The sequence below is a fragment of the Nycticebus coucang genome, chromosome 21 (genome assembly GCF_027406575.1).
Source record: "Nycticebus coucang isolate mNycCou1 chromosome 21, mNycCou1.pri, whole genome shotgun sequence".
NCBI lineage: Eukaryota > Metazoa > Chordata > Mammalia > Primates > Lorisidae > Nycticebus > Nycticebus coucang.
In genome coordinates, this window is record NC_069800.1 from 10,317,610 (window position 1) to 10,389,698 (window position 72,089).

Here is a 72,089-nt window from a genome sequence, read left to right on the forward strand (position 1 = left end):
AGGGCTATACGTTTAAGTATAGCAGGTGCAATTACAAGCAATTCCTGGCTCTGCACCCTGGACTGTCCCACGCATAGGAGGAGGTACAAAATACATTAAACTCTTTCACTTAGGCCACCAAGCCCAAGACAAAGGAGCGTAACCCTGCTTGTGAGTATCCAGCGGCATCAAGGGTATTATTTATTTCTTACTTTTTTTATTTTTTCTTTTCTTTTATAAAAAAGTCAGATGTTAGGGAGAGCAAAATACAATAAAATTTAAAAGGACAAAAAACTAAACACGGAAGGAAACCAACCAGGGACACGTGCACAGTGAGAAAGAGGAATGCATGCTTGATTCAAAGTATGAGAGGGGTCAACTCACTCACATGGTGGTTCTAGGCCCACAGCCTAAGGGCTCAGCATCATTCTAAACCACAGGGTTGTGTATATTTTTTTCTTCCCGTAAACACTCTTAATCCTATCCCCGAAACCAATATAGTAGGGATAAGGTTGGAGTGATCATCACTCACTAACTATAATATTTGCTATTTTAAAAATATATTTATATATAGTTCTGGAAATTATGAAGCAAACAAAATATAACACAAAGATGCTTTTGTCACAATTAACTCAAGTTGCAGCAACAGCAGAAGTGTGGGAAGGGACAAAAAGAGGGTTGCTGCAAATGCAGCCAGTACATCCTTAAATACGTCACATAGTGCAACCTCATAGATTACCTCAGTCACTCTGCACCACTGCACACATGACAGATGTCACATTGTCAGTCTCGGTTAAAAAAAGCGTTTCTTCTCAGAAGTTGCCCTACAAATTGCTTCTCAATATGTCTAAAATTTGCTTTATTCTCCTCGGTTTGGAATGATCAACATTCAAAATTTACATTAAGGATATCTGTGTAGTTTCACCTTAACTCTGAGGACAGGGTAAGGTGTAAAAAATGAACCTGGCCTTTCTCCTTTCAAATGACTGACTGCATCTCATTCTAACAGGCAGAGATTCTTCATAAACCTATGATCTCAATGTCCTTTATCTAAGAAGATGAATTCATGGCAAAAAGTTGATACTATCAAAAGTAAATGTACTGCAGTGTCAAAACTAAAAAGCTAAAATCAAAAGGGCTAAAGAAGAATATTTGCTACAAATTTATTTTTTACCATTAGTATTGAACTTGCACCTTTATTCCAACACTTTTAAAGTAAGTTGTTTTGTCTTTGTAGCCTCTGCCAACTTTACATTGAATTCCCACTAATGCTTTTTTTAAAAAAAAAAAAAAATCTATTAACTCCATTGAACCATGTTGTGTTTGGTGCTGCATATGATCTTTTTACTGATGTTTCTTTTTAGGAATTAACTATGCCAACTTTTGTTTTTGTTTTGTTTTTTTTCCTCAACATGACCAAGATGACAAAATCCATAATTAGCTGACTCTTCCATATACACTGTGACCTGGATAATCCTGAAACACTTCTTGGGGGAGAAAGGTCAGTGGCTTCCCCCACCTTTTTTCTTGAAAACAATAAAACTGCTTATTCTACTTTATATTTAAATGAAAGGAAAAACATACAAGCCCATATTTATATTGTGTCTAGGAAAAGCAACAGTTCGTATGTTCCTGTTTGCTACCATCACAGTTCAATACATGAACACAGATTCAGCTCCACACCATGAACACTGCTGGAAGTGATGGCCAGGGTCATCAACTCACAGCTGCCATGTCCGTAATAAGCAAAAACATCCTGGAAGCAAATCCCCAGACACATACGTTTCAGTACATAACAAGGCAGCTCCATCAGGGAAGTACATATTGTACACAGTTTGAACAGCAGTTTACCTATTAACCTAAGACTCTTTTTTTAAATACAAAGCAGAGAGCCAATAAGATATACACAGCCCTAGATTTTGTTTTGTTTTTTCTTAAACAATTTGGTCACGATGCACCTTTGATATAAAAGCATTTTAAAACTTTATTATTAATACTCAGGACATTAGGAATTTCCAGATTTTTTTCAGTAGCATTTCAGAACCACTTTTGGTAACAAATACAGTAGTTAGGAATACGCATCCACTTTAGAATGCATAATAATGTTATCCTGAATCCTTTCTGGCTAAAAACAGGGCTGGCGCTGTGATGAGATACTGAACGAGAATCTACAAAAAACACTGAACAGGTTTGTTTTTTCCCAGAGGCTACATCCTCTTTTGCTGGAATACTTTATAAATACATATTAAAAAGTAAGGCAACAACTCCAAACAGTCCAAGCTGTTTGCTCTTCTTTTCCCAATTAGATTCACAATCCTGGTGATCAATTTCATGGTTGTATTATTAAGTGTTTGTTTTTCCTATTTCAAATGATCCAAAAGGATGTTTTTCTGACATTTCTAAAACATCTCTGGTGTGTGTCCAATGATGTATGCAACTGATACTGGTCAGGGACTGAAGCCTGTGATGTCCCAGTGTCTGCTTTCAAAGGATTCAAGACTTTGATTTGGATTCACCATAAACTGAACGTATGAATCCAAATTTCCCTTCCCTACTATGTTTATCATCCCTTCCGTTTTTACTCCTAATTTTAAAACTAAAGGAGGACCAGGACTACCTGGTTATTGGAAAGATGTTCACCCCAGTAAACAAAACTTTTATCAGGGACCTTTATAATAATTCATGGCCCCGTTTCACAAGAACATTCAACTCAGGAAGATGTGCAAAAGGAAAAGATGTCCAATTACAGTCACGTTATCCAGAGGAGGATGTTATACAAACTTATAAGGAAATGACAGTCTTTTTTTCTCCCTTTACTATAAATACATTTAACAGCTTAGCAGAAAGACAAGCTAAATTTAAGATTGTTCACATTTGAAAATTGTAACAGACTCTCTGCTAGGTATAAATAAGGAACTCCCCGTAATGGAATTTTAACACAGCATTTTCATCAACAGATCTCTGAAGATCGCTTTTTTTAAAAGAGGGTTAGAACAATGATTATGTTTGCAAAGTTCTGAGAAGTCCATCTACTGTCCAAACTTTGGATTGAAGTCCTTATTTTTTTTTCCTTTACTTAGAGACAGGTATATACAGTGCTGTTGTAATAATGAAACAAATGTGAAATCTACTGTAAAGTTGCACAATACAGAAAACTGTTGCTCCCTCTTCTACTACATAATGTGTGACTCCACAGGTTAGTAATGTTGTTCTCATTATTTCTGTTAAGTTGGAATTATGCCATCACGTCTAAGACCTCTCTTTAACTCCAGATCCTCCAATTTTTTCCACAATTCTTCACACTCCTTTTCTTTCTTTTTCTCACTGAGGAAGAAATAGAATACAATGTAAACAACTCAGAAGGTTTAAAGATATTATCCAGCAAGTAATGCCCTTTAACCTAGTTTTGCCTAGGTATGTTTTAAAAGGTTCTTGAAAAAAATGTTGACATTAAGCTTGTGGGTTCTTTTTGCTTTTCCTCTCCCATGATTTCATTTTTTTTGACTCATAAAAACACAAAAGTAGTATTAATGAAGAGTAAGACATGACCAAAATATTTTAAGATTTCACATTAATACCAATTTACATGTAGCTTGCTATAGAAAAACAACTTTAAAATTACAGAGAAACAAAAGTCAGAGATGATTTATATGTACCAGATATCCTAACACCAAAGGCACATTAGAAATTTTTATTTGGGGCCTAGTTAGAATCTAATTTTTCTTTCTCTCTCAATAGTTTCTCAAAAAGAAAGCTGGAGATGACATTGATACAGAGAATGTAGCAAGTCCAGAAAATACAATCTATTTTTCCTACCTCATGTAAATTTAAACACTTTAGCGGTTAAAAATAAAGTAAAAACTTGAGATTTTAGGCCTGGTGCAGTGGCTCACTCCTGAAATCCTAGCATTCTGCGAGGCTGAAGCAGGAGGATCACTTGAGCCCAGAGTTTGAGGTTGCAGTGGGCTAAGACTATACCACTGTACTCCAGCCTGGGACAGAGCAAGAGCTTGTCTCAAAACCACCACCCCCATCAAACAAAACAACAACAAAAAAACCCATACAACTTGTGATTTCAGTTTTAATTAATGATCTGGACAGAACTTTATTGATATTATTATCATTATGTTTTAATTTTTTTTTTTTTGAGACAGAGTCTCAAGCTGTGGCCGGAGCCCTAACCACTGTGCTATGAGCGCTGAGCCATATGTTTTAATTTTTTAATATGCCAAGCCTTCAAATTTCATTCAGTACCATTTTCTTCAGACTTCTGTATTTTACTGTTTGTAAAAACTTTCCTCTAAATCTGATTATCTAAAATAGGGTCAACAAAATTTATTTTGCTAAGGACATTTTTAAATTTAGCTTATTTAAAAAAAGAAAAAAGAAAGGATGTTTTAACATCAAACAAGTAGGATGCAAGAAAGGAATACTTTCTTAGAAGTTAAATGAGTTCACATTTATAAAAATGTTTCAGTGCACTACCCCTGATTTTTTCACGTTGGAGTTAAATCAGTAAAAAGCAGATGTAGGTTAATATTTCTGAATCTAGGAATTCAGATAATTCCCGAAAATGGAGACTCTGCTATCTTATGTTCCTCACACTGCCTCACTTAGTAAGGATTTAACTTGAGCCACATAACAATTTTTACTCAGGAAAATCCACATGACTTAAATCAATCATATAATTCCAGTATCTTTTTTTAATGTTATCATCAATGTTTTTTAAAGGTATATTAATATCTAGAGCAGTAGAAATCAATCTTCATCCTCACCCCAAATCTCTAAAAAACTTAAAATAAATTTATATTCTCATTCCATTAGAGTGTTTTTTTGTTTGTTTGTTTTTAGAGACAGTCTCACTTTGTCGTCCTCGGTAGAGGGCTGTGGCGTCACAGCTCACAGCAACCTCCAATTCCTGGGCTTAGGCGATTCTCTTGACTTAGCTTCCCAAGTAGCTGGGACTACAGGAACCTACCAGAACGCCCGGATATTTTTTTGTTGCAGTTTGGCCAGAGGCCGGGTTCAAACCCACCACTCTCGGTATAAGGGGCTGGCGCCCTACTCACTGAGCCACAGGTGCCGCCCACATTCCAGAATTTTAATGGAATGATGAACTGTATAATATGTCAATTAATACTGTGGTAATGCAGTGCTTGTTTGTGATAATTAGTTTCAGTTATCTCAAATATAATCTGTACAATATGAATTTCAGTAAGCTTAACAGTTTTTATGCAAGTACCCTTTTTTTTTTATTGTTGGGGATTCATTGAGGGTACAATAAGCCAGGTTACACTGATTGCAATTGTTAGGTAAAGTCTCTCTTGCAATCACGTGAATTTCAAATTCTTAACAATTCTTTTTTTTTTTGGCCAGGACTGGGTTTGAACCCGCCACCTCCGGCGTATGGGACCGGCACTCCACCCCTTTGAGCCACAGGCGCCGCCCCTGAATTTCAAATTCTTAACATAAGGAAGTTGTTTGTTAAATTACCACTTTTTGGTACAGTCTAAACAAATGTTAGCATAGAACATTCATCTGAGTATATAAAAATCAATTCTATAGATCCTGCTGAGTGCCAGTGCATATAAACTTTTTATTTGGAAGGAGAAGGGCTTGAGACCTTTACTCAACCAAATAGCAGCTCAGCAAGTTCAAGTTCACAATGCCCTAATTTCCAGTCTAAGTGCTGACGTCACTACAACACTCCTCATCATGTTACGGAAGTGTTTCATTCATTCTTGTCAAGAGTTTTATGCCAATCAATGCAATTTGTCCTGTGGGGCTTTTTTTTCCCAGATGAGCTTTATGCTAAGTTATCACGTAGCTTTCATAATGACAATTTTATCATCAAGAATTGTAAATATTGCTGTTATAGTTACTGTCATCTCCGTTCTTTCCCACTTCTCTCTCTCCATGTAGGTGGCAATTTTAAAACTTAATCACAATGTCACACTGGGGATATTGTCAAATTCTCTAATTGCAATTTTATATAGCACCAATGCTGGCATACGTATCTTACAGTGTTAAATACTTATTCCACCCACCATTTTCAGATTTGCAATGCTTAAAAATTTGATCTGAATTGAAATGATTAACTTCTTGTCATCCAAAATTGTAATCCTCTGTTCAGTTCTTCTGACAGTACAAAACAAATCTCTTCATTCTCTTTTCCTATTCCCACATCTATGAAGAAACCAGTTTTCATCTGTCAGTATAACCTTCTATTGCTCCTTTGACGAAGTATTACCCTTGCTTTAAAAAAAATTCTTGTTTCGAGGCTGGGCGTGGTGGCTCACTCCTGTAATCCTAGCACTCTGGGAGGCCCAGGCAGGTGGATTGCCTGAGCTCAGGAGTTTGAGAACAGCCTGAGCAAGAGCAAGACCCCGTCTCTAAAAAATAGCTGGGTGCTGTGGTGGGTGTTTGTAGTCACAGCTACTGTAGAGGCTGAGACAAGAGGATTGCTTGAGCCTAAGAGCTTGAAGTTGCTGTCAGCTATGATGCCACAGAACTCTACCAAGGGTGACAAAGTAAGATTCTTCTCAAAAAAAAAGAAAAAAGAAAATCCTTCTCTCATTAGCAAAGTCCACTCATTATAAATCATTTTAATGTGCCAGAATATGAGCATCACCTTCACAGTTTTGTTTCTTCCTGGTATTTTAGGTTATAAATAATCAAAGAAGTTTTATTAGTGCCGTTTCCTAAATATAAAACAAGTGATTTGAGTATTTTATAAATAAGGCCTTCTATATTCTTTTTTTTTTTTTTTTTTTTTCTTGAGACAGAGCCTCAAGCTATTGCCCTGGGTAGAATGCCGTAACATCACAGCTCACAGCAACCTCCAACTCATGGGCTCAAGTGATTCTCCTGCCTCTGCCTTCCAAGTAGCTGGGACTACAGGCACCTGCTCAACACCTGGCTAATTTTTGGTTGCAGCCGTCGTTGTTTGGCGGGCCCCAAGCTGGATTCGAACCCGCCAGCTCAGGTGTATGTGGCTGGTGCCTTAGCTGCTTGAGCCACAGGTGCGGAGCCGGTCTTCAATGTTCTTGATGGGCAGTTATGGGCACAATGCAGGAGGTATTTGGCACACCTCCTGGGGACAGGACACAACTACAACAGGGATGCTATCTAACAAATGCAAAAATTGTAACCTAATTCTTTGTACCCTCAAATTAACCTGAAATTAAAAAACAAAAATTCTTGATAGGCCCTCAATGATTCCCCCTGCCAAAAAAAATTCTTGATGGGATTGTACAGATTTAATCCTTGTTCAACTAGGATAACAATGAGTTTCCAGTTGCTCTAAACGAGAGGATCTTGGGGCGGCACCTGTGGCTTGGTGGGTAGGGTACCAGCCCCTCATACTGAGGGTGGAGGGTTTGAACCCGGCCCCGGCCAAACTGCAACAAAAAATAGCCGGGCATTGTGGTGGGCACCTATGGTCCCAAGCTACTTGGGAGGCTGAGACAAGAGAATCACCTAAGTCCAGGAGTTGGAGGTTGCTATGAGCTGTGATGCTATGGCACTCTACCGAGGATGGTAAAGTGAGACTCTGTCTCAAAAAAATAAATAAATAAATAAATAAAAATAATAATAATAGAAAAAATAAAAGAGAGGATCTTATGCACCATGCTCGCTTAACATATACCTGGTGCATCACAGTATTAAAATGTGCTCTTGGCACTTTTTAAATAATATTTTTTAAAGATTTTAATTTAAGCTTGGGGTAAGAAGGGTTATTATAAATTTAATGATTTGCAACAACTGCTAATATAGTTAATTAAAAGTTGTTCAAATTTTGAGTGTAGCATGTCATGCTCCATAATTGATATTTATCTCAATATTCTGGTACAAAAATCTCAGCCTATCTACGAATAAACACCTGCCATATTCCACAATTACACGCTTTTCATAAAGCACGTCTTTGGTAACTTAAATAAATAAATCACTGCAAAGGTCCTTTTCCCTCTGCCACCAACACTTTCTCTTCATTGCTTTTTATTAGTAAAATGAAAGTGACACATTAAAAATTAGGTAAAGCAAAGAAGCAAGGGAACCGCTGCTGGCTCTGCTCCGGAGGTCCACCCCGGTCCTGGGTATGAGCGCTTGTGCACACCTCTGGAATCCTCGAAAGCCCACGGTTTTATGATGTTCAAAGCCGACATTTGCTTTTGGGTGATCAAAGCAAAACCAGAGGCTCAACTCCTAAGAGCCTGCTCAGCTTTCCTTAATCTCTCCATGTCCTTCCTTTAGAGAGTGGACACACTGGACAGGACGTAACAAAACTGAAACATCATGTAAATGAAATCGAGACAGGCTTTCCCAGGCCCACACGGCATTTACTATAAACAGGCCCAAGGTTTTTGTTCCCTTATGTTCTTACACACTTCGAGATTTGTATAATACCAGACCATTAACATTTATGTTCTGTTCACTGTTCTTTAAGTTGCGATGAATTTGCTGGGTGTTAGTAAGCTCTGGGCCAAAGACCTAGACAAATGGTACCTTAGGCCTCTTCCTGCTAGGGTGAAATACAAGATCAACCCAATTCTAGCTCAAGGAAGTTCCAAGTGGGAGTCAATCCAGAAAGCAAACTACCTGCTGGTTGGTTCCCTTACATGGGCCTGGTACAGTTATATGCCAGGCTCTTACCCCTGAGGCAGAACTGAACTAGTATTAAAGGGAGGGAGGAAAGTAGTCTTTGTCAAAATGACCCTATCACAAAGCTTTGTTACCCAATGGCCACTAATAAAAACACCACTAATGAGTGTGCAAAAATGAACCTATTAATACAGTCATCGGGTGCATGATGATGATTTCCGTCAACAACCGACCACATATACATTGGCGGTCCCACAAGACTGTGACAGAGCTAAAAACTCCCTATCACCTGATAGATTTGTTACTGCTCCCTGCAGTGCTGGGTGCAGTGACATGCTACACAGGTTTGTAGCCTGGGAGCAACAGACCACCCACACGGCCCAGGTGTGCAGCGGGCTGTGCGTGGAGGTTTGTGTAAGTGCCCCCTGTGAGGTTCTGCAATGACAAAATTGCTAAAACATGTCTTTCAGAATGCGTCCGCATCATTAAGCCATGCATGACTGTAAACAAAATTGGGCTACTTATGATTCGAGGTACAACAAGCCAACTTCAGCAAAGAGCAAGGAAAGACTTCAATAATTTTATGCACAGCTGACAAAAAAGCTTTAAAAAGTTACCGCTGACGATCTGACTTGTATGTGGCTGTCAGCTCGTCAAACATGGTGCTGTTCATTTCCATGAATGCCTTCAGCACGTTGTACACTAGCGCCACGATAGCCCTGTGAGGCACAGGAGAAAGGGACATGTTAGTCTTACCCAACAGGATGCTGAACGAAGAAGCAAAAGCCCAATTCTGTCTGAATGAGTTCCTTGTAACTATCCCTTTTTAGTTGGAACAGCTGGAAATGACCTACAGTTCATTTTCACAGCAAAAGATTTACTCTTTACTGCTCAAGGCCAGATGTCTTTCTGAGGGGTGGTAGAACGAGAAAAAAAAAATCTAATTTTTCCCTCTACTAATTATTGGTACCTAGAATAGACCTGACTGTAGGCACTTGATAACTTCATTTAATAAACAGGCAAGTATAAAAATAAAACTACTTTACCCTAAAATAAGCACCCATGGTAAAAGCAACCTTAGAATTTGCATGGAATTGCAAAGTAATAATATACGTAAATGTTATATGCTTATACCAATATTATGTGAAGGCTTGGTGCCTGTAGCTCAGTGGCTAGGGCACCAGCCACATATACTAGAGCTGGTGGGTTCGAACCCACCCCTGGCCTGCTAACCAACAATGATAACTACAACCAAAAATAGCTAGGCATTGTGGCGGGCGCCTGTCATCCCAGCTACTTGGAAGGCTAAGGCAAGAGAATCACTTAAGCCCAAGAGTTTGAGGTTGCTGTGAGCTGTGACGCCACAGCACTCTACCAAGGGTGACAAAGTGAGACTCTGCCTCAAAAAAAAAAAAACAAAACAAAACATATATATATATATATATATATTATGAAAACCATTCATATCCAAAGAGACGAAACCAAGCCCCTATAAGATGGGCAGTTCAATATGAGCTATCTATTGGGCCATGACTTGCTTTAGTCCACTCATCCCTCTTGGCTCCTTGCTGACCTAGGACGTGCCCTGGTGAGTAAGTGGCTAATAGCTCTGCAGCACCACACAGCTGAACAGCCAAAACAGTGGCCTTCACTTCTCAAGGGGAAGAAGCAGCTCTGGGCAATGTGAGGTTATGATGATCTCGACAGCTTCAGACTAGAGTCTGAAGCTCTTCAAAATTACCCACTGCTTCTGTTTTGTAACAAACATGCTTCCAATACCACTGAAAAGTGTATTGGCAAAAATTAAGCCACTGATTAAATAAACCATGAAACATTTAGAAGAAAAGCATACTTGCTATGTAGCCCCCTTCCCGCGTCTAGTAAAAGGAAAACTGAAGTTCTCTGCTATTAAGTTTCCAGAATGGCCTTCCGCACAAGGGCAGTTACGGAGAAGTACCACAGACAATATGCATGGCAGTTACAGCCACCTGCTAGAACCACTTTCTAGGTCCTCAAAAGACTATCTGTATGGGACTTCATCATTTGAGCCCCTTATCTTTGTAAATTCTATTCATAAAATCTGGCAAATTTGAAACATTGAGAAAATGTGATATTTTACAATTATATAATTTTAAGACAAACATATTATGAATATACTCAATTACACCTACTAATTTTTTGATGCCACATTAAATTTTGCTTCCATCCTACAGAGAAATACATAAAGTCATTCAAATATAGAATACTTCAACTTTCATAGGGCTGAATATTATTAAACTTTTCCTTTAAGATTTTAAATTTGCCTATGTTAACCAGTTTGATGAAAATATTTCAAATTGGGCGGTGCCTGTGGCTCAAGGAGTAGGGCGCCCGTCCCATATGCCGGAGGTGGCGGGTTCAAACCTAGCCCCGGCCAAAAACCAAAAAAAAAAAAAAAAGAAAATGTTTCAAACTGTATATAAAAAGAGTGCATGGTGCCCCACGATTGCATTAATGTACACAGCTATGATTTAATAAAAAAAAAAAAACCTTAAAATTAAAAAAAAAAAAGATTTTAAATTTTACTTTTCCTGGAGAATAGGTACTATGTATAATGACTGAGTTGGCAGTTAAGAAATGGATCTTGCTAAAATGCAAAGGTAGCTGGGCCACTTCCCTCCTCACAAGCCTTTGGCATTTCCTTATCTTTCACCTGGTGAAGGCTCAGGTAAACCATCTGCTTCCTTCCCTGGCCTATCTGCTAGCACCTTCTCCCAAAGACTTTGTACCTTAACCTCCCAAATGCACGGGTCTCAGAACTTGACAGGTGCTTATTACATCTCTGCCCTTTTTGTGTCATGGAGGGACCCACTGTCTGAATGAGCGTTTCCCCATCTTGTCCATTTGCCAAATTCCTTTAAGATCCAGCTTGAGCATGCCACCTCCCCCCCCACAAACCCCCAATCTACAATGCTCTGTTCTCAGCACCAGAGCATCTCTCCAAGCCCCACCCCAAACTGCTACCTTCACAGACAGGTCAAGAAGCCTTTTTTTTTTTTTTTTTTGTGGTTTTTGGCCGAGGCTGGGTTTGAACCCTCCGCCTCCGGCATATGGGACCGGCGCCCTACTCCTTGAGCTACAGGCGCCACCGAGGTCAAGAAGCCTTTTAAGCAAACAGGTATTTTTAACAAAACGGCACAGTTTCATTAAAATGTTTATTTGTGGTTTTCTCCAACCAGTCAGTGAAATTCTAAAAGGGATTTTATCTTTTCACAAATCTGTCCCTGGCAGCAAGCAGGGCATCTGGCACACAGTGAGTACTCAGGACATTTTTTTCAAGAAAAAGAAGAATGGGGGAGAGGAGGAAATAGAGAGAGAAAAGGAGGGAGGGGAAAGAAACTGAAAACCTACGGATTCCAATGCTCTTTCGAAATCCTATAAAGACTGGAAAACATGATGGGAAGGATGACATTAGAGTTTTCTTCTATCAAACTCATGATGTATTCATTATTCCAATAACAGAGTGCCCTTTCTGCCACCTTTGGGAAAGGAAAAAAAATGTTAAGAGAGAGAAAAAGACGAAGAGAAAATAAAATCATCTTTCCAAACAGAAGTATTTTGAAAGACTGTTGTTAAATCATTCACTCAAATGTAAAATTAAATATTAATTATATTTTACATTTTTTTATAGATTTAAAATCTCTCAGAAAGTTCCGACGTGTTTCGTCAACTTGGGGAAGGAAAAGAAATTGGCCTGTTAATTTATATTCTCCTGTAATTCTGTCTATGTCACCCGATTCCAGATTTTCCCAATATAGCTCCCAAGATACAAACACGTTTACCATCTGTCCACGTACCATTCTATTTTCCTGATCATGTTAGCCATCTTCTACGTCCCCTTTCTTTTCTTTTTCTTTTTTTTTTTTTTTGAGACAGAGTCTCACTTTGTCACCCTTGGTATAGCGCCATGGAGTCACAGCTCACAGCAACCCCAAACTCTTGGGCTCAGGCGGTCCTTTTGCCTCAGCCTCCTGAGTAGCTGGGACTACAGGTGCCTGCCACAATGCCCAGCTACTTTTAGGGATGAGGTCTCATTCTTGCTCAGGCTGGTCTCGAACTCCTGAGCTCAAGCAATCCACCTGCCTCAGCCTCTCAGAGTGCTAGGATTACAGGTTTTTTTTTTTTTCCTTTTAGATAGAGTCTCACTCTGTTGCCCTGGGTGGAGTGCCATGGCATCACAGCTCACAGCTACCTCAAACCCTTGGGCTCAAGTGAGGAGGAACCTAGGATTTTCCTATATCCAATTACAAGTCTAATATTTATCTGCTACATGTGTTATATTATCTGAACACTTCATGTAATAGTTTCTATATTCCTGGTTTCGGGGTTTCTGTTTTGTTCTGTGGTACAGCTGCCAGATTGTTATGAGATCACTGCTTTAACATACTAACATGTCTTTAGGTCCAATTAAAACAACAACAGCCAGTATTTCTAACTATGAAAGATAATGACAGCTTAAGGAAAAAGTCCACCATGAGAGGTGTGGTTCTGTGTTAAGAACTATAATCTGAACGGCCTCTTCAAATTGGCAGGCAATATTGAAAGACTCAATTCTCAGGTTTATGATATGACCTTCAGTGAGAGGCCAACGGATAAAAACCTAAAGTGTGTTCAATCCCGTAACCTTCTTTCCTCCCGGCAGAGGCCACAGCGCTACAGCTACGACTTCAAGAAAAGAGCCAGTTGCCCAGGTTCACCTCCCCTGTGTTCCTGAGTGGCCACGGGGAGGCAGGGCAGTGCCACTGGAAGAAGAAACTAACCTAAGATCCGCATTAGACTCCACTCCCTGTGAACCCGGGAGCCTGAGCAAAACATTTGCTGAGCATCACTGTTTTTGCCCATCAGAAGACACAGAAAAGTTTATAATCAATGTATGTAAAGCACCTAGCACAGTGTGGAATCTGAGGTTCTCTTTCCTCGTGAGCATCATTCAGCATTCTCTCTTACACACTCCCTCCCAGCCCACTTCTTCTGCAGTTTACTTGGAACACTTTTTTAACACTTTTGAGCTTTGGTGTTCACATCTGTCAATCTGTAAAACACACAAGACCTCCCAGCAGAATACTGTGAGAATTAAAATTACTGGGAAAAAACACCACGACAGTCACTGCTGCGTAGCAGGTGCTCAAGACAAAGGTAACTGCAGCTAAAATTATTACCTTCATGGGAGAAAAAAGCAAACAAACATTTCTTTCAACACAAATGAAATTTAACCTAAAAAATCCATGCTGTATAGGCCACTCTGGCTCATGTTCTTTTTACTACTAACCTGAGAATGGGGGCTAGATACACACTTGGCAATTTGTTTAAACAAAAGTTCTTGAATTTTAACAAATTGTGAAGGTTCAATCACATCCAATATTTCTTCCAGCTCCCCAAGGAACATGACCTATAAATACAAGTAAAAAACAAAATGTGAGGCTTTCTATTAAAAATCCATATGAATCACAAAGATTAATGACATTTAGTTAATTTTAAGTTTGTAATATTTTAAGAGAAATTTACAAATAAAACCAAATATAAATGAACCAGGCATTATTCCATGTTAGATGTTTGTTTCACAAATAATTCACCATAGAGTATTTCTTAAAAGCAAGTTCCCCACAGCACTGAAAATATAATTCTACTTACTTGGAAAAACTACTCTACTCACTATGTTTGTATATTACACCCTGCACTGGGGCTCCCGGGAATCACTCCTGCCCCCGTGGGGCTCTTCTCTCTGTTGCTTCCAACTTAGCTATCTCCCCTCAAGGCTTCTGTAAAAATAATAGGAGGCAGGCCCTCCTGCATGGATGGGCAGACGTCCAAATGCAGTCATTTGCCAGATAGTTACAGGTCCCACAGTGAGCTATGTGCCCCTCTCAAATGCACAGAACACATTAAGTCTTTGGTGGGCTTTTTTGTTTTGTTTTGTTTTTTTGAGACAGTCTCTCACTCTGTTGCTCTGGGTTGAGTGTCCTGGTGTCATAGTTCACAGCAACCTCCAACTTTGGGCTCAAGTGATCCTCTTGCCTCAACCTCCCCAGTAGCTGGGACTACAGATGCCTTCTACAACACTTGGCTAGTTTTTCTAGATTTTGGTAGAGACAGAATCTCACTCTTGCTCAGGCTGGTCTCAAATTCCTGACTTGTCCAGGCCTCCTTTCCTGGCTCACCACTTTGATCCCACACACTCAGATCAACCACTGGGCCCAGCACGTGGCTGGTGTTCAGCCACAGCTACTGAGGAAAGCCTAGAATTGCCCATCCCTGTAAGGGCAATATATACTCAGCACTGCCTGCAGGCAGGCACTGTGCCAATGCTGTAGATGGGATCTGCCGTCCTCACCACCGTCCAAGAAATAGCATCACTGTGTTTTTTTACAGATGGGGTCTCACTCTGGCCCAGGCTAGTCTTGAACTCCTGAGCTCAAGTGATCCTCCTGCCTCAGCCTCCCAAAGTATTAAGGTTACAGGCGTGAGCTACTGTGCCTGGGCCAGACAAAGTCTTAAAAAACACAAAATAGCAGACTCAGCCACACGTAGGCTCGATTTTAAAGCCACTACCACATGCTGACCCGTTCTCCATGCTCACACACAAACACAATTACTCTCTACAGGGCACAGTGAATCTTGTGTGCCTTGAGAAACAGAGCTTTTAGACCACAATAGGGAACATCAAATCAATGGTGCAAGTCAACTGTTTTAAATATAATGGAAAAATGATGGAGAAATGAAAACCAATGTACTTATTCAGCCATGAAAAAATAATTATCTTGGATGGCTAAAACTAAAGGCTTGTTGTAAATTTTAAGACAGTTGAGATTCTGTCTATACTCTGCTTTAAAGTGCGCATTTGGGCAGGTTGCCTTATCATCTGTCTATAGTGAAAGCAAAATCTCCATACTATGAAAGAAGTCACTAGGAAAGTGACATCAACAGAGTTAGACAACTGGACACATGACTGGGGCCCTGACCTGGACTGACCTGAGGCTGAGAGACATCATGAATTAAAAACCCAGGGTGCAGCCGGGTGTGGTGGCTTGCCTGTAATACTAGCACTCTAGGAGGCTGGACTGCCTGAGCTCACAGGTTCAAGACCAGCCTGAGCAACAGCCTCATCTCTAAATAACTGGGTGTTGTGGTGAGCTTGAGCCAGAGAGTTTGAGGTTGCTGTGAGCTGTGACACCATGGCACTCTTCTGAAGGTGACAAAGTGAGACTCTGTCTAAAAAAAAAAAAACCTACCTCAGTGTGCAGAGTCAGGGAGGCGGGGTCTGGCCTAATCACTTGTTCTTATTTATTGTTCTTGGGCAGAATACTTAGGCTCTCTGAAGTTTCATAATTAGTAAAACAAAAATATTCATAGCCCTTATAGAGCTACAGTGAGGTTTGGATGAGATGGTGTATCTTACATCACATGCTTAGCCCAATGTCTGGCCTCCACAAAGTATTCAGTACCACTCTCTGACATTCAGGACTTACCTCTTTTTTTTTTTTGTAGAGACAGAGTCTCACTGTACCGCCCTCGGTAGAGTGCCGTGGCCTCACACAGCTCACAGCAACCTCCAACTCCTGGGCTTAAGCGATTCTCTTGCCTCAGCCTCCGAGTAGCTGGACTACAGGCGCCCGCCACAACGCCCAGCTATTTTTTGGCTGCAGTTCAGCCGGGGGCCAGGTTTGAACCTGCTACCCTCAGTATATGGGGGCCGGTGCCTTACCGACTGAACCACAGGCGCCGCCCAGGACTTACCTCTTTTTGACTACATGTTTTAGGCCAAAATTTCATTAAACCCCTAATAACCTAAAAAGAAAAGGGAAAAACAAATGACATTTAATTTTTCACATACACTTTTAGAAAAGGTGGTTTTTCTGAAGCTTTTTGAAATTAAGAATAAATACTTACTGGTTCTGTGAGTAAAGGATCTTTCTCCAGAAACTGTACTATACAATACGGCAGCTAAAGAAATGAAAAAAATGAAAGACAAAAATTTTAATTCTGTATAGTAAGAGCTCAATAGGACATTTTATTAACACGTCCTAAAAAGTTCCAGACTGGCTTTAATAACTTTACATTCAATTCATTTTAACTATTATTTAAATATATATATATATATATATATATGAAGTGAAATAAGAAACTTTTTCAAGCCACAAATTGACATTTACAAGACTCCAGGGGAGTTTTTTAAGAGGTCCCCAGCTTGCGTGGAGCAGGGGTGCGCTGTCACGGCCCATGAGCGGGGGAAGCGTCTCATCTACGGAGGTTAAGCCACAGCGCGGGGGCTTCCTTTTTCTTTCTGCTGCCATTGACAGTACTGGGCTTCACTGTTCCAGCAGAGGCCTCCATGGGAAACAGGCATTTACTCGAAGACTTGCTGACTCCCTGAAATGGCGCATGTGCCAACTACAGCAGTTTATAAAGAGATAAAAGGTTGGGGCTGCTGGCTAGAACCTGGGGAGATGTAAAAAGAGCGCTACATCTGATTTAACACATCAGAGTGAGAATTCTTTTAAATAATCACAGAATATGATACCTTTTTGAAAACTAAAGGCAAGATTTGTAAAGGGCTTGTAAAGGTTCTTGAACAAGAACACTACCTTCACAAAACAACATTTGGTAGTGTTCTAAATTAGAAACATATGGACTAATTTTTCCTCAAAATACAGAATTTCACATCTAAAGAGGAATACTGCTTAGAAAAATGTATTACATTTCTTTTTTTTTTTTTTTGTAGAGACGGAATCTCACTGTACCGCCCTCGGTAGAGTGCCGTGGCCTCACACAGCTCACAGCAACCTCCAACTCCTGGGCTTACGCGATTCTCTTGCCTCAGCCTCCCGAGCAGCTGGGACTACAGGCGCCCGCCACAACGCCCAGCAATTTTTTGGTTGCAGTTTGGCCGGGGCCGGGTTTGAACCTGCCACCCTCGGTATATGGGGCCGGCACCCTGCTCACTGAGCCACAGGCACCGCCCATGTATTACATTTTTGAGCAAACTCAAAATATTCCTGTCAGAGAGTGGAGAGTCAGAGGTTTGAAATCTCAAAACTGAGAATACCACTCGACGGCTTATCTACCTTCTAGTGACATCCTTACCATGCAAGGCAGCGTTAGGACGAGAATTAGCGTGGGGACGAGACAGTATGCTTTTTAAAGTAATGAAGGCTTAAAAAAAGGTGTGAAAATATCAGCCAGTTTCGTTACTTGTGAGAGTATCCATGTGTAGGACGTGAGAAAATGGTGAATGAACTAGAAGGGAGTAAAAGGCCAGCTCATTTACTAATACAGGACAAAATCTCAGGAACATTAACAAACGTTTACATGTGCTGAAGACTTACATTTGACAAACTCACATACATCACATGCAACATATTCACTATGTAATTGGGTCATCTAAGTTCTTTGTAAAATGAGATGGCCAAACAAAGGCTTGTCCTATTTTTAAAATATTCCTATGATTCTACTATGAATAGAAGAAAATATACACATTTATATGTATTTTCCTCAGGGAGCATTTTATTTTATTTTATTTTTATTTTTTTGAGACAGCCTCAAACTGTCACCTGGGTAGAGTGCCGTGGCGTCAGAGCTTACAGCAACCTTCAACTCCTGGGCTCAAGCGATTCTCTTGCCTCAGCCTCCCAAGTAGCTGGGACTACAGGCACCTGCCACAACGCCCAGCTATTTTTTGGTTGTAGTTGCCATTGCTGTTTGGCAGGCCCAGGCTGGATTTGAGCCCGCCAGCTCTGGTGCATGTAGCTAGCGCCTTAGCCGCTTGAGCTACAGGTGCCAAACCAAGCATTTTAAACTTTAACAAGTTTCTTTCTTTTTTTTTTTTTTTTTTTTTTTTAGAAATTAAGGAAACATCAAAGATACACGAAATATGACAACCTTTTGCTTCCAAACATAGTTGCACAGAATTCTACCTGGGCATGGAAGAGTGATAAGCTCCTGACGGTGTGTAAAGGGATCAACACTTTCACCAGGAACTGTTTGTGTTCCGCCTTAAGAGGCAAAGCAAAGCCATTGATAATACTAGGAAAAAGAAAGAGACATAAATTAGCTATGTTACCACAACAAGCTAAATCAGACCAGGGGCTTATATTGCAGTGAAGATACTGTTCTTGTGAGATAGTTAAAAGTAATCAATTTATGTTTGTAAAGAACAACCTAATACCCATTCCAGTGACACCCAAGATTTCTTAGTCACTTCAAAAAATACATTTAAGGATGAAGGAATTAAGGGAAGAAGAACATTTGCTTATGATCACCCAACAGAGAGTCCTGTATCTTAAAATTAGTTGGATGCTCCCAAAAGCTCCTTGTCAACACTCTTTATTTTCTCTTCCATTCCCTTCTTGAAATAATCACCTGCCTTGTTCACCTTCTCTTTAAATGACTCTTTTCCCTTTCTAGACATCATGCCTTCTCAAGTCTGAAGTCTCCACCCAGGCCAGGGAAGTCACTGAGACAAGGCTAAGGGACTCCACCTTCTCCTTCTCCTCACAGGAGGAGGAGACTAAGTCACGGCACTGTCCAGCTGTCTTAGCCTCCATTGTGTGTAGAAACCTCACAACACCTGCGTCTTTCCAAGCCCTCCCACTACTCTAGGCAGCAGCCTAAGAGCTACACCTGGGTACACAGTGCCTTTGAAAAGGGCAATCTTTCCAACTTATTACAAACTTGCTTTCAACAGATTTGGCAAAGGACAGACAGCCTAGAAACTAATGAAAATAAGATATTTTGGAGTAACTGTCCTGACTGCAAATAGATGTCATCTCTGTAGTAACGAATGAACTGTTAGCTCTGTCAGTAATTCCAGTGGAAATAGTTACACGTAATTGTGGAACAAAGGGAACAGGAAATCGTGTCTCATGGAGTTGTTGGGGAACATGCTAGTAAGCACAGGCGAGCGGCTCCACGTACAGACAGCAGTGCTTCCCCTGCTGCCTGAGCCTCATTTTCAGACGATAATCACCTGAGGTTAGTTGGGAGGTAAAAAGTGCTTACCTTCCTAATATTTTCAGCAGTTCAGCTACACCATTGAAGTGTTCTGTTTCATAAACAAACCTTAAAAGAGAAGAAAACAGAACAGAAAAGAGAAAAGGAAGAAAAAGAAAAAAGAAAAGAACGGGAAAGAAAAAAAGACAAAAGAAGACAATATAGGGGAAGAAGGGAGAGAAAGAAATCAGTACAAGATGTTCACATATTTGAGGTTTATTTAATACTTCTACAAAAATACCAACTTTGCTGCTTCTTATTCTATCCCCCACCCTCCACTTACCTTAGAAAAATATTGTTAATCTGTTTTCGGATAAATGCTCTAAGACCAAGAAACTTGCCATAAATTCTGTGTAAGACTGTTTTTAAGTAGTCCCGTTCCCGAGGGTCTTCACTGTCAAATAGCTCCAAAAGCTGTGGTAAATGAAACACGGTGTTGTCAAAGGCAGCTTCAGCAAAGGATATGGTGATTCTATCCTCATTATGGAATATCCCTTCCTTCCTTCCTTCCTAAAAAAGTTATTGAGTATCCGTATGTGCCAGCATAGTGTTATTCTTTAAGAATATAGTAATAAGTCAGACCAGGGGCTCATATTCTAGTGAAGAAATATATGACAGTAATAACAATAACAACAATAATAAAAATAATAATAGCAGCTAACACACAGGCAGCACTTACTATGATCATCGGGCAATTTTCTAAGCAATCTACATATATTAATCCTCCCCCTAGTTTTACTCCCATTTTTCAGATGAAGAACACAGGGCACAAAAAGGGTAAGTAACTTGCCAATGGTCTCACAGTTAGTAAGTGCTAGAATTAGATCCCAAGTTGTCAAGGCCCAAAGTCCATGAATTCAATCACTGTACTATGCTACTGAACTTACATTCCAAACACACAATTAAGATAAGCCTTCAGCAATACAAGAACATGCAAATAAGTGAAACAATCAAGCAAACACCAAAAAATTTCCAGTAATACTAGCTATGTTTCCCTTTTAGGTCTGGATTCTTCTTACATAGGTATACTTCATTCTGTAAATATTCACTGAGGTGGAGTGGTGCCTGTGGCTCAGTAGGGAGGGCGCCAGCCCCACATACCGAGGGTGGCAGGTTCAAACCCGGCCCCGGCCAAACTGCAACAAAAAAAATAGCTGGGCATCATGGCAGGTGCCTGTAGTTCCAGCTACTCGGGAGGCTGAGGCAAGAGAATCGCTTAAGCCCAGGAGTTGGAGATTGCTGTGAGCTGTGTGATGCCACGGCACTTTACCAAGGGTGATATAGTGAGACTCTGTCTCTACAAAAAAAAAAAAATTCACTGAGGTGAACATTTACTATTTCTGGGTACATGTTATATACATGGATAGCCTTTTTTTAAAAGATGGATTTATTTATTTATTTATTTTTATTTTTTCAGACAGAGTCTCACTCTATTGACCAGACTGCAGTGTCATGGTGTCAGCCTAGCTCACAGCAACTTCAAACTCCTGGGCTCAAAGGGTCCTTCTGTCTCAACCTCCCAAATAGCTGGGACTACAAGTGCACACCACAGTACCTGGCTAATTTTTCTATTTTTGGTAGAGATGAGGTCTCACTTTGCTTAGGCTGGTCTTGAACTCCTGAACTCAAGTGATCCTCCTGCCTTGGTCTCCCAGAGTTCTAGGATTACAGGTGTGAGCCACTGCGCTCAGTCCACGAATGACGTTTTTAAGTTCCAAATCATGTGTAATCTAAAGTTAAGAACAGAATCCAGGTAACATCACATCTATGTACTCATAATGAGACAAATCCAAAAGAGGAAACAAGCTAAGAGACGCAACCAACTCCTACAATAAAAAATTCCTGCTTTGCTTTTGCAGAAATTGACAAGTTGATCCTAAAATTTACATGGAAATACAAGAAACCCAGAAGAGCCAAAATAATTTTGGGAATAAAAGAACAAAGTTGGAAGACTCACACTTCTCAATTTTAAAACTTAGCATCATAAAGCCAAAGCCACAGTAGTCAAGACCACATGGTACTGGCATAAGGACAAACATACAGATCAAAAGAAAACAGAATTCAAAAAAGAATAGAATTTGGAATTCAAATAAGTAAACCCTCACATTTACACCAACTGATTATCAACAAAGAACATCAATACATTTTAATGGGGAAAGAAAAGTCTTTTCAACAACTGGTGCTAGAACAACTGGGTAGCTGCAATCCAGAATAATAAAGTTGGACTCCTAACTCACACCATACACTGAAATTAACTCAAAATAATAGTCAACCTGTGGGCAGAGTAAAACAATTAGAAGAAAGCATAAGAATAAGTCTTTATAACCCTAGATAAGGGGATGGTCTTTTGGACATGACACCAAATAATAAGCAACAGAAGAAGAAACAGATAAAGTAGACGTGGTGAAAACTGGAAACTTTCATGCTTCATAGGAGACCTTCAAGCAAATGAAAAGACACAGACCCTTGACCAACTTATAAATGGGTCCACTTACACATGAATTTTCCTCGGCCTCTGCCCCCCTTCCTCTCCCCTCCTTATCCTGCACAACATGAAGATTTTGCAGATAGAGACTCTACCGTGAGCCCCTTCCACTGACTGAATAGTAAATATACTTTCTCTTCTTTATGATTTTCTTAATAACATTTAATTCTATTTACTTTAATGGTAAGACTATGGTATATAATATGCACTGTGCCCAAAAATGTATATACATTTTAAGAAAGGAAAAAACTATATTAAAATTGTAATAATATACACGAATAACAAAAGATGAATGTGAGACACATTTGAGCACCTCTTGTCATCGCAGAAATCAAACGTGACATGGGTGTTAACAACTTTAAATAAAATTTCTTAAAACGTATATACATTTTGGGACGCCATCTGCATATAACATATAAAATGTGTTAGTCAACTATCAGTAAAGCTCCCCACCCACAGGAGGTTATTAATAGGTAAGTTTGGGGGAAGTCAAAAGTTACAGATCAATTTTCCAATGTGTGGGGATACTGACACCCCAACTCTTGTGGTGTTCAAGGGTCAAGTGTATTTGCAAACCGATCTGATAAGATATTAGTATCCACAATATATAAAGAACTCTTAAAGCTCAATAATAAAGACAATCAAATTTTAAAATGGACAAAGGATTTTTTTTGTTGTTGTTGGGGATTCATTGAGGGTACAATAAGCCAGGCTACACTGATTGCAATTGTTAGGCAAAGTCCCTCTTGCAATCATGTCTTGCCCCCATAAAGTGTGACACACACCGAGGCCCCACCCCCTCCCTCCTTCTGTTTCCCCCCCATAACCATAATTGTCATTAATTGTCCTCATATCAAAATTGAGTACATAGGATTCATGCTTCTCCATTTTTGTGATGCTTTACTAAGAATAATGTCTTCCACATCCATCCAGGTTAATACGAAGGATGTAAAGTCTCCATTTTTTTTAATGGCTGAATAGTATTCCATGGTATACATATACCACAGCTTGTTAATCCATTCCTGGGTTGGTGGGCATTTAGGCTGTTTCCACATTTTGGCGATTGTAAATTGAGCTGCAATAAACAGTCTAGTACAAGTGTCCTTATGATAAAAGGATTTCTTTCTTTCTGGGTAGATGCCCAGTAATGGGATTGCAGGATCAAATGGGAGGTATAGCTTGAGTGCTTTGAGGTTTCTCCATACTTCCTTCCAGAAAGGTTGTACTAGTTTGCAGTCCCACCAGCAGTGTAAAAGTGTTCCCTTCTCTCCACATCCACGCCAGCATCTGCAGTTTTGAGATTTTGTGATGTGGGCCATTCTCACTGGGGTTAGATGATATCTCAGGGTTGTTTTGATTTGCATTTCTCTAATATATAGAGATGATGAACATTTTTTCATGTGTTTGTTAGCCATTCGTCTGTCGTCTTTAGAGAAAGTTCTACTCATGTCTCTAGCCCATTGATATATGGGATTGTTGGCTTTTTTCATGTGGATTAATTTGAGTTCTCTATAGATCCTAGTTATCAAGCTTTTGTCTGATTGAAAATATGCAAATATCCTTTCCCATTGTGTAGGTTGTCTCTTTGCTTTGGTTATTGTCTAATTAGCTGTACAGAAGCTTTTCAGTTTAACGAAGTCCCATTTGTTTATTTCTGTTGTCGTTGCAATTGCCATGGCAGTCTTCTTCATGAAGTCTTTCCCCAGGCCAATATCTTCCAGTGTTTCTCCTATGCTTTCTTGGAGGATTTTTATTGTTTCACGCCTTAAATTTAAGTCCTTTATCCATCTTGAATCAATTTTTGTGAGTGGAGAAAGGTGTGGGTCCAGTTTCAGTCTTTTACATGTAGACATCCAGTTCTCCCAACACCATTTATTGAATAGGGAGTCTTTCCCCCAAGGTATGTTCTTGTTTGGTTTATGGAAGATTAGGTGGTTGTAAAATGTTAGTTTCATTTCTTGGTTTTCAATTCGATTCCAAGTGTCTATGTCTCTGTTTCTGTGCCAGTACCATGCTGTCTTGAGCACTATGGCTTTGTAGTACAGACTAAAATCTGGTATGCTGATGCCCCCAGCTTTATTTTTGTTACAGAGAACTGTCTTAGCTATTCGGGGTTTTTTCCGTTCCATACAAAATGCAGAATCATTTTTTCCAAATCTTGAAAGTACGATGTTGGTATTTTGATAGGAATGGCATTGAATAGGTAGATTGCTTTGGGAAGTATAGACATTTTAACAATGTTGATTCTTCCCATCCATGAGCATGGTATGTTCTTCCATTTGTTAATATCCTCTCCTGTTTCCTTTCTCAGGATTTCATAGTTTTCTTTATAGAGGTCCTTCACCTCCTTCATTAGGTATATTCCTAGGTATTTCATTTTCTTTGAGACTATGGTGAAGGGAGTTGTGTCCTTAATTAGCTTCTCATCTTGACTGTTATTGGTGAACACAAAGGCTACTGACTTGCGGACATTGATTTGATATCCTGAAACATGACTGTATTTTTTGATGACTTCTAGGAGTCTTGTGGTTGAGTCTTTGGGGTTCTCTAAGTATAAGATCATGTCATCAGCAAAGAGGAAGAGTTTGATCTCCTCTGCTCCCATTTGGATTCCCTTTATTTCCTTCTCTTGCCTAATTGTATTGTCTAGAACTTCCAGCACTACGTTGAATAGTAAAGGTGACAGAGGACAACTTTGTCTGGTTCCAGTTCTAAGAGGAAAAGCTTTCACTTTTACTCCATTCAGTAAAATATTGGCTGTGGGTTTGTCATACATAGCTTCAATCAGTTTTAGAAATGTGCCACCTATGCCTATACTCTTCAGTATTCTAATTAGAAAAGGATGCTGCATTTAATCAAATGCTTTTTCTGCATCTATTGAGAGGATCATGTGATCTTTATTTTTGCCTCTGTTAATATGGTGGATAATGTTTATACACTTCCGTATGTTAAACCAGCCTTGCATCCCTGGGATGAAGCCTACTTGATCATGATGAATGACTTTTTTGATGATAAGCTGTAATCTATTGGCTAGGATTTTGTTGAGAATTTTTGCGTCTATGTTCGTAAGTGAGATTGGTCTGAAATTCTCCTTTTTGTTTGGGTCTTTTCCTGGTTTTGGTATCAGGGTGATGTTTGCTTCATAGAATGTGTTGGGGAAGATTCCTTCTTCCTCAATTTTTTGGAATCATTTCTGCAGTACAGGAATAAGCTTTTCCTTGAAGGTTTGATAGAATTCTGGAGTGAAGCCATCTGGACCAGGGCATTTTTTGGTTCGAAGCTTTTTTATTGTTTCTTTGATCTCAGTGCTTGAAATTGGTCTGTTCAGGAGCCCTACTTCTTCCTGGCTGAGTCTAGGGAGAGGGTGTGATTTCAAATATTGATCCATTTCTTTCACATTGTCAAATTTCTGGGCATAGAGTTTCTGGTAGTATTCAGAGATGATCTCTTGTATCTCTGTGGGATCAGTTGTTATTTCCCCTTTATCATTTCTGATTGAGGTTACTAGAGATTTTACTTTTCTATTCCTCGTTAGTCTGGCCAATGGTTTATCTATTTTATTTATTTTTTCAAAAAACCAACTCCTTGTTTCATTAATTTTCTGAATGATTCTTTTGTTTTCAATTTCATTGATCTCTGATTTGATTTTGGAGATTTCTTTTCTTCTACTGAGTTTAGGCTTAGATTGTTCTTCTTTTTCCAATTCCATAAGATCTCTTGTGAGATTGTTGATGTGCTCTCTTTCTGTTTTTCAAATGTAGGCATCTAAAGCGATGAATTTTCCTCTCAAAAATGCTTTTGCAGTATACCACAGGTTTTGGTAGCTTGTGCCTTCATTGTTGTTATGCTCAAGGAAGTTAATGATTTCCTGTTTTATTTCTACCTGCACCCATCTGTTATTCAACAGAAGATTGTTTAATTTCCATGCCTTTGGGTGGGGTCGAGAGTTTTTGTTAGAGTTGAGTTCCACCTTTAGTGCCTTATGGTCTGAGAAGATACAAGGTAAAATATCAATTCTTTGGATTCTGTTGATATTTGTTTTGTGCCCCAGGATATGATCAATTTTGGAGAATGTTCCATGGGGTGATGAGAAGAATGTATATTCTTTATCTTTGGGATGGAGTGTTCTATATGCGTCTATCAAGCACAGTTGTTCCAGGGTCTCATTTAAATCTCTTATATCCTTGTTTAATTTCTGTTTAGAGGATCTGTCCAGCTCTGTAAGAGGAGTGTTAAAGTCCCCTGTTATGATGGTATTATCAGATATCATATTGCTCAGACTGAGTAAGGTCTGTTTCCAGAATCTGGGAGCATTTAAATTGGGTGCATAGATATTTAGAATTGAAATGTCTTCTTGTTGTATTTTTCCCTTGACCAATATAAAGTGACCATCTTTGTCTTTTTTGACTTTAGTTGCTTTAAATCCACATGTATCTGAAAATAAGATTGCAACTCCTCTTTTCTTCTGAATTCCTTTTGCCTGAAAAATTGTCTTCCAACCCTTGACTCAGAGCTTTAATTTGTCTTTTGAAGCCAGGTGTGTTTCTTGCAGACAGCAAATGGATGGCTTGTGTTTTTTAATCCAGTCAACCAATCTATGTCTCTTCAGTGGGGAATTCAAGCCATTAACATTTACTGAGATAATTGATAAGTGTGGTAGTATTCTATTTGTCTTATTTTGTGAGAGTCCATTGCTTAGTTTTATCTTTTGCATCAGTGTGGAGGTTAGGTTCTGTCCTTTAACTTCTGAGTTCTTACTTTGCTGCTGATCCATTGTGGTGGTCAGTGTGCAGAACAGGTTGAAGTATTTCCTGTAGAGCTGGTCTTGTTGTGACGAATTTCCTCAATGTTTGTATATCCGTAAATGATTTGATTTCTCCATCAATTTTGAAGCTTAGCTTAGCAGAATACAGAATTCTGGGCTGGAAATTGTTCTGTTTAAGTATATTAAAGGTAGATGACCATTGTCTTCTTGCTTGGAAAGTTTCATTAGTGAAGTCTGCGGTCACTCTGATGGATTTGCCCCTGTAGGTCAACTGGCGCTTACTCCTGGCAGTTTGCAGAATCTTTTCTTTTGTCTTGACTTTGGACAGGTTCATCACAATGTGTCTTGGAGAAGCTCGGTTAGAGTTGAGGCGACCTGGGGTCCGATAGCCCTCTGAAAGCAGTGTTTCAGAATCTTTGGTGATATTTGGGAAATTTTCTTTTATAATATTCTCTAGTATGGCTTCCATTCCTCTGGGGCATTCTTCTTCCCCTTCTGGAATTCCTATAACTCATATGTTGGAACGCTTCATAAAGTCCCATAATTCTGACAGTGAACATTCTGCTTTCTCTCTCTTCTTTTCTGCCTCTTTTACTATCTGAGTTATCTCAAGAACTTTGTCTTCTACCTCTGAAATTCTTTCTTCTGCATGGTCTAACCTGTTGCTGATACTTTCCATTGCATCTTTAAGTTCCCTGATTGACTGTTTCATTTCCTTCAGCTCTGCTATATCCTTTTTATATTCTTCATATCGTTCATCTCTTATTTGATTCTGTTTTTGAATTTCCTTTTGGTTATTTTCCACTTTATTAGCAGTTTACTTCATTGTTTCCATCATTTCTTTCATTGTTTTCAACATGTGTATTCTAAATTCCCTTTCTGTCATTCCTAACATTTCTGTATAGGTGGAATCCTCTGCAGTAGCTACCTCATGGTCCCTTTGCGGGGTTGTTCTGGACTGGTTCTTCATGTTGCCTGGAGTTTTCTGATGATTCTTCCTCATGAGTGATTTCTTTTTTCTGTTTCCTTGCCCTAATATTCCTTTCACTTCCTCTTGCTCTTTAAGTTCTTGTGCCTGTGGACTAAGGGTTACAGGAGTAGAAGGGTGAGAAGGTTGAAGAGCACAAAAGGGATGAAAGAAAGAAGGACCAAGTGATAAGAAAAATGGAGAAAGGAGAGGGGGTGGGTAAAAGGAATATTGACAAAAAGAAGAGAGGCACAGAAAGAGGGAAACAGAGCAATATAGGTGTACAGTAGGGTACTTTGATACAACCTTAATAAAAAAAAAAAAACACCTTCTGGGGGTGGCCAGTTGGGTGGTTCCCTTGAGGTCAGCAGCTCTTTGCTAACCTGATCATACACAGTACCCCACCTCCACCAAGTAGAGAGGAAAGACAAAAATGCTATAAATCAAACCAAAACAAGCAAACAGAAAACTTTACGGGATAAAATTGGCTGGAAAAACCAAATAATAGCAGTAGAAACACTAACAAAAATGAAGTTCTAATTATTGAAATATGCAGCAATGGGAAATTATAATTAAACTAGAAAAATTGAGAAAGAAAAAGGATCTGTATGGAAAAGGTTGAACTTAAAAAACAAAACAACAATCAACAACATCAAAATAAACAAAAAAAAGAACCAAACCAAAAAAAAAAAACACAACCAAAAACAAAGCAGTATGTATATGTTATTGAATATTGTCTGGGTGACACGTGGTCTTCTGGGGTATGAGATGTTAATCACAGTTCCGATACGACTGGAGGCTGCTAGTTTCTCAAACCCCAGCTGGTAGACACCCTAAATCTCTCTTCAGCCCACTTAAAAGGCACTTTGAACTTGTTCACTTGCTGAGCAGAAGCTTTCTCAGGGAAGTGCTTGTCGCTGGAATCACTGCTGAAGTGGCTATCCACTTGCCCTGTTTGCCAAAACTGGTCTCCCTCTGCCCTGAGGTTTAGGGCTGCAAGGCGGCTCAGACCCCGCCCTTAGGCTACTTGGTCGCTGGGTTACCAGCTCCCACCCAATTCTAGCTCTGGGACCCTGAGGGTGGAGCCTTGCCAGGGCAGATCGCTCACAATGGCTGCCTGTGACCCAGAGCCAAACACTGTTAGCTCCGTTTGGCTCAGCGGCTCTGACTGGGGCCCTAGACAAAGGCCAAAGTTCTCCGCACTCCCGCTCAGGCTCTCCCCAAGGCAGTTCAGCTGAGTGCCAAGTCCAAAGACACCAAAACAGTTCACAGGTAAGACCTTTCTGGTTTGCAGTCTCGCTGCTACTGTACAGTTGCGAGCGGGTTTAGACAGGTTGAACACATGCGACCACTTGTCGGTTTTCCACTGTTTTAGTCCTCCTCTTGGGGTCCAGACGTCTCTCGCTGACTTCCTGTATCCTCTCAGGGGTGATGATAGGCAGATCCCACCAGCCAGAGATGCCTGGAGTCCTATCTCCCCAGACTCACGGTGCCCAGATGCAAGGAAGCTGTTACTCGGCTGTCATCTTGCTCCGCCTCCCGACAAAGGATTTTCTTAATAGATAAACCCCAAGGAATGTATACAAATGGCCAATAAACACGTGAAAAAAGTGCTCAATTTCTTTTTTCTTTTTTGAGACAGAGTCTCAAGATATTCCCCTTGGTAAAGTGCTGTGACATCATAGCTCACAGCAATGTCAAACTCTTAGGCTCAAGGCAATCCTCTTGCATCAGTTTTTCTATTTTTAGTAGAAATGGGGTCTTGCTTTTGTTCAGGCTGGTCTTGAACTTGTGAGCTCAAGCTATTCACCCACCTCGGCCTCCCAGAGTGCTAGGATTACAGGCGTGAGCCACCTTGCCCAGCTCAAAAGTACTCAATTTCATTGATTATTACAGAAACGTAAATCAAAACAGGAAGGAGGTACCATTCGTTAGATAGCTATAATCATAAAGAGGAATAATGAAAAGTGTTGGCAAGATGTAAAAAAACTGGAAACCTTATCTACTGTTGGTAAGAATGTAAAATGGTTCAGCTACTTTGGAAAACAGTTTGGTGGTTCCTCAAAAGAAACATCCTCCAAAGAGATATGCTACGACCAAGCAAAGCAACTCCCAGCTATATACCCAACAGAATTGAAAACACGTATCTGTACAAACATTTTTACACAAATGTTCAATAGTAGCAATATTCATAATAGTCAAAAACTGAAATAATCCAAATGTCCATCACCTGATAAATGGATAAACAAAATGTGATATAATGGAATATTATTCACCCATTAAAAGTAATGCGTAGTGATACATGTTACAAAATGAATGAACTTTTCAAATATGATGAGTAAAAGAAACCAAAGAAGGCCACATAACATAAAATTCTACTTATATGAAATATCCAGAATAGGCAAATCCAGAGACAGAGAATAGAATGGGGAGAAGAGGTCTGGGTTTCTTTGGAGGATGATAAAAATGTTCTCCAATTATACTGTGGTGATGGTTGTAAAACTCTGTAAATATGCTTTAAAAACACAAACTAGAAACTTGGAACGAATTTGGGGTATGTGAATTATAACCCAATAAATCTGCAACCTTTTTAAAAATGACAGTGGGTAAGTTCCTCTGGATGGAAAACAAACTTGGTAGATTGGTTTGAATTTTACTGATGTTTTTATATTCATCATTACTACAATAATGCAAAACTCAGAATTCCGATCTTTATAGCACAACATTTCAAGAGCACACCAGAGCACACAACAAAAGCGGACAACCATCATTTTCAAAAAGCTATCAAGATATACACAACTTTGACTTCTGGTGTTGGTGGTTAAGACCAAAGCTGAGCCTGACAACAAGAGAATCACTCAATCAACAACAATCACATGTGCTTTTTCTTTGAATGGAAGCTGAGTTATGGGCAAAAAACTAGCCCTTCAAATATGGCAGGAAGCACACGCTGAAAAATCATCTTCAAAAATAGGGAATGAGACGGAACGTACGTTTTGTCTATACAATTCCAAGCATCACCGATGCATCCGTCCATTCATTCATTCAATGAGTATTTGAGTAAATATTTACCGTGTGCCTATTAAGGGCTAACCAGTGGGCAAGGTGTCAGGGATGTAATGATAAGCAAGACAATCTCTGCTTTCTTAGAGCCTATTCTACGGGGGGAATACAGATAAATAAACACCATGGACGCTGTATAAACGTACCACTGACACATCTACTCTTTTTGGAAGAAGTGGAGTGATCAGGGAAGTCTTCTAGAGGAAGTGATGACATCTAGGCTGACCCAGGAAGAAACTGTGAGTTAGAAGTGGAGCATGAGTGTCCACAGAAGATTTAACAGTGCACGCTCTTACTAGGGGCCTATCCAAATAGAGGCTGCTATTAACATCTCTCTGCCCATTCAGCAATAAAATAAATAAATACGAACTGAGTTACTGAGTTCTTTCTATGTGCCAGAAACTGTCCTTACTGCTGAGCATACAGAGTGTTAAATAATTTTGGAGCCCGGTAGGGGAGGCAAAGAGCAGGTTAAAAATACATTTCCACAGGAAAACATTCTATCTAGGAAGGAACGTGGCTCCAACAGGCAAAAAGGTCCAGTATAGACTCAGTATATCGTTATCTATAACATATTCAAAAATGACATGAGATCTCTAACCCACCCATCCCATTCTTTGTTAATGAAAATAATTAACCTTTTAAATTCTATTTTTTTAAATTTGGTTTCCATTTTTAAGTGTTGCAGAGTTTAAGGAATAATTTGCAAACACAAGAGAAGGCTTATGAGCATGTAATGTTAGCTCAACTTGAGTCAGTTATGCTCATATAATGTTATTCTTGAGCTTAGTGAAAACATAATAATTAAACAAAAATGATTTAATGTTTTCATTACACTCTCAAAGAAAATGCACATTTAAGCACCTAACTTTATTTATAAAGCCACAAATATTAAAGGTATTATGTGTTATGAGAAAGATGAATTGCAGTATTAAACTATTTTTCCTTCATTCTATGAATATAGTTTTAGAGACTTTATGTGTGAGAGAAAAGAAATAGTATAATAGTGCAAAGGCCAAAAGGGGGGGGAGGAGGAGCTCTAATTTCCAAAACAGAATGCGTGTGCTTAGTCATATATACTACCAGACACTCCCACCAAAAAGAAAGCTATGAGAAATAGAATCCTGTACTTGACCCATAATGCCAAGGTGGACGGTGCCACCCATAACACACAGGCTTCAAAAACAGGCAGTGAGATGGGACATGGCGTGTGGTCAAAGAAAAGCTGGAGAGTTTCCAAAGTGATTACAGAGGAAAGGCAGACCTGTCAACATGCTGGCTCCAAGTTTACAAAAACCCAGCTTTCCAGAAGCTAACAAACAGGGATGAACTGTCATGATTTAGCCAGAGAACCTTTTTTTGAACTTCATAATTAATTGCAGTGAAATGAGAAGGGTGAAATGAAAAAGGCAGTAAGTTACACAAGGGAGCTCGAACCTTTCTCTTCTTGATCCCCCCTGAAATGACAGTAAAAGAATAAGAAGGGAAAAAAGTCAGAGCACAGAAAGGCTTGGAAAGCAAATTTGACATATTTGAAAACTTTTCAAAGATAGAAAGTGGATGACAACAGGTGACTGACTATCTTAGGTTCTCTCTTATCTTCTCCTGTCCACTACGTGTTTTTCCACTCTGCAAGCAGGAAGGAAAGCCAACAAGAGGGTGGCCAATTCACTCTAGAGAAGCCCTGAAAGGCTTAAGAATTAAAGGCACCAGATAAATCTGATCGCAAGGGTGTGAGAGGAGCTAAACAGAAGACTGGCTCCAAGTTTCTAGAAGAAGTAACAAAATTCCCCAGATCCTTGTCCCAAGCACTAAAAGTTTACAACCTAACTCTGCAGAGAATGAACCAGCAAGTACCTAGTCTTGGAGACAATTAAGTGAAGCACTAATTTAAAATAATGGATTAAATACAATTCTGTGTACTTAAGAATTAAGACCTCTGCCATCCCTCTTCCCTGTCAAGAGAGAGGATCTATACCTACATCTGAGGGTTTCTAATGAAATGGCAAGGTTCCTGCCCAAATATATTATGAAAAGTTACCAGCTGCCAAGTATTACTATGCAAATATAAACACGTATGCATGTGCACACATGCACACCCACATGCACATACACAGGTTATAAGCAGACTCTCGGTAGACTAATATACAACTATGACTAGGAAGTCAAGGATCACCAGATATTCTAATGTAAACAAACAATTATAAGGAACTTGGAGGAAAAGTACAGATGCTCTCTACTTGGCAAAGAGTAGAGAAACTGCAAAAAGAAACTATAACATTTTCAGAGATAAATATACCGGACCCCTGAAACAAAAGTAGAATGCTATTACAGGTGGATATTCAGAAAATAAAAAGAGCTTTTGGAAATTCAAAATATAAGAAATAAGTAGTTCAGCAGAGCACTAGAACATTAAAATGAGCCAATTTACCTCTGAAAGTATAACCAAAAGACAGAGAGATTTATAAAAGATGTATATCAAGGAAAGAAGATAAGAAACTAGAGGCTCAATCCAGAAAGCCTAGTACACGAACAACAGGCCTTCAGAGAAACACAGAGACAGAAAAACAGAAAACAGAGAAAAGAAAACCACGGTGGAAAAATCTGATGGAATTTTTCAGGAAAAAAAAATTAATTATTTCAACATAGATATAGCACCCACACCAAGGAATATCACTTTCTGGACTTGGGGACAGAGAAAAGATCTCAGAAGTTTACAGAGAAGACAGATCACTATAAAAGACAGGGCATTCTGCTAACACAGGCCTTCTCAATGCCAACATTGTCTTTAAGGAACAATTCCTTAACATTGGAGGGCGTACGGGTTCCAACATGTGTGTACAAGTTTACACCCAGCCAAACGCCAGTCAAGTATGTTTCAGACAAGCAATCTTCCAACATCACATCCCGTTCGTGCTTTCTTGAGAAGCGTCTGAAGGCTACATTCCATGGGATGAGAGGAAGTTAAGGAAGAAAAAACGTGGTGTGGAAGAGTGGAAAGGGCAGTCCCAGGAAGCCCACTGTGGATACAGCCTAGAGGAGGCAACCAGTGCCCATGAAAGCAGGATGACCAGGAATCTCAGAAGTCCTTCAAGAAACAAACAAACAAAAAACGCACAGACAGAACAGCTGATGTATGGGCCGTACTGCAAAGATCTGTGCCTTGGGATGAACCAGAGACCAATCAATACACAGAAAAACAAGCCAGCAAGAAATAAGGCAACAATTAATTCTAGGAATTTTTTAAAGCTCTATAAGATATGTAATTACCCAATTCATAATAGCTAAGTCATGGAAAAAGCCCAAGTGCCCATCGATCCACGAATGGATTAATAAATTGTGGTATATGTATACCATGGAATACTATGCAGCCTTAAAGAAAGATGGAGACTTTACCTCTTTCATGTTTACATGGATGGAGCTGGAATACATTCTTCTTAGTAAAGTATCCCAAGAATGGAAGAAAAAATACCCAATGTACACAGCCCTACTATGAAACTAATTTGGGGCTCTCACATGAAAGCTATAACCCAGCTACAACTTAACAATAGGGGGAAGTGGGAAAGGGGGGGGTGGGTAGAGGGAGGGGAATCGGTGGGATCACACCTGTGGTGCATATTACAGGGGTATTTGTGAAACTTGGTAAATGTAGAATGTAAATGTTTTGGCACAGTAACTGAGATAACGCCGGAAAGGCTATGTTAACCACTGTGATAAAAATGTGTCAAATGGTTTACGAAGTGAGTGTATGATGCCCCATAATCATATCATTGTATACAGTTATGATTTAATAAAAAAATTAAAAAAAAAAATCCAGTTGCCCTCTTCCACAATAAAGAAGTAAGTGCCCTGCCCTATTCCATCAAAAGCAATTTTAGAAAAGACATTTTTAGTTGATAGTCAATAAAATTGGTTTTTAAATGTTTTCATCCAAATTATCACAGAGCACTTAAATCAGATGTCCACATTTCTGCTTTGTTTGCAACTTTAACTATTCTACTAACTGAAAACTGACTTTCCTCCTGATGCCTTCATCTTGTCCAAACAACACAAGTGGAGAAAGCCCAGAACAAAGAAACAACAGTGAATGGTCGTCTGAGTCTAGCGAATCAGAACTCAAGGGAACCACTACATGAGACAGGGCTATCTAGATAGAAAAATTAGCCCAGCGCTGTGGTAGGTGCCTAAACTCCCAGCGAGGCAAGAGGATCGCTTGAGCCCAAGAGTCTGAGGTTGCTATGAGCACTCTACCCAGGGCAACAGAGGGAGACCACGTCTCAAAAAAAAAAAAAAAAAAAAGAAAAGAAAGAAAAAAAGAAAGAAGATTATATTTAGGGGCAGCCATCGAGAAAGGACAGTGGGGACAAGGGATCAAAATGTTGTAAGTTAGCAATTATGACTCCCAGACCCCTAGGGAAAGGTATAAGTCATCCAAATATGAACAACTCTACCAGGTCACATGCTTTTACTTTCCTTCTAATTTCAGGCGTATTCTTTCTTTCTGTATTCTGTCTGACTCAAGAAAATCTTGTTATTTAAATTTTTAAGACAACTCATTTGGCCAGCATTTCAAGAAAGAGCTGTTGTGCTCAATGATGATGTACGCCTGGGATTTGTGGGGCCAGTGCCCAGTGAACACGCACTGCTGCTTGTTCAAAAAGTATTAAGACTTTCAAGGCAGCAAGGGCAGAGGCTGAACCATGCACGGGGCCCTCTAAGCACAGGGCCCGGAGCACCTACCTGCACATGTTACAGGCTGGCTCTGGATGCTGGAAGCAGTGAAGCCCTTTTAAAAAGGTCTTTGAGTTACACGGTGGACAGGACAGGATGAGTGATTTATTGCTAACTGACAATGACTGATAGAATTCCAGGGAGAAATTACTTCTCTAAAGGCTTATTTGCTATAGGTTCTGAGAGAGAAATGTAAACATTTAGACATATTCAAGGAACTTATTTGAAAAACAGTATTATTTTGTACTTTGTATTAGGGCTAAGATTCAAGGCTTTTGGAATTTATTTCAGTTTAGAACGTAAAATTTTTTCAACAGGTTGGTTTGTGTCATGTCTAATTAGTCTTCAGTTTTTAAAAACACAATAGCAAAAGGTCACTTTTAAGGATGCATAATTTGCATAATTTTCATGATAATTACAATACCTTTCAGCTAAATATAACCGCAAACATGAAGTACAAATTACTAAACAGCTATCTCCAGCAGTACATATGTTTATGGGGATACTTGAATAGTATGTCTCTTAGCAACCACTGACTGCTTTTCAGATTTGCGGAGTGGTGAAAAGCAATCTTTAGAAATATGCTGTGAAACTCTTGCCACAATAACCCACCAGATGAAATAATTTAAGGTTTGGCAATTCGTTTCTGTCTAAAGAAAGGGTAGGGGAGGTCATAAAGAAAATATTTCCCCAACCATCCTAACATAGATTAAAAAATAACCTTATTGAGAATAGACAAAATTGTTCCATAAGCTAAGACAAGTCTATACGCGTAGAGCTGCAGAATACAATTTACCAAGTTACTTAAAATCAACATTATTACAGATACAAGTACATTACACAATGAAATTGACTACCTTTGATAAATCTGACAGCTTTCTTGCATAAACATTTAAAACTATACATAAAAAATGCTAAAGCTTATGTAAGTCTAAATTTAATAAAAATTCTGAAATTCAAGTGAGCCAGCCATATTATTCTTGAATGAAGAACAAGACCCTTCCAGATCCTTGAATAAAAAACAACAAAACAAGGCCAGATGCAGTGGCTAAGGCCTGTAATCCTATCACTCTGGGAGGCCAAGGCGGGTGGATTGCCTGAGTTCACAAGTTTGAGGCCAGCCTGAGCAAGAGTGAGACGCTGTCTCAAAAAATAGCTGGGCCTTGTGGCCGCTGCCTGTTGTCCCAGCTACTTAGGAGGCTGAGGCAGGAGAATCACTTGAGCCCAGGAATTTGAGGTTGCTCTGAGCTATCAAGCCATGGCCCTGTGCCCAGGACAACAAGGTGAGACTCTGTCTCAAACAACAACGGTGAAACGGACTGTTTTGCCTGGCCCATACAAAAATCTGGATTTCCAGCTTCTCTGGATAAAACCAGAAGACCTAGCGACACTTGTCTTGCTTACCTACCTAGAGGCCAGTAGCTAACAGGAGTGGGTTGACAAATGGGTCCAAGCTCTCTACATCACCACAGTTACCATAACTCCTTTTTCTTACACCCACATGTAAATTTTGTCTTCTACAAAATTTAAATGTACTATCCCTTATTTCACATAAGTTATATGCTCCTGGCACTAATAAACATTTACTTCCAACATCAACTGGAAGAACTCAGTTGGCAAAGTGGGACTGATGAGGATTCAGGGACACACGAGACAGCATGTGATACTGTAAGAGAATCTGACACTCTGAGAAGAACCACAAGTTCTCAAAACCTTTCTTATCAGAACTGATCCTAAAGAAAACATTACTGACAGAACCAGCATAACACTTACTGACTCCCCATGTGTCAGGAATTATTCTAAATGCAGGGTCTCACTCTTGCTCAGGCTGTACAGGTATTTAGTTATTAAATCTCAACAACCTCACAATGTCATTACTATTGTACATATTTTGCATTTACTTTCCAGATGAGAAAACTGAGGCAAAGAATATGTAACTCCCAGAAGGTCACACACTAAAAAATGGCCGGTCTACAGGCAGCACCTGTGGCTCAGTGAGTAGGGCACTGGCCCCATATACTGAGGGTGGCGGGTTCGAACCCAGCGCCAGCCAAACTGCAACAAAAAATAGCTGGGTGTTGTGGCAGGTGCCTGTAGTTCCAGCTACTGGTGAGGCTGATGCAAGAGAATCGCCTAAACCCAGGAGTTGGAGGTTGCTGTGAGCTGTGACTCCACAGTACTCTACTGAGGGTGATAAAAAGTGAGACTCTGTATCCTTAAAAAAAATTAAAATAGGCAAGTCTAAATTCAAACTAGTCTATACACTTAACCCCCAATGTATACATACTGCTTCCTGGTGAAGAAGAAAAACTCAAGTTATGGAAAAGGCTTTTAGGACAACACAGGAAACTTTCCTTCAAGCTGCAGATTTTAAAAGGACATATATAAATGCTGAAAGGAAGGAAACACTACGAATATTGGGCATAAAAGAATGGTGCAGTCCTACAAAAATAGTCTTAGGCTAACACACAAAGTCAACTGACGTTTATGAAAAATCCAAGGCAGTAAAACGAGAATGTACTTGCAATTAAAATCTTTTTACTATTCTTATTGATTGTAACATACGCTCATTATTTTTAAATGCAAGAAATAGAGAAATATTTAAAAAAAATAGAAAGAGAAGATCATCATGTAATCACACCCTTTGAGACAATTAACAACAATCTGATATCTTTCCAAAGCTGTGAACGCATATTGATTGCTGTAGTCTGCACGTGTCCCCCAGAATTCATGTGTTGGCAACGCAAGGCACCACTGTGAGGAGGGAAGGCCTTTTGGGAGGTGTTAGGTAATGAGGGCTCTGTTCTCACAAACTAAATAACAGCACTACACAAAGGGCTTTTTGGAGTTCACTTTCGTCTTTCCACGTTTGCCCTCTGAGGACACTGTAAGAAGGCTCTGATCAGATGCCTTCGCCTTCAGCTTGGACCCAACCTCCCAAAATATGGCAAATACATTTCTGTTCTTTATAAATTACCTCGTCTCACATATTCTGTTACAGCAGCCAAACTAAGACAAACATACCAACATTCCTTTCCCATTGGCTCAAAAATTCATCTATTCTATAAAATGCATGTTTCCCTTAAAAACAGATAGTAACTCTATCAGGTTCTTTTTACTAAATGATGAATATTCCATGCACAAATGTCTACAATTCAACTACCTTCTACTCAGAAATTCTAAGTTTCCAATTTTCTAATTGGAATTAACAATGATGCATTCAATATCTTTGTACATGTATCTCTGTGTACATATCTGATTATTTCTCATGGAATTGCTGGATCAATATTTGAGTTGGCAGAACACCTGTACAGTTTCTTCTTCTGAACAATTATAACAATTTCATGTACATATGTATGTGCCTATTTATTAACTGATGGATATATTTTCTTATGGATTTAATGGCATATTCAAAAGTTTTTCCTCCACTTAAACCTCTACTCTGAGTAACAAAAATAAAGCTGGGGGCATCAGCATACCATATTTTAGTCTGTACTACAAAGCCATAGTGCTCAAGACAGCATGGTACTGGCACAAAAACAGAGACATAGACACTTGGAATCGAATTGAACACCAAGAAATGAAACTAACATCTTACAACCACCTAATCTTCGATAAACCAAACAAGAACTTACCTTGGGGGAAAGACTCCCTATTCAATAAATGGTGTTGGGAGAACTGGATGTCTACATGTAAAAGACTGAAACTGGACCCACACCTTTCCCCACTCACAAAAATTGATTCAAGATGGATAAAGGATTTAAATTTAAGGCATGAAACAATAAAAATCCTCAAAGAAAGCACAGGCAAAAAACTGGAAGATATTGGCCTGGGGGAAGACTTCATGAAGAAGACTGCCATGGCAATTGCAACAACAACAAAAATAAACAAATGGGACTTCATTAAACTGAAAAGCTTCTGTACAGCTAAGGAGACAATAAACAAAGCAAAGAGACAACCCACACAATGGGAAAGGATATTTGCATATTTTCAATCAGACAAAAGCTTGATAACCAGGATCTATACAGAACTCAAATTAATCCACATGAAAAAAGCCAACAATCCCTTATATCAATGGGCAAGAGACATGAATAGAACTTTCTCTAAAGACGACAGACGAATGGCTAACAAACACATGAAAAAATGTTCATCATCTCTATATATTAGAGAAATGCAAATCAAAACATCCCTGAGATATCATCTAACCCCAGTGAGAATAGCCCACATCACAAAATCTCAAAACTGCAGATGCTGGCGTGGATGTGGAGAGAAGGGAACACTTTTACACTGCTGGTGGGACTGCAAACTAGTACAACCTTTCTGGAAGGAAGTATGGAGAAACCTCAAAGCACTCAAGCTATACCTCCCATTTGATCCTGCAATCCCATTACTGGGCATCTACCCACAAGGAAAAAAATCCTTTTATCATAAGGACACTTGTACTAGACTGTTTATTGCAGCTCAATTTACAATCGCCAAAATGTGGAAACAGCCTAAATGCCCACCAACCCAGGAATGGATTAACAAGCTGTGGTATATGTATACCATGGAATACTATTCAGCCATTAAAAAAAATGGAGACTTTGCATCCTTCGTATTAACCTGGATGGAAGTGGAAGACATTATTCTTAGTAAAGCATCACAAGAATGGAGAAGCATGAATCCTATGTACTCAATCTTGATATGAGGACAATTAATGACAATTAAGGTTATGGGGGGAAGCAGAAAGAGGGATGGAGGGAGGGGGGTGGGGCCTTAGTGTGTGTCACACTTTATGGGGGCAAGACATGATTGCAAGAGGGACTTTACCTAACAATTGTAATCAGTGTAACTGGCTTATTGTACCCTCAATGAATCCCCAGCAATAAAAAAAAAAAAAGGGAAAAAAAAAAAACCTCTACTCTGTTCCATTTTCCTATTAAACATAATATAGTTTTTTTTAAACATGATATAGTTTTAAGTAACGCACCTTTATAATATGTTTTGTTATCTAATAGTTTGTAAAGTACCATATCATTAGTTGTGTTTTTCAAACATTTATTTTGTGAACTCTGAAAATTTCAAATAAAAATGAGTAGAATTTTAACTAGAACTACACTAAACATATAACTCATTTTGGAGATTATATTAATATCTTTATGATGGCAGCAAGCCTTCTAATCTGGAAATATGTTAAAAGTCTACATTTATTCAAACCTTCTTTACAAAATTTCATTGTAAGTTTCTCATACATTTTTAAGGCAGAGGTTTGAAAATTCATATTGGAATCAAGAAAAATAAGGTACCCTACCAATGTGAGCAGATAATATAAGAAAAATGTAAAAAGAAAAATTAATATTTAAAGAACAATTATGTCCCATGCATGATATTAACAGACATTCTCATCTCATTTTACATCATATCGAACCTACTTGTTGTGAATTGTTGTGACAGAGGTGACTCTTACTGCCATTTTACAGATGAACCTGAGGCTCAGGGTCGTTAATAATCTGCGCAAGATTTTCGGTACCTATTTAGGAGTGAGGGTAGGGATCCTGTCTTTGTATCCACACTGACAGCTTAACTAAGCAGATTTACCAGTTGTCAATTTGAAACTATCTCCTATTTTACTTAACAGGGTCTCTCCTGTTTTGCCCATGTCTTGAATAAGGAAACCCAGGCTTAGGCAGCAAGTGTCCAAACTTGCTAAAAGTCATACTGCAAGTTCGCAGAAAAGCCAGAGTTTGTATGCAGTTCATTCCCATCCCACAGCTCACATCCTCAGCTCCTAACCTATGCTTATAGTACAGAGGGGAACCAGTACTCAAACCCAGGTTAACCAACTTTCCATTACATCATGGCAAAATGGCTCAATTCTTATTTTGCTTTTGTAGTCACTGATGAAGGAATCAGAGTCAGAAAAGACTGTAAAAAAACACATCTAGCTTTTATAGGAAGTAAGCTTAAATTTCGTAGAATAAATTATGTCTAACAGAAGAAAGAAGCTTTAAGTTGAGATCACCAAAACTCTTTTTGAGATCACTGAGAATCCACAGAAAGTAAGAAATCTACCTAAATAAAAGGAACAAGGTAAACATCATCCTGACTTGCCAAAAGGAAAAGTATGATGGTTCTCGTGCCATAAGAACCAGGCTTAGGGCACGAACACACTGGGACCAAGTGCTATCATAGGAGTCTGTGAAGTAGAGAAGGGAAAAAAGGGGGGTGTGAAAAAGACCTGACTACAGAGTGCAGAGATCTGAAAGACCTGCTGGCTCAAGACAGTTAAGGCACGTTGAGCGGGAAGGAGGACTAAGGAGGGAATAATGTGGAATAATGGAATGAAATATGAGCATTAACTCTTCTGAGCCTTGGTCTGAAGGTCAAATTCATCAACAAATCTAACAGATGGCAGGTAAAGAAGGCAAAGGTTGTAAAAACAAGGAAGGAGCTGCAAATATGAACTATACGTAGAGGGACCTCACTACTTGGCTCTAGGAGTTCACCAAGGCCATGTGGCAGACAAATGGCATTTCTTTTCACGATGACATTACAAGACCTGCAGACGAGAAAAATGCAGTAAACACAAAGTCCTGGCTTTTACCACAGCATCTAACAAAGTCACTATGCCCTCTTTATGAACAAAATTAAAAAATGCAGAAGGGATGATAACATGCTAGTAGATTTCTGACTAGTTTAAGGATGGAATTCAAAGATTACTGATTAATGAATCTGTGTACAATCAGGAAATTCTTTTTTTTTTTTGAGACAGAGTCTCAAGCTGTCGCCCTGGGTAGAGTGCCGTGGAGTCACAGCTCACAGCAAGCTCAAACTCTTGGGCTCAAGAGATTCTCCTGCCTCAGCCTCCCAAGTAGCTGGGACCACAGGCACCTGCCACAATGCCCAGCTATTTGTCTGTGGCAGCTGTCATTGTTGTTTAGCAGGCCCAGGCTGGATTTGAACCCTCTAGCCTTAGTGTATGTGGCTGGCGCCGTAACCACTGTGCTATGGGCACCAGCACAATCAGGGAATTTCTAAAAAGCATGTTCAGGACTTGGAACAATTTTAATCAATGGCTTAGATGAGACCAATAATTACAGATGTCATAAAAGAGGAAAACATGGTGAATAAAGTAGATAACAGAATAATGATACAGAAAGACCTCCACAAACTGGTGAGAAATGATATTCCACAGCAATGTATGTCAAAATTATTAAAAAATAAGCAAACTGCATAAACAAGCACAAGGAAGCTGGATGACAGGGTACGTGCCTGTAGTCCCACTTACTGAAGAGGATGAGGCAGGAGAATTGCTTGAGCCCAGGAATACAAGGCCTTCCTGGGTAACACAGCAAGACATCATCTCTTAAGGGAGAAATAAAAGGAAAACATGGTTTTACAGCAACATGAGTAAAGCTCAATGAGAAGTCAGCTATGACCACAGCTTAACCTAGGCTGGCAATGGCATGCTCCACCAAGAAGTGCTGGTGAGACTTGGCCTTTTAGAGTGTAGACAAGAGGGTGAAAACTCCAACTCCAAGCTGCACTGTGCTGACCAGGCTCAGGGCACTGTGTTCAGAGACAGATGTCATTCTTGAAGACAAACAGACACATTCAGAAGACCCTGAAGGCTTCAAAAACTAACAAATGCAGAAAAGGCTGACAGACCTGAGGTCTCAGTCTAGAGCAGGAATGCACACGGACAGCCAGCAGGCCAGATCCAGAAGGCAAACAGGCTTAGCTCATCCTGAGCAACATTTTAGTAAGATCAGAAAATTTCATATAAAAATCTGGATTTCTTTTTCTCTTAAAGGAGGGGTAAGGTAAAGAAAAGCTTGGCAGTAGCTGAATTGAGAGGTGTAGACAAAGACCCCTTTAATCTGAGCCAGTCCATATCCTACTGTCTGACACTAGGAATGAGCCTGTGAGCTGTTCTAGAGAAAAAGAGCCAAAGGTGAAAACAAGAGCAGTGTCTTAAGACCTGAAAGGTTGTGTCTGGGCTAGTGATACACTGACAGAGAATAAGGCCAAAGGGTACAAGATATGGGGAGGTTCAACACAAAAAAGAACTTTCTAACAAAAATGGAATAAACTGTCTGCGTGGCTTTTCCACACTAAAAAAGAGTCTCAGAGGAGACTGATTCCCTGGGTAAAGAACGAGGGTATACAACCCAAAGCTTCCTTTCCAAATCTGGGTTTCTCTGATGTTTCAGCGTTACGAGTTTCATCTTCAGGGCCATCTGCCATGCACAGCACACTGGGCTGAGCGCTGCCTGCTTTCTGTGTCAGAAAAGCCCTGGCTTCATGGTAAGATCACAGGATTTGCTGATTCCATGTCAGCCCAACACAGGCTCTAACAGAGGATCACTATCTGATCCTCACAGGCACGTTAATTCACCATAAATCTGAGAACTCTATTACTTCATTAGTGTGGAGATAGGAGAGCTACTCCTTCCTTGAAGTCATTCCGAGTGACAGAGAGGGGAATCACAAGGAGAGGCCACGGCATAAAGCACAGAAAATCGCAACAGGAATGTGCTTGAATAACCTGGATGATCTTTCTAGACCTCAGTTTATTCATCTAGGAAAGAGCATAAAAGCTTAGCCACGTGAGTTCTACAAGATCCCTGTATAACTCAAATTAAATAGTGCATGTGAATTTACCCTGACAACTACATCATGTTACGTAAGTACAACAACTTTCCAACACAAAATACAGGTCTACCATGCAAACTGTCATTTTCCAGGAATGGAAGGATCTGTATCAATCTACCTATTTGCCCAGTGATCCACGTATCCACCTTTCCTCCTAACTCTCTCTCAAACCTCAGTTTTCCAGAGCCTCCCAGGTTGAAGAGAGAGCCATGATTCACCAGTATGGTACCAAAGTACTGTAAATGTACAGTAGATCATAGCTCAGTGAACTGCTTCCTGCGCCTGGGGGAGCAGGGTACGCTGGTGCTAATGAGCTAAGGCACCAAGCTCCTTTCCTGTTCTGAGCTGACCACTGTACTTCAGGTTTAATTCCACTTAGCCACATGACCACAGCCCTCTGCTCTCTGGACCTTGCTTGCTGCTGGCACTCTGTTGGGTTAAACCCCATGAAACTGTGTCTCAAATGTTAAAAACAGTCTAAATATTAGCTATGGATCAATCTACATGCTCCAAATTCTAAATTTATTAATTTAATTATGGAGGGAGGGAAAAGAGGTCAGCTGTGATGAAAGTTATTCAACTTTATCCAGGTTAGGCATAGATTAAATTCCTGAAAACTTAATGTTTTAAATTTGAAATTCTGCTATTGGCTCACTAGGAGATAGATACTTGTTCCTTTCTACCTTAGGTGCCTCATATGTCACTCAGAAAGGAGCTACAACAGCTCATACAGCAGTTTGGCTCAAGTACCCATTTTTATACATGAGTAGCAACAAGAGGAGCAAAAAGCTGCTACCTAAAATTCCAATGCCATGAAGGTACCCAAAAGTCTCAGTAAAAAGGAAGATGCAATCCATGATTGTGACATACAAAATGAGGAATCACAAAAAATATGCTCCCTGAGAAGTTTCCAATGGATAGGTCAGAGTTAACTCCTGTATGGAATTAGCTAACTCTGCTGTTCCCTAGCAGTGGAAGCACACAGCACCCTGACTTTAAGATTGTTTATTAAAAGGCATTCAGCTCTGCAGTCTGAACGTACCTACTCAGTTTTAACAGATCTATCCAATAGTTCTTTACGTAAATATAAGTTTTTAAGCTACACAAAGATTCACAAAAACTAGGACTACATAAATAAAATTCCTTTATAATTAAACTTTAGGAAAGAACACCACAGGATTCAGGCACTAGCATTCCTAGATATCTAAAATGTTACTGATTTCTACCATACATAAATTAAAGCTATACCTATAACTTTTAATGGGCAGCAATGGAAATTAACCCACGTATATACGTTTATGAGGTGATGTTAACTGTCACTGCAAACTTTCTGTAAACAAACACCAATAGAAAATTACACAGTGTTAATTGATTAACAGATAACCATGTCTACAAGAATATGCTTACCTGTAATACAAATTTCTGATCTATATATTTTTTGACAATGCTAGGTTGGAATTCTTGGCTTTCCAAAAATCGGATGAAAAATTCATATACAAGCTGTAACAAACAGATTATAGTTAATTTCAAATCACGAGTCACTGAGAATAGTATTAAAAACCATGAAAAGCCTATAACACCAAAACTGACAGGGCTTAGAAAATTAATTTTTGTATCAATTGACAATCATGCTAGCCTTTTTGTAGCTCACAGTTATTGTTATGCTTTTTAACTTTTAAAATTAAAAATTAGAAAATACAATCAAACAAAGCAAATAGGAATCTACCATAGTCTCACCATTCAGAGACAACCACTATTATTACCATTTTAACATATATACCTCCTCCTACAACAGTGGCTCTCAACCTTCCTAATGATGTATTTGTTACAAAGGGGTCACAACCCACAGGTTGAAACCGCTGTTCTACAACATACCAGTGTATTATATTTTACAAAGTTTTGCAAACTACTTTTACCATTTAAACAATATATTGCACAGGCAGTGCCTGTGGCTCAGTGGGTAGGGTGTCAGCCCCATATACCAAGGGTGGCAGGTTTGAACACGACCCAGGCCAAACTGCAACAACAACAACAAAAAAACCCCAATATATTGCAAACAATTTACATCAACTATCTTAGTAGCTACTAAGTAGTCATCACAATTTACGATTAATTTAATCAATCTCCTATGCTTTGACATTTAAGTAATTTCTGAATGATTTCTCTGTCATTATGCCACAATATGCATCATATAACACACATCATTTGTGCACTTGTTCAATTACCTTATGAGGAACTATTTCTAAAAGTAAAATTGCTAGAGCAAAAAATATCAAAACATTCAGGGTTTTTGATACTCATTGTCAAATTTTCTTTCAGAAAGTTTATGGCAATGTACATTCCTCCAAGCAACATAGGGTGGTACAGCACAATATTCTCATCTACCAAGAGTCAAACCCAAATTACTGTTCTGATAAAAAGTGGGAGATAACTGTTTATTCTCTTTACATAATAAATTATTATTAAAGGCTACATTCGATCCTGGTGTAATATACAACAGAACATCAAAATCAGAACTTTTAAGAGAAAAGCATTAGGGCTAGAAGCCTAGTTCTTTCCCTTACAAACTGTATAAAATTGAGCAATTTAATTTATCTGAAACTGCGGATAATAATCCCTAAGATTGAATTTGATAATATACATAAAGCCCTCTGTACAGCAAATAATAAATAGCATCACTGTCACTATTCTTAGAACAGCATTTGCAAAAAAAAAAAAACAAAAAACAAAAAAGCTTTTGTTTATATGCTATATATAAAACTGTGAACTTTTATTTTATTTTTTGAGACAGAGCCTCACTCTGGTGCACTGGGGTAGAGTGCCATGGTGTTGCAGCTCACAGCAACCTAAAACTCTTGGGCTCCAGCCATCCTCTTGCCTCAGCCTCCCAAGTAGCTGGGACTACAGGCTCCTACCGCTACACTTGGCTAGTTTTTTTTACTTTCAGTAGAGACAGAGTCTCACTCTTGCTCAGGCTGGTCTCAGACTCCTGAGCTCAAGCAATCTACCCACCTGGGCCTGCCAGAGTACTAGGACCACTGCACTGCAGAGCCACTACACCCCACCAGACTGTGAAAATTTAAAATGTTTTTAGTATTTCATTTTAAAACAATAAAATGTATTACATGTTAAAGGATATATTTGGGGGGGCCCGGTGCCTGTAGCTCAGTGAATAAGCCGAGGGTGGCGGGTTCGAGCCAGGCCCAGGCCTGCTAAACAATGACAACCGCAACCAAAAATAGCTGGGCGTTGTGGCAGGTGCCTGTAGTCCCAGCTACTTGGCAGGCTGAGGCAAGAGAATCTCCTAAGCCCAAGAGTTTGAGGTTGCTGTGAGCTGTGACACCACAGCACTCTACCGAGGGCAACATAATGAGACATAACTTTTTTCCCAAAACAAATTATTGAAAGGTATTGATTACATTTTTGTAAATCTCTTTAATGTCTCACTTAATAGAAGACAGATTCTCATCTGCTTCTGTGTTCAATCTGTTGTGATACACTGTTGATGTATATAAAGAAAATCAAGCCTCACAGAGATCTAGTAGTTGGAAAAAGGAAGACTACTTTATCTTTTTACATAATTGTGGATATTCCTTGATACTACACCAAAACTCAAAAATGTGTCATTTCTTAAAGATTAGTTGTAAAGTAGAATCTGAAAATGTATCAGTGAACTTTTCATACGTTACACTAAAATCCAACCATTTGTCTTATGCTTTGAATGGATCCTTATCTTTAAAAAATATATTATTTAATATCTCCAAATTTACTCTAAAAAATACTTCAAGTTTTGGGAAGCTGTATACAGCTCATGGTGACTGACACAAAACAGATACAAGTTTTTAAAATTTCTAATTTTAAATTTTGCTTCTATGCTCCAATTTGATCAGTGGTAACAAAACTGTTAATTGGTGTCCTTGTTTTAGAGAAAGAATTTGCCAAATACTCAAGTCTGAATGACCACAGTTTGCTAATCATTTCTTTTTCTTTTTTTAACCTTCTCTCCAGCCTTGAACACCTAATGAACATCAATTAAAACACCAGTGAGTCTTGTTTGGTTCTGAGACAGTGAGGGGATTTCCCCAGTATTTAACTATATTCACATAACCAGTTATATAAATCTTAATATAAACCACTCTTCAGTAGGTTTGGGGATGACAGTTTACTACCTTTGTGAAAAGGTGAACATCACTAATTAAATCTAATCATATCTTTAGAACGGGAAGACAGTTATAACATCTACTGAACTGGAATCACTATCAAAATCCAAAAAACCAATCCTATTCACTTAGCCACAAGCCAGTCTTAGTTAAATCAGGACTGTCCAACAAAAATACTCTGCTACTCATTCATGGTCTAAATTCTGGTAAATGTGATGGATCAAATTACTGTACACATAAAAAAAAAAGCAGTGAGATAGTTCTCTTTTGTAATAAGTAAGGCCGTGGCCAACTATTTCTCATAAGTAGCTTTTTTGAGACACGTTATCAAGTCTGCCCTTTGTCCCTTCTTCTTAATGCTGGTGAAGATCATTTTTATTTTTTCCGGGGATGTACTTCTGGGGATTCTCCAAATACTGCGTCAGTGTATCCCCTCCCCAGGTGATGCCTTTGTTCTCATTGGCCTCTGTGTACGAGGAGCCAGAACCCTGACCTGTCTTCTGCCCCGGAGACCATGGAGATTTGGCCAGTCTTGTGCCTGCCCCCATTTCCCACAGTATGGCCCTGGGCACACTTCTCAACAAAAATCGTCTTTCCTTTCTCAGTATCACCCATGTTTAATTCATTCTTTGGTTACTGACAGCACCAAAGTTCCAAGCTGGAAGCTGGACATCCTGCTTTCTGCTAATCATTTCTTCAAGTAAAAATGTTTCATGAAAATCTGCTGATTACCCCACAGATAAAAACAATCGCACCAGTGCCTTTCCACAAGATAACTGGTACGCTGTGCAGAAGTGATTCATCAATACTTTCCATTTTGTCATGCAGGATATTGTTTTTAAATATGTGCTCCAGGGTCAAACTTTAATAAGGTTAATAATTTTTTTTTTTTTTTTTTTTTTTGTAGAGGCAGAGTTTCACTTTATCGCCCTTGGTAGGGTGCCGTGGCATCACACAGCTCACAGCAACCTCCAACTCCTGGGCTTCAGCGATTCTCTTGCCTCAGCCTCCCGAGTAGCTGGGACTACAAGCGCCCGCCACAACGCCCGGCTATTTTTTGGTTGCAGTTCAGCCGGGGCCGGGTTTGAACCCGCCACCCTCGGTATATGGGGCCGGCGCCCTACCGACTGAGCCACAGGCACCGCCCAGGTTTAATAATTTATAGTGCTTCTTCAAGGATGTTCAACAAGTTCAATTGGCTTTTTTTTTTTTTTTAATTGCAAATGCATGACAGTACTAAAGAATGCAATGATGGCTCGGAGCCTGTAGCTCAGGGGCTAGGGAGCCAGCCACATACACCAGGGCTGGTGAGTTCGAATCCATCCCGGGCCTGCCAAACAACAATGACAGCTACAACAACAAAATAGCCAGGTGTTGTGGTGGGCGCCTGTAGTTCCAGCTACTTGGGAGGCTGAGGCAAGTGAATCACTAAAGTCCAAGAGTTTGAGGTTGCTGTGAGATATGACGCCACAGCACTCTACCCAGGGCGACAGCTTGAGACTCTACCTCAAAAAAAAAAGAATGCAATGACAACTTGACCAGTTTGGCACAAATGCCTTAATTATCATCCTGTCACTAAGGCAGCAGCACTTTTAAGCACCACTGGTTTTACAATGAATAGTACAAGTGTCAATATGGTGACATGGGCAAACAGCATAGGGAGTACTACCCAGGATTAAAGTAGTTTTAACCTTGCAGGCCACTGAAAATCACGTCTAGGGCTTCCCTTACCTGTCCACAGATACCGCTGACTTATGTGCTTCCTATATATCAGAACTTGTGACTTCTGACTCCACTTAAAACTTAAATTTGGTATTCACATTAGCGTTTTACTTCTTTATAAAACTATGTTTTTCTCTCTGAAACTCTGAAGTCAGAAAAATTTCTTTCCCAATGATCTGGGTGTTGCTGAGTTTGATATGTTGTTCTTCTGGTCAAAATAATGCTTGAGTCCTAACACCTCATAGAATTGTTCTTTTATTAATTTATGCATCTTCCAACTCTCAGTTTTACAAACAGAATGTTAGCCTTATTCAAAGTGGGTTTTATCCCTCTTTTAATTCCCACAAAATGGGGAGAGTCTCATCTCCCAGGCACGCAGGGTGGCAGAGCTCTCCTGTATCTCTGGTCCCTTGAAAGCAGATGTGGCTTAAAACAGTTTGGTGGAAATACTTCAGACATTTATTAATAAGTATAAATAAATGTTCTCTGAGCTTAAGAGAAACATTATTACCTCAGAATGAAAAATTTCTCTTAAATTTCTAAAGAGAACGATTTCTAAAGGGCCAAGGAGGACACACTGCTTCTCAAGATTACACAGATGAATTCTCCAAGGAATTGAATAAAAAGATTTCAGCATTCCCGTTTTTCAGTCTCAAGTGCATTAACAACAATTCCTTAATTGTAAAATGGAAGTCCCACAAAACCGTATTTTACTAAAAAGACAGACTTAATTTCAGAAAATACATAAACAAAAACCATTTCTTACACACTCCATGAATGCTCTTGACAGTGCTAAAACCACCCCATGGTGCAAATGGACAGGTAACTCATTTGTGCAGTTAAGAATATATACAGGACCCATGATTGCATGTACACAGCTATGAAAAAATATATATATTTTAAACTCATAATAATAAAAAGTGACTATTATATTGAACAAAGAAGAAGAATATATAAAGGAAACACAGGATTCTTGAGACAAGTCAGGAGCTTACACAAGATTTACACAGAACAACAGGCGGGAGGCAGTAGCGTGCCTGTTGGTTTGGGAATTTTAAAATGATCTAGTTAGGGATCTGAGCTAAAGAAGGGACCAGAAGGATCTCAGGCTTGAAGAGGACATCAACCCAGATGAAAGAGCCAGTTTTGTAATGAAATTTGTGACTTCATAGCCAAAAGAGCACAGATCTCATCATCACTTTGGTTTTCAGGTTTCAGATCAACTAATGATTAATTTTCCTACAGTACTAACAGTCCTAGAGTTTTTCAGGTGGCAGAATTTAGTTTAATAGGTTCAGAAAATAATTTGATCTTATATTTTATAGAGTTATTAAGTATAGGAAGGATTAACTGAAATATTGAGTTAAACTTTCTTGTAATTTAGAGGGAAGTTGTCTATGGTGATCATGATTTAAGGTATTGAAAAAATTCTTACAAATGGCAAGGTGGTCTTCTTTGGGATACAGAGAAGAAAGTAAGTTGAATGTTTAAAGGCATCTCTCTCTTTGCCTCTTCCACCATAGGATGTGGGGATCTCCTGAGGAGATTATCTTTCTTTTTTTTAAAAGTTTCTCCCAGACTAAACTGTAATCTGATGACCTAGAATTACAAATAAGACATGCCCATTCAAAAGAGTAACTCTTTTTTGGAACTTGTCACAATCTGGGCAAAGCATAAATAGTCTTACAAAGTTCTTAGAATGCAGATAACATGTCTAGCACCTTAAGAAAAAAAATTAAACATCTAAGATAGTAAATCACCTGTAGTGTTTTATCTAATTTACCCAATCTTGGCACTGGCAGCAGGAATATATACCCATGTATGACGTGCCTGAGTAAGAGATAAGAAAACAAAGCCCCCCAAGGCTCTCTGTATAACCAGGGAAACAGCACACACATGTATCTGTAGAAACCCTGAGTTGCCAAAGCAGGACAGGCAATGTTGTAGATTTATGCCAAAAATTCCAAAGTGGGGGAAAAAATTAACTCCTAGATATCTCTAGGCCTTCTAGCTCCCTGCTGCGTGGTTTTTTGCTCTTCAAAGTGAACACACTTCTGCAGAGATGCAGTGGCTTCTGCCTAGGGGTGAAGACGGCCCACAAGGTCATAGTCCTTGTCTTCCAATCCTCCGTCCTTGTGTTTGGTCAACCAGCCTCTGAAGACATTCTGACTCAATGAATGGAAAGATGGCTTTGGGGCTCAATATGTACAATTTTCCTCGTTCTATTCTTTTGAGAAATGTCAACATAGAGAAGGCAACTAGAAAGGAGCTGCAAAGCAACAAGTCTGAGTAACTACCTACAGTACAGGTGGGCCTGGTGCTGGACAAGGAGACGCAGATGCCCCGATCTGTCCTGGACAAGCAGACGCAGACGCCCCATTCTGTCCTGGCACACAGGTATGATGGCAAAGCATGGCCTTCTCAGGGCCAGAGAACACAACTGGCCTTCACCCAGGCTTTCTCCCAGCTGCTGCTCTCCCTTACAACACTGAAAGAAATAGCTATCGCAGTTTTTGTCCTTAAAGGAACATATTAGTGGTCATCATGAAGACAGGCATACAAAGTCCCCAGGGTACCGACTGCTAAAAGTGAGATATGTACTCTGTGACCTAATCACATCCAACTAATAATAATGTGGAAACAGAGCTGTTCTTGTTTGAGACTTCAGTGGGCAGGATCTTCGAGAAGCTCTATCAAAAGAGTAAGAACTATGCCTGTCCCTGCAACATGGGGGACCCACACTAAAGCATTACATTGACACCTATTATTTTATTCTTTTGGCATCCTGATTATCAAGAGTAAAAACATAAAAAGCACTCTCCAATTTTCCATTGATGTACTCTAATTTGATATCTTGGTGAATAACGGCCTTCAAAGGAATTTCCATGCTGAATCAGCTAATGAGTTAATGGAGTTTTCTTTTATAACAAATGGTAGTTCAAAGTACCTGTAAGTGTGGAAATGATGCCTCAATGGTAAGTTCATTTTCTTCTGGATCAAATTCGTTGCTGTCACTAGGAGGGAGAGTTCTGAATATATTGCAAGATACCTAAAAATAAACAAGCAGCAGAGTTAGCTGGAAGCATCTTCTGGACAGCTTTACATAAGGTCCTGAGGAGCCAGCTAATGGGAACCCAGATAACAGCTTGAGGGCAACCTCAACTGGAATAAGGGCCCCTCGCTCCAGGCTTTGCCACCAGGATCACCTGGAGGCCAGGTGGGAAGGGAGCAAAGCAGCCCCTCCTGCTGTCTTGAATGCTGCATGTCTTGTCTCTATTTGGCCCTTTCCACCTTAAGTCCTCATGATTCTCTACCTTCCATCAAAGCCTACTCTTGCTTGCTTACCTGTTAAGCCTGCTTATAATTAGCCAATTTCCACTAAGATAAAAGTAACTGCAAGGGGTTTCATGTCCTTCCCTTCTCAGGCTTATTCACAATTTGCAAATTTATGGTTGAACTAATGGTGAAATTTTAGATACTCACAAAAATGAATCAGGAGAGATATTTTAGAACCTTTCTATTACCCTTAAAAATATTCCTGATCTGTCCTCAATAAGTTCATTTACAAAATGGCAGGCCACGATGCCCAGGGTAAGATTATGTTTGTCATATAAACCTCTATAGGCCAGGGCTCTAGGCATTCCGTTACCGTAGGCATCAAATTACATGCCACAACAGCCATGACTGGTAACTCTTCTAACTATGTGATAGAGAGATGAGGATTCATTACATTATCTACTATTTCTGTCTACTTATGACAAGATTTCTATAATAAAATGCTTATTTTTAAAATGTTGTTAGGCCAGGCGTGGTAGCTCATGCCTATAATCCTAGCACTTGGGAGGCCGAGGCAGGTGGATTGCCTGAGCTCACAGGTTCGAGACCAGCCTGAGCCAGAGTTAGACCTCATCTCTAAAAGTAGCTGGGTGTTAGCCGGGTGTTGAGGCGGGCGCCTGTAGTCCCAGCTACTCGGAGGCTGAGGCAGGAGAATCGCCTAAGCCCAGGAGTTGGAGGTTGCTGTGAGCTGTGTGACGCCACGGCACTCTACTAAGGCAATAAAGTGAAACTCTGTCTCTACAAAAAAAAAAAAAAATAGCTGGGTGTTGCAGCGGGTACCTGTAGTCCCAGTACTTGGAAGGCTGAGCCAAGAAGATGGCTTGAGCCCAAGAGTCTGAGGTTGCTGTGAGCTGTGACACCATGGCACTCTACCGAGGACAACAAAGTAAGACTGTCTAAATACATACATAAATGAATAAATAAATTGTCGTTGATGTTAGGGTGCCTTTTTGATTTGTTTCCTGCCCTACTTACTAATAACCTAACTTCTCCTAATGTGCTCAGGTCTAAAGAATAAAACAAACAGGGCAGGAGGAGAGTGTGCAGAGAAGTAGAGAAAGGCAAAGGAGGGAGACACTGGCACGAGAAGCCTTTGATGGACTTTCCTGTAATGTGGAAAATACGAGCTATAATATGTTTCTCTCAAAGAGGAAAGAAAAAAGGCTTTGGGGGCTCCAGACAATCTACATCTGTTTATTCATCCAACAAATACTTATTGTCTATTCTATGTACACATTATTCTAAACAATGAGAAAACGGTAGTGAACAAAGCAGGTAAAAATCCATGTCCTCGGCTTGGCGCCCGTAACTCAGTGAGTAGGGCACCAGCCACATGCACCGAAGGGGGTAGGTTTGAGCCCAGCCCCGGCCTGCTAAACAAAAATGACAACGGCAACCAAAAAATAGCCAGGCGCCTGTAGTCCCAGCTACTAGGGAGGCTAAGGCCAGAGAGTTGCATAAGCCCAGGAGTTAGAGGTTGCTGTGAGCTGTGACACCACAGCACTCTATCCAGGGCAACATACTGAAACTCTGTCTGAAAAAATAAAAAAAATCCATGTCCTCAGGGATGTATTCTAGTTAAAGCTATAGTTATCCCCATTTCCCTGGCTATGGAAACCGAGCTCAGATGTGTAAGGAAAAAGACTCAATTTTAGCTGCAATGGGAAGTCATTAGTGGATCTTACACAGGGAAGTCACGTGATCTGAGATCTATACAGAATAGAGAGGAAAGGGACAGATTAGAAGGCCGAGTGGCAAGGGATGGTTTGGACTACAATGGTGGTAGGGAAGACAAATAGATGGATTCAAAACACATGCGTTCTGGAGACGGCACTTGCCGCTCGCTGGCTTGGAAAAGACGGAAACATCATGGACGAGTCACAGATCCGAGGCCATTTACTGAACATGGAGATTACAGAGGCCGGGAACCTCTGTTTGCTGTTTTGGTGGACAGATGCAGAGACCGACTTAGAGATGGATTAAAGGAGTAACAGCTAAGAAGTAATCAGACTGAACTCTGGACTTCTGAGTTGCACAGGTCATATCTGGAGATTCATCAAGATATAGATGATACTGAAAACCATGGGACTAATGGATCACCTTGGAAAGGAATAAACAGAAAGATTAGAGGTTCTTGGCACCCAACATTTAGTAATTAAGTAGAAGAGCCAAGAAGAGAAAATGCAAAGGAGCAGGGGGTCGAAGAAAAGAATTAGAGTTTGCAGTCTCAGGAGCTAAATGAGAAGAGTCTTTAAGATGAAAGAAGGGTCAAGAGTAACAAAAGCTGCTCAGAGGTTGACAAAGATGAGCACAGTACAGTATCTGTATCTAACACAGCACAGTAGTGGACTGGGCGGCCTTATCAAGTGTGTGCTGTTAATATGTCAATTTACCACCAAGGACACAGAGATCTCCACAGTGTTCTAGAAGAGCAGGTAAACCAACCCTTTTGCTCTTTAATTTAGATGACAGAAAAAAAAGATCCTAGAATATGTTTTTGCTATGGCTAATGACAGCATGCACAATTCTATTTTCTCTTCCAAAGATAATTAGAAATTATATTGATGAAGAAACTAGCTACTTTTCAGATAACCATCAACCCATGACTTTTCTTCAACCAGCCAGCCATACCGCAATCCATTAAGTCAAAGGTCCTTTAATTATGCAACTTTGAATCTTCATTAAATTATACATGTATGTCAAAAACTCGTTGAACTTTCATCCCAACTAAGTTACTTATATTTACCATACTCTTTAACAAGTGTTATTTTTCCACTCCAAAGACATAAAAGTAAACCATGAAAGGAAAAGAAAGGCCTCTCTATAGTAAAAAATCTGGGTAAACAGAAACTTTTGCTCCTTTCTATTTTCTGACATACAAACTCTCTTCCAGTGTCTGCCACATGCTGCACAACTATCTGTTTCTATATTTGTCTCTCCCCACTAATCAAGAAATAATCAAGAATAGGCAACACATTTGTTTTCCTAGAACATACTGTGTTCAAAAAATATTCAAAAATAGAAGTTTGGCTATATTAATAAAGCTGTGTACTATGGTTTTGCTTTAATCAAAATTCAGTTGCTGTTTTTGTTTGTTCGTTTGTTTGTTTTTTGAGACAGAATCTCAAGCTGTTGCCCTGGGTAGAGTGTCATGGCATCATAGTTTACAGCAACCTCCAACTCTTGGGCTCAAGCGATACTCTTCCCTCAGTTTTTCTATTTTTAGTAGAGACGGGGTCTCACTTTTTACTCAAGCTGGTCTCGAACCTGTAAGCTCAAGCTATCCACCGGCCTCGGCCTCTCAGAGCATTAGGATTACAGACATGAGCCACTGCACCTGGCCCAGTCAATACTCAATTTAAAGTTTTCTGGGTGATTTAAATAAATCTAGGTTATTTATCAGGATGTTTAACTTTGTGTATGTTTCTACTCCTCTGATCTTATCAGTTTCATGACTCAGTTACCATATCAAAAGAAGGCCAAGTTGGGTCAATAAACCAAACAGCAGATCATTCTAAAAACACCCACATCTCATTTAGCTATATACTGACATTTCTTCAAATTTACCTTTCTGACATGCTTTTGGTTTACTTCTAAACATTCACCAAACACATGTCTATCGGGTTAGATAATTCAGAGCTGACTTGACTGGTTAAGTATTTCTCCCATACACAGGGAAAGAATGGCAAACCATATCAAGTGTCACGGAAATAGCCAAGCCTTTGACCCAGCCTGATATATAGTAGCTACTTAATAAAAACGTTAACGAATAAACCATTACTTCCATCCTTAAGAATCTACCCTCAGAAAAAACTAATCCAAGACAAGACTGAAAAAACAACTTAAAATTGTTACTTTCAACGTTCTCCAAAAAGTGTAAAATAGGACACAGCATCTATGGCCAGCGTTAGAGAGGAACATCAACTCAGTGGAGTGTGGCGCAGCATTACAGATAGCAGTCAGTTCCTTTTGCCCTCAGTAGACGTGGTGTGGTAAGCACACTAGAGAGGCTGCTACTGGCGTGAGTTTTTCAGACCTGGGGGTGGTGCAGACTGTTGGATCTGGGCTCAAGGAGTCCAGGCTGATAGGCTGAGCCTGGTCATGCCCAGCTGGGGTATCCCAGAGGAACAGGAATTGAAATGCTTCATGGAAACACCACTCTGGCCTTCAAGTTCTGTCACAGTCATAGTTGTAGCCAACTCCAGGACTACACTGGGTACTTACATAGCCTCCCGGGTGGTGAAGAAGGTACCTGCTGGGCACCATGACTGGGATGCAGCAGCCTGCAGATTCCGGGAGTAGTTACTGGCTCAGCAGCATCAAATCTACAAGCTTTGAAATAAGGGCGGCATGTCGGTCTCAGCTGCCTCCAAGCTGTTGGCCAACAGGGCGCATCTTTACAAAGACATGGAGCTGTTGCCGGCCTCTACTATGTGGATAGTGAAGGGAACTGGACCTCAGGGAGACACCTTCTCTCTGAGTTCTGGCTTTGTATATGCTTATGGGGTCATGGATCAAGGTTACTCCTATGATCTGACCCATTGAGCCATCTACCAAACCAACAGAGATGCCTGCGCAGAAGGTTTGATTGACCTCTTATCACACGCAAAAGGATGGCTGGGTCCGAGTCTTCAGTGACAATGTAATGGCTCTACAGTCTGAAGGAGGGTGGATGTGGCTGCTTGCATTTCCTGGGGAGAATGTCACTGGCAATATGGATACAGCATCCCATTTTATCTATAGAGGAGGGTTCCTCAATTGTATTGATATTTACCTTTTAAAGCTCTAGAACACTGACCCCTATGTTTTACCAGTTGGTAATGAGCTGCTGGAGAGGTTTGGTTTACTTTCTTGTAAATTAACATTACACTAATATTTGACCCAAAAAAAGAAAAAAAAAAAGATAACAGTCATATGGAAGCACAAAAAGTCTATAAATAAAGATTTAGATGGGGAGGCGAGAGAATACTATGTGATTATAACTATAAATAACGTATGCGGGTACTAAAAGGAAGCAAGAAGGCCACGGACAACAAGCCAGGGAGGTCGCTGTTGCTACGTGTTTCCCTTAGGACACACCAAGTAAGTCTTACATCTTTAGAAAGCACGTGCTAGAGACACACAGTATGTGAGATAACGCTTCTCATTTCAAGATGAAAATGGTCTCTTGAATCTGTTTATATTAATACTATTATTGCTGTTTGGAGAGAGTTAAAAATCAGAGCCTCCCACAATACCTAAGCTTAGTTCATGAATGAATGATTTAAGAACTGAATGAACAGACCAGTTTAACTATACAGTTGTCCAAAATCATGAATTTAAAATCTGGTCATCCATCAGTGAGAGGAGGACGTCTCTAAAATCCCCTGAATTATCTTCAACAGATAAGAGGGCTGGTTGCCTTCATCAGATTTTCAAAACACTTTCCAAATCTAAAAATGGTTAAAAAACACTACTTTAAATAGTAAATTTATTTCTATTAAATCTTCCATCATCACTGGCAGTCACTTTTGAGTTTATAGCCTAGGCTTAAATGGAGTATTAAACAGGTAATGGCCACAAGTAACCCCTGCCCTAATTCCCCACCACGTGGTAGTTTAGTGAAGCATACAAGGGACAGATCAAAACACATTTGAATATTTCCAATCTCACAAACTGCCTCTCTTATATATTAAAATACAAGGCTTTAGCTCTAAGCCTTCATTTTATTCAATCTGAAATGAATTATCAAAAATGAACAAAAGGAAATTTTAAAATATATTAGAAGGATTTATTTATCAACTGTTTATTTTAAACTACACTGGTGTCAGTGCAAAGAAAAAAAAATTAAGAAACAAATATCTTCTAGGCAGTCTGAACCATTTTCCTTGCAAAGATACTGAATGTTGGGGTCAAACAAAGGGCTTGAAGTCACAGTTGTAACCTCCAGAAAGTGGCTGGAAGGACAGAGCAAGACTGAGGGAATGGGAGGAAGGGTATCAAAACCTGGATAATGCCTCTTCAAAGACAGAAAGCCGGGGGTTAGGCCTCTGTTGTGTGGACGGCCTGATAATCAGATCACGTCCGAGACTGTCTCAGCCAGCCCCTCATCTAACCAGTGAGGAGCCTGAGGTGCAGAGTCTGCTAGTTTCTCAAGGTAAGGAATCGCCACGCCAGGCACCGAGGGTTCTCAGGGCTCCTTCTCTGAGACACCACAACCGAAGAAAAAGGATGGACTCGACTCTTTCTCTCATTTTCCTCTAATTTCTCCCATTCTCATTTCTTTTTATCATTTTTATTACTCTCTAGTTTCCTCCTCTCTCCCTTCCCATCATCCACTCAAAGGCACTTGCAGGCGCGGTTTGCCGACCCGGATGGCGTCTGGGTCTAAACAAGCTGATGACCTTCCTCGGCATTGATAAGGCACTGTAACAATCTCCTCACCCCCACTGTGGCTCGGACCCCCAGCACCAAACACATAGATTCCCGTGATGTTTTCCCCTCTCTGGTGTTCTCTTCTCCACATCTCTTCCTTCTTGCCTCTCCCAGTTAGATTTTGAGACCCTCAAAAACTCCTTAATCATCCCTGAACCGCTTGGCATCTAATATAAAATAAATAAAAACTGCTATGTGGGGTGGCTCACACCTATAATTCTAGTACTCTAAAAGTCCAAGGCAGGAGGATTGCTTGAGGTCAGGAGTTTGAGACCAGCCTGAGCAAGAGTTATTAGCTAGGCGTGTTGGCATGTACCCAGAGCGCCAGCTACCTGGGAGGCTAAGACAGGAGGATCCCTGGTGCCCAAGAGTTTGAGGTTGTAGTGAGCTATGATAACACCACTCTACTCTAGCCAGAGTGACAGAGCAAGACTCTGTCTCCAAAAAAAGTAAAAATATTAAAATTTTTTTTAAAAATAGAAATAACTATGGTGGTCAAATAAAAGACCAGACCAGACACAAGTTAAATGTGAATGGACTGGTGATGTAAAGAAATGACAAATAATTTCTTGGGTATAATCCTGTCCCACAAAGTATCTGGGACAATGTTAGACTAAAAAAGTATTCATTATCTAAAATTCAAATGTAACTAGAACTAGGTGCCTGTATTTTATTTGCTAACTCTGACAACCCCAAAACAATACTAATAATAATTAAGACCCTCCACTAAAGAGTCTCAAACAATGATTTTCAACCAGTGTGCCATGAAAGGATCTTAGGAGTAATATGAAAATTGTTTTTCAAAAGAAGTTCAAAGCACAATAAATACATTCTTTTTTCACTCTTTTCCTTTTCTTTCTTTTTTTTTTTTTTTGAGACAGAGTCTCACTCTGTCCCCCTCAGTAGAGTGCCGTGCTGTCATAGCAACCTCAAACTCCCAGCCTTAAGCGATTCTCTTGCCTCAGCCTCCAGCGTAGCTGGGACTACAGGCGCCCGCCACAACGCCCGGCTATTTTTTTGTTGTAGTTGTCATTGTTTAGCAGGCCTGGGCCAGATTCAAAACCACCAGCCCCGGTGTATGTGGCGGGCACCCTAATCACTGAGCTACAGGCGACGAGTCATTTTCACTCTTTTTCTTGTTCAACATAATTTAAGTGTGCCATGGTAATTTAACTATACGTTCAAGTATGCTCTGAGATAAAAAAAAAAAGTTGAAAAATACTGATCTAGAACTTCCTGGCTGTTTACTCTGAGGGGCTGGCTGCTGTGTTATTTTTCAGTACTTTAATTAACTACTAAGTTTAACTATGGCACAAAAAAATAAATTTCATATTCTTGGCCTAATGTGACAGAGCAGACTACAAAGTTTCCAAGTTCATGGCCCAATAAGCAAAAAAGGAAGAAGTGTTTAGATTAAACAAGTTATTACTTTTTGACTTGCAATAGCAAAATACATCTGTTACATTTTTAAACATTTAAATTACTACAGAAAAAAATAATTCACCATTCCCTACCCCTTTATCTCCATAGAAACCATGAATTTACGCCACAGTTTCCACAGACATTTCTTTGTTGTTAAGGAAATGATGAGCACGTTAAGAAAGAACAGAGTGGCCAGAACCTAGTAGTTCCTCACTAAATACGTGGATTAAGATTAAGACAGAAAAAAAAAAGGACAACAATTCAGTGAGAGTTATTTTTATAAAAAATTAATAAGTACTTTGAATTTCCTTTAGTTATGTATGTGTTGAGGCACGTAGTGTGAGCAGGGGACCAGGACCACTTGAACTACAGTTTAACACACTGACTTAATTCATCTTTCCTATGCTTTAGAATATACCTTCTAGATAGTAAAGTATCATCACTCTTCGAGAAAAGTAAATCAACTAGTTCACCTCAAGCATATTTTCCCCTTTTTGCCTGTGATGCTATACACTTTCATATAATTAGGCGATACTACAAGCTTATCAATTCTAAGTACAAAAATAATGGCATTAGGATGGGTGTGGTGGCTCACACCTGTAATCCTAGTACTCTGGGAGTCTGAGGCAGGTGATCACCTGAGTTCAGGAGTTTGAGAACAGCCTGACCAACAGCAAGAACCCATCTCTAAAAATAGCCAGGCATTATTTATAATTTAAATTACTACAGTTGGGTGCCTGCAGTCCCAGCTACTCAGGAGGTTGAGGCAAGAGAATCACTTCAGTCCAAAAGTTTAAGGATGCTGTAAGCTATGACACCATGGCACTCTACCAAGAGCGGCAAAGTGAGACTCTGTCTAAACCAGGTGTCCTCAAACTTTTTAAACAGGGGGCCAATTCACTGTCCCTCAGACCGTTGGAGGGCTGGACTATAGTTTAAAAAAACACAAAACTATGAACAAATTCCTATGCACACTGCACATATCTTATTTTGAAGTAAAAAACAAAATGGGAACAAATACAATTCACACCGCTTCATGTGGCCTGTGGGCCGCAGTTTGAGGACGCCTGGCTAAACAAACAAAAAAACAAAATAATGGCATCAGAGTTTTAAAATGAATTTCTTGAGATTACATCTAAAAGATACATTTTCAGGTGGCACCTGTGGCTCAAAGGAGTGGGGCGCCGGCCCCATATGCTAGAGGTTGCGGGTTCAAACCCAGCCCCGGCCAAAAACTGCAAAAAAAAAAAAAAAATTAAAAGATAAATTTTCTAACAAAAAAGGACCATAGGAGTTCTTTCATCATTTGTATGATGTTTTAAAAAGAACATACAAATAAATCAAAAGGTACCATTATTTCTCAAGAACTATTTACATTAAGACCTAATACAAGTAACAATTTCAATGATATCCCTGAGTTTTCTCATCCAGTTCACTCATCATGTTTTAAAAAGAAACCAAAATAAGTTAATCAAGCATTTACAACCAGAGCGAGGACCCCGCAAATGCAGAGTTGACACTAGGTCACCAGGTATCATTCCCATAACACGCTGCTACAAAAGAGGAATCTAAGTACATGTGGTAAAACTAGGTCTTCATCAACATCAACGATGACTACCACTTTAAAAAAATAATTATACCTGAAATAAAAAATAGAACATAAGCAAGATCTACTTTAAATCTCTCAGACACTTGAACACATAATGGTATTCCCAGACACAGTAGAATGTATATGAAATATTCAACTCCAGGAATAATAAACAATATTCTAACAAAATGTGCTAACATAAAAATAATTAATAAAAAAATGTGTATCTCATTACTTTTGTTAACACTAAATTAAAAAAAAAAAAATTTCAGGCAGAGCTTCAAGCTGTCGTCCGGGTAGAGTGCGGTGGCATCACAGCTCACAGCAACCTCCAACTCCTGGGCTCAAGCCATTCTCCTGCCTCCATATCCCAAGTAGCTGGGACTACAGGCACCTGCACAATGCCTGGCTATATTTGGGTTGTAGCCATCATTGTTGTTTGGTAGGCCTGGGCTGGATTTGAACTCCCCAGCACAGGTGTATGTGGTTGGCGCCTTACGCACTTGAGCCACTGGTGCGGAGCCTAAATTTAAAAATTATTAATGGTCCCAATGATAACCTTTCAAAACTGACCCTCAGTCCCTTTGAATTAAATACAGATAAATAAGCAGTGATAAATAAGAACAGAAAGAATGATACCAAAGCATTTGTAATTATGCTCAAGGGCCTGAAAATCAGAACAGATAAATATCTTTTAAGCTGATGGATGCTTTGATCAGGAAACAAATGGCAAAAAGAAGAAAAATAATATATATATTTTTTGAGACAGAGTCTTACTATGTCACCCTCGGTGGACTGTCGTGGCTCACAGCAACCTCAAAGTCTTGGGCTTAAGTGGTTCTCCTGCCTCAGCCTCCCAAGTAGCTGGGTCTACAGGTGCCCGCCACAATGCCCAGCTATTTTTTTATTATAGTTGTCAATGTTGTTTATTAGGCCCTGGCCAGGTTCAAACCTGCCAGCCCTGTGTATGTGGCCGGCACCCTACCCACTGATCTACAGGCACTGAGGCAAATGGCAAAATTTTTAAGCTTTCATTAACACTTAACTTAATTTCACTGTCAACTTGTTCATTCAATAGTTTGTTTCTAAAGCCAAACTATGTCTTTTAATTACCACAATAAATCTACTATAGTTTCCACTTCAGACCAGGTATAAAGTGAATTTTTCTATGTGAGTGAACATAGCTATTTAAGTTATCTGAACTTGTGAAACCTTTAAAATCCCTTATTCTGGGTGGTGTCTGTGGCTCAGTGGGTAGGGCACCGGCCCCATATACCAAAGGTGGTAGGTTCAAACCCGGCCCTAGCCAAACTGCAACAAAAAAATAGCTGGGCATTGTGGTGGGCTCCTGTAGTCCCAGCTACTTACTTGGAGGCTGACGCAAGAGAATCGCTTAAACCCAGGAGCTGGAGGTTGCTGTGAGCTGTGTGATGCCATGGCACTCTACCAAGGGCGATAAAGTGAGACTCTGTCTCTACAAAAAAAAAAAAAAAAAATCCCTTATTCTAGCATAAACACATGCCCTCAGCACCTAATTCTAAGGAGCATGTACACCAGAACCTCCATAGCTCATCACCTCCCTACACTTACCACCTCCTTAAACTGACCTCACTATCATAGGCCAGACATGCACCACACGTACATATCCACACAGGGGGCCTCATGTTGACCACCTCTGTGTGTGGACCAGTTTGTTGCAGTTCCTTACAGGGCTTCTACTGTATTTAAATTTAAATCAGTTTGATAATTTCCTAGATTATGGGCCATCCACAGTAGTTTTAACTTTATTCTCTAACATATTAAACATGTAACTGTCATTGTTATATAATCTTATCAATACAATTATAATTTACAGGCAAGAATTTTCAGAAGTTATTATTCCAAACATATGACTCCTTGAGCTCAAACAATCCCCACAACAGCCTTGTTTGGCATGACCGTGGGTCTCAGCAGCACAATGAAGATCGTCTGAGACTCCATAATGTGTAGGTGTGACCAAGCCGCTATGGCAAGGTTGTCCACATCTTGATCATCCAACCTCCTTTGTGTGCAAAGCTTTCCTTCGAGGAAACATTCACTGAACCATACACAGGGCACTGTTTACATGTGACGAAGAAGCATTTACTTGTGACAGTTATGAGCTTGTTTTACAACACCTGAAAATCTAGAAGAGGAAAATTTGAAAGGAGATTTCAAGAGTGATTACAACAAAATTATTGTTACCCATTCACTGCCATACTTTAAATCTGTATTAGAAGCCTTTCTAGTAACTCTTCTAGTAAACCCAATTTCTGAAATGAGGCAGAAGGAACATCTTAAAATGGTAAAAAGCCTAATAGGCAACTTAAGAAAAGGAATAACAAAAATGTTTAAAAACTTAGACTGGGGCGGCGCCTGTGGCTCAAAGGAGTAGGGTGCCGACCCCATATGCCAGAGATGGCGGGTTCAAATCCTGCCCCGGCCAAAAGCTGCAAAAAAAGAAAAAAAAAACTTAAACTGCTCCAGTTAGAAGTTTTAAATATACAGCCAATATTGCAAAGATAAATATTAAAGCAATAGAAATCTTGGGCATGTACTGTTTTCCTAACACACAAGGAAGACACTTTATTACTTCTACTTCTTTCATTATGTATTTCTTTTTCCCTCTACTGAAAATACTCACCGTACAGATTTACACAGTCAAAAAAAAAAATGTTCTCATTGTTACTACTGCAACGGCTGTTGGTAGTAATAAGAGCTTTTAGTTGGTAACTGTTCTGATGAATTTATATAAGGTATCTGCAGGGGTGGGAGACCCATGGCCTTCTGATTTCTAGATTGTTCTTTTTTAAGCACCAAAGGAAGAAAGAAGAGCTTCTTCTTTCTCTGCTGCACTCCCTTTTTAATATAAAAGGATTAGTTGTATAAAATCAGGATTCAGTCAAAAGGCCTCACTTCAGGACCTACAAGGCCACAGGTTTCCACCCCACTAGGTTTCTAAAAGATCAGAGCATTCTCAAGGAAGAAGGAAATTGTCCAAGAGACATCAAGAATAGAGAATCTGGAGACTTAAGAATTTTGTCACTAGGCAGCACCCGTAGCTCAGTGGGTAGGGCGCTGGCCACATACACCCAGGCTGGCTATGCAACAATGACAACTCCAACGAAAAAACAGCTGGATGTCGTGGCAGGTGCCTGTAGTTCCAGCTACTTGGGAGGATGAGGTAAGAGAATAGCTTAAGGCCAAGAGTTTGAGTATGCTGAGAGCTGTGATGTCACAGCACTCTACTGAGGATGACATAGTGAGACTCTGTCTCAAAAAAAAAAAAATGAATTCTGTCACCAAAAAAAGGAAGGAAAGGAGGGAGGGGGAGAGAAAGGGAGGGGAGGATGGGAAGGGGAAAGGAGAAGAGAATCAACAGAATTAGAATAGAGATAAAATGAAAATACAGATAGGGTTCTGAGGACTATATAAGCATTTCATTATAAGGGGACAGAAAGGAGAAACTAAGTGAAAGAAAGACTTTTATCTTTTGTTCCACTCCCCTTGACCTGTGGGATGTTCATCAGAAGACAAGAGACACCCCAAAGACAGAAAAAGAGAAAAAGAAAAGAGATCGGGGAAGGGGCTGGAGACAAGGATTTTATAAAAGGAAGATTACTGAGCGAGCTGTCCCTCGCCATGTGAGAAAATTAATAAAAGAATTGACAATAGCTACAAATTGGAAGCAACCTATTATGTATATAATGGGATATTATTAATAAATAGCCATGAAAAAGATCAACTATAGCTCTTCACCCTAAGTTGCATGCCTCTCAGACACATTACTGACCCTTTCTCCAAAAAATAAAAATAAAAAATACATACACTGTTTGTTCGATTTCCATTTATGTAAAGTTCAAAATCAGGTAAAACCAATTAATGGCATTATCAGGATAGTGTTAGCAGAGAGGGTGCATACCCAGAAAGTCTGTGCTCTTAACCACAGGGCCATATTCAGTCGTATTTTATTTTATTTTGGAGACAGAGTCTGAGTTTATCGCTCTCAGTAGAGTGCCGTAGTGTCACAGCTCACAGCAACCTCCAGTTCTTGGACTTAGCCACCTGCCACAACAGCCGGCTATTTGTTGTTGTTGTTGTTGTTGTTGCCGTTTGGCCAGGGCGAGGTTCAAACCCGCCACCCTTGGTATATGGGGCCGGCGCCCTACCCACTGAGCCACAGGTGCCACCCTCAGTCGTATTTTAAATGAGGACCCTAACTAAGTGGGCTTCCCTGTTGTGGGACTGGCTGAGCAAATTCCTTACCACCACCACCCTTTCAGGCTCCCCACCCTAAAACTCCCCTTTGTCTTCTCCCCAGAGAGAATCCTCTGCCTCCTGGCTAGAGAGCATAAGGGCATATAGGAGCAGAATGGGTTGGGGCTCTCCTATTAATGTCGTCCACTACTTTCTGAAAGGTCCCCACTGTTCTCTGGCCTGACTGATGCCCCCAAGTGCAGATTCCCTCCAGCTTAGTTTCTCTGGAGAGTTAGCCTTCAGTCTTTTGCTGGGATTTGAGAGAAGCAGTTATGTGGCTACATGGTTTGGGGAAAGTGGAAATGGGATAGGGAATTCTAGCTACTACTTACACAGACTTCAAAAGCACATCTGTCTTAGCCCCAGCACCCCCTGGAGCTGTGTGTGAGCCTGCTGGTTCCGACTCCCCTGCTGAGGCTTCCAGTGCACCTGCTGGACTGACTAGGCCAAAGCTCGCAGAAAAGACATCTGGTCGACCAACAGGCGCTAAGGTGACAAGATCCCGGGTCTAAGGTTGGCCACGAACGTCTGGTCATCCACGGGGCACTGTGGAGAACCAAGTTTCCTAACACCCACATGTGCTCTACATGGGTGTCATGCATGCCTGGCCTGCCTGGCAAGAGAACCCGGGGTGCTCATTCTTAGCTAGCTCCGGTGTTTCATATGCAGATGCGGGGGCCAGGGGAAAGGGATGTTACCAGGTAAGCAGAGAAAGAAAGGGGAGGGGGAGGGGAGGACGGAGGGATGTGTGTGGCAGCATCTCTTTTAGTAGTTCATAGGCGTCATGATCATGTGTTCGAGCACAAGTGTGAGATGTGCAATGAGAGAAACAAGGGATAAAAGAAGAGAAAAGAAACCCCGAAAGTGGTGCCTTTGGACACGCAGTCAGAACAAGTCAGCAACCTGCAGACACGGAGGACCGGCCCTCTCCGCAGCCAATTGGAGGCCGCCAACAAGAGGTCAGGAGCTGGGGCCTCAGCGGGGGCTTTGCTCAGTTCAGAAACGCGTGTGCCTGTGAGTGGGCGCAGCCCCTGGCTCAAGGATTAGGGCGCCAGCTCCATATTATACCGTGGGTGTTGGTTCAAGCCCGGACACCGCCAGAACTGGAAAGCAAACAAACAAACCCATTTTCGGGAGCTCAAATAAGTGAGCTGAAGCGATCCGCCCACCTAGACCTCCCAAAGTGCTATGATTACAGGCCTGAGCCACCTAATTCGATTTAGTTAAATATCCTCCCACACCCTGTTTCACTGTATCTGGAGAGATGTATGTGTTGGGGGGAAGCTATTGTTAAGTATAGAAGATAACGGGGGCGGGGCCTGTGGCTCAGTGAGCAAGGCGCCGGCCCCATATACGGAGGGTGGTGTGTTCAACCCCAGGCCCGGCCGAACTGCAACAAAAAAGTAGCCGGGCGTTGTGGCGGCCGCCTCTAGTCCCAGCTACTCGGGAGACCGAGGCAGGATAATCGCCTAAGCCCAGGAGATGGAGGTTGCTGTGAGCTGTGTGACGCCTCGGCACTCTACCGAGGGCAATAAAGTGAAACTCTGTCTCTACAAAGAAGAAAAAGAATACAAGTTAACGGGTGGCGCCTGTGGGTGAAGGAGTAGTGTGCCGGCCCCATATACAGAGGAGGTGGGTGGCGAGAAAAACTGCCCCCTCCTCAAAACCATTTAGTTGAAAGAGTTCGCCTGCGGGCACCCCCGCCCTCCCCTCGCATATTTCGGAGGTGGCGGGTTCAAACCAAGCCCCGGCAAAAAACTGGAAAGAAAAAAAACAAGAAAGAACGAAGGAAGGAAGGGAGGGATGGAGGGAAGGAGAAAGGATGGGACGGAACGATGGAAGGAAGGAAGGAAGGAAGGAAGGAAGGAAGGAAGGAAGGAAGGAAGGAAGGAAGGAAGGAAGGAAGGAAGGAAGGAAGGAAGGAAAAGGAGTAAAAGTAGTTCAGTGCCTGTTCTTCAGAGGAGTAGGCCACCGGCCCAAAGTACCAGAGGCAGCGGGTTGAAACCGGGCCCCTGTCAAACACCGCAGAAGAAGGAAAATATTTAATAAATGAATAGATAAATAAATAGGCTGGTGTGGAGTGGGGGGTGGTGCATAGCCCAGTGGTTAAGGCACCAACCACATCCACCCAGGAGGGTGGCGGATTCCAGCCCTGCCTGACAAGCTAAACAACAATGACAGCTGCAACAAAGCAAAAATACCCCGGCATTGTGGCTGGCTCATGCAGTCCCAGGTATTTGGGACGCTGAGGCCAGAGAATCCTTAATGCCCAGGAGTTGGAGGTTCTTGTGAGCTGTGACAGCACACCAAAGCAATCTACGGAGGGTGACTCAGTGAGAGTCTGCCTCACCAAGAAAAAGAAAAAAAATCAAATGAACGAAAAAATAAATAAATAAATATTAAAATCCATCAAATAAAGAAGTAAATGGTCACGCAGCACAGTTCCTGGAACAGAAACCCTACCTCTTCCCCGACACCAGCTTTCCAGTCCAGAGAAAAACACCAGTCTCAGTTAAGTTTAGTTTGTTTGTTTGTTTGTTTGTAGAGGCAGAGTGTCACTTTATAACCCTCGGGTCCAGTGCCATAGCATCACACAGCTCACAGCAACCTCCAACTCCTGGGCTTAAGCGATTCTCTTGCCTCAGCCTCCCGAGTAGCTGGGACTACAGACGCCCGCCACAAGGCCCAGCAATTTTTTGGTTGCAGTTCAGCCGGGGCCGGGGGTTTGAATCCGCCACCCTCGTTATATGGGGCAGGCGCCTTACAGACTGAGCCACAGGCGCCGCCCCTCAGTTAAGTTTTCGACCTTTCTTTCTGATCTGTTCCGTTTTACAGGAGAGCTAGGTAGCCAAACACTGAGGTGCTGACCTGACCTGACCCGAGAGCCGAGGTTGAAGGGAAGAACGCCTAGGATCCGCCCTTCCCCGCACCGCCTCCCCACTGGGCTTTGACAGGACGGATCTGTCCTTCGCGGAACAGCTGCATACAGACACAAAGAAGTTACGGGGCCGGGGGCGGTTGATCTCCACTCTAATGCTAGCATTCTGGGAGGCCGAGGCCGGTGGAGACAGGAGACGACCGCCCCCCTCCCCACCATAGTCCCAGCTGTTCGGGAATCTGAAGCAGAAGCATCCCTGGAGCTCAAGAATTCCAGTGTGCTGTGACTTGTGAATGGCGAGAGCCCGCTCTTCCTATGGAAGGTGGACTGAGAGTGTATGGGCAAAAAAAATCTATGAATAAATAATTATATAATCCCACAGACATATATTGTCCTAGCTGGTTGTGTAGACGTGAATGAAGAAGAGTTGTTTTTTTGTTTTTTGTTTTTTGTTTTTTTTTTGATAGAAATGACACACCCCCTAGGCTCACACGCTGCCCCGCTCGCTCCTCAGCTCTAGTAGTTACACAGGAGGCAAGCAGTGCATAGTGTCAGAAGAACCGTTTCAGGATAAAGGGAGAGAGAGAATGAGGGGGGTAGAGAGAGAGAGCTGGGAGAAAGGGAGGGGGAGAGGGAGAGAGAGAGAGGGAGATAGAGAGAGCAGACGAACACGAAAGCAGGAACACGGGGTTTGGAGGGGCTAGGCGAGGTTCCGAGCCTCAGGGGGACCAGAACTTACACACGGCCGCCACCTGCTGGACTGAGTACGCCAAAGCACGCAGAAGAGACTGTGGACCGACAGGCGCTAAGGTGACAAGATCCCCGGTCTGAGGTCGGCCACGGACGTCTGGTCATCGGCGGGGCACTGGGGAGACCGAAGTTACCTAACACCCACGTGGAGCACATGTCATGCATGCCTGCCTGCCTGGCAAGAGAACACGGGGTGCTCATTCCTCGCTAGCTCAGGTGTTTCATATGCAGGTGAGGGTGTCTGGGGGGGATGTTACCAGGGAAGGAGAGAAAGAAAGGGGAGAGGGAGGGAAGGAGGGAGGGATGCGTGGCGCAGCATCTCCTTTAGTAGTTCATAAGCGTCATGATGATGTGTTCGAGCACACGTGTGAGATGTGGAAAGAGAGAAAGAGAGAAACAAGGGAAGAAAGAAGAAAAAAGAAACCCCGAAAGTGGTGCCTTTGGCCACGCAGTCACAACAAGTCAGCAACCTGCAGAAACGCAGGACCGGCACGCTCCGCTGCCAATTGGAGGCCCACAAGAGGTCAGGGTCTGCGGCCTCAGCGGGGGTGGGTGGGTGGGTGGGGTTGCTCAGTTCAGAAACGCGTGTGCGTGTGAGTGGGCGCAGTCCGTGGCTCAAGGAGCAGGGCGCCGGCCTCATATAATACCGTGGGTGTTGGTTCAAGCCCGGACTCCGCCAGAACTGGAAAGCAAAGAAACAAACAAATTTTCGGGAGCTCAACTCAGTGAGCTGAAGCGATCCGCCCACCTAGACCTCCCAAAGTGCTACGATTACGGGCCTGAGCCACCTCACGGTCGCCCAGCCTAATTCGATTTAGTTAAATATCATTCTCCCACACCTGGTTTCACTGTATCTGGAGAGTTGTACGTGTGGCGGGGGGAAGCTTTTGTTAAGAATGGAAGAGAACGGGGGCGAGTCCTGTGGCTCAGTGAGCAGGGCGCCGGCCCCATATACCGAGGGTGGTGGGTTCAAACCCAGCCCCGGCCGAACTGCAACAAAAAAATAGCCGGGCATTGTGGCAGGTGCCTGTAGTCCCAGCTACTCGGCAGGCTGAGGCTGGAGAATCGCCTAAGTCCAGGAGTTGGAGGTTGCTGTGAGCTGTGTGACGCCGCGGCACTCTACAGAGGGCAATAGAGTGAAACTCTGTCTCTACAGAAAAGAAAAAGAATAGAAGTTGACGGGTGGCGCCTGTGGGTGAAAGGAGTAGTGTGCCGGCCCCATATACAGAGGTGGTGGCTGGCGAGAAAAACTGCCCCCTCCTCAACATCATTTAGTTGAAAGAGTTCGCCTGCC

At 40.7% G+C, this 72,089-nt stretch overlaps 1 protein-coding gene across 1 annotated transcript; it reads right to left on the bottom strand.

Moving 5' to 3' along the window:
- Positions 1-836: 836 nt before the first annotated feature.
- Positions 837-53,773, bottom strand: LOC128573452 (serine/threonine-protein phosphatase 2A 56 kDa regulatory subunit epsilon isoform-like). Its single transcript, XM_053573721.1, has 12 exons — positions 53,657-53,773; positions 53,080-53,181; positions 45,658-45,750; positions 19,889-20,019; positions 19,615-19,674; positions 18,531-18,639; positions 16,507-16,560; positions 16,354-16,404; positions 13,889-14,008; positions 11,971-12,098; positions 9,198-9,299; positions 837-3,303 (listed from the first exon to the last, which is right to left on the bottom strand). The coding sequence occupies exons 1-12, from the start codon at positions 53,771-53,773 to the stop codon at positions 3,204-3,206; spliced, it is 1,167 nt and encodes a 388-aa protein (XP_053429696.1). The 3' UTR covers positions 837-3,203.
- Between the last annotated feature and the right edge of the window lie 18,316 nt (positions 53,774-72,089).

Excerpts from the sequence above, each read along its gene's own strand:
- LOC128573452 (XM_053573721.1), bottom strand. The coding sequence starts at position 53,773 with ATGCCTAGAGCCCTGGCCTATAGAGGTTTATATGACAAACATAATCTT. Across the intron at positions 12,099-13,888 it reads TATCTAGCCCCCATTCTCAG|GTGGCAGAAAGGGCACTCTG; the intron begins GTTAGTAGTAAA and ends CCTTTCCCAAAG. Across the intron at positions 9,300-11,970 it reads TCGAAAGAGCATTGGAATCC|GGCTATCGTGGCGCTAGTGT; the intron begins GTAGGTTTTCAG and ends TGTGCCTCACAG.